Source organism: Ixodes scapularis, unplaced genomic scaffold (assembly GCF_016920785.2).
Source record: "Ixodes scapularis isolate PalLabHiFi unplaced genomic scaffold, ASM1692078v2 PGA_scaffold12__126_contigs__length_90152505, whole genome shotgun sequence".
Classification (NCBI taxonomy): Eukaryota; Metazoa; Arthropoda; class Arachnida; order Ixodida; family Ixodidae; genus Ixodes; species Ixodes scapularis.
In genome coordinates, this window is record NW_024609838.1 from 33675281 (window position 1) to 33747369 (window position 72089).

The window sequence follows — 72089 nt, forward strand, 5'->3', positions numbered from 1 at the left end:
TCCGTAATTCTGGCGTGATCCACGGCTTACGAATTTTTCCAGTTAGCCTACGCACTTTTACAGGGAAGTGAGTACAATATAAATGTTTAAAACTGCTCAAAAAGCTATTATAAATCTCGTTTGGCTCTTTTAAATTGCTTATATAGCTCCAATTGGTATGCAAGATTGCATCCCAGAACGCATTAAGTGCCGTCTCTGTAATTGATTGGTAAAGTATTTCGGATGATTTGTTTACTGCTGGCCCATTTTTTTCAACGTAAAGAAACACAGGAAGATGGTCACTAATGAAACACGATATAGCTCCCGCTTCATAATTTGATTGCACACAATTTGTAATGAACAGATCAAGGACGGATAGACAATCCGCTGTGACCCTTGTTGGTACGTTAATCACATTAACGAAACCATTTGATAATATAAGTGTGTCGAAATCTCTGGCTGACGGGCTATTATTAGCCGTATCTATCTTAAAGGTATACTTTAACGAAATTTGAAATATTCCTGTCGTGTTCAAAAATAGGTTGAATATGATCCACAATATCCGTAAATGAAAATCGCACGTTTGTATTTTGAGCCTGGTGGCTGTATTTTTTGTTATAAACGGCCCACTCTGGCAAGCTTTCGGAGAAGGCCCAGCGGAGACCACGTGACATCCAACGCTATCGTGACATAGGTCGTCTCAAGACGAGCAAAGCTACGGCGAGGCTGACGTCGAGAGGATGGCCTAGTCGTTCCAGCCACCGACTTTTGCTTTTGTAAGAATTTTGAGTGACAAGTTAATCTTCTGTAATCTTGTAGGGGGACAATAGCGACTTCTGCGACACACAAAAGGCATTCTCGGGAAGAGGGGAGTTCCTCCTGCCCCTCTTCTCTCGTCGTGGCCGGAGACGAGACAACCTCCGTCACTAGCTGTCAAGGTTCCTAGACGGGCATTACAAGCGAGGCGTTAGCGACATCCACCAGGTGCTCTTTGCTAATCGTTTAATTTGTTTTAAAATTCCTTTTCGTGACTTTTTTAACAAGATATTGGTATGTTCGATGTGATGCTGCTTTTTTGAACACATACAGACCAAAAAATGAGCGCTGAAATTTCGTTGTAGTATCCCTTTAAAATCCCCTCCTGCAATTAAAAGTTTTCCAGTTTCGGCCACAAATGCAAAAAATTGATCGTAGAATTCCAAAAAATTTTAAAACATATCCGTTTGGTGGTCGATAGCAAACAGAAAAGACTGTCTGGCCCGAACACAGCGAAATCACTTCATAATCACCCAAGCAGCACGGAGTTTGGCCAAGCAATGGCCAATGTCTGGCGATGGTCTTTTGGCCAGTGGCCAGAGAGTGGCCATTCATTGGCCATTGCTTGGCCGATGGCTGATGGCCACTAGCCATTGGCCAATGGCCAGATAAAGGCCAGTCACCGGCCAGTCTCTGGCCACTGTCCGGCCACTTGGCCAAGGACCATTGCCAGCCATTGGCCGATGACTGGCCAACTCTGTGTTGCTTGGGCAGGAGTAATTGCACTGTAACAATCAAGCAACGTGCACTCAGTACTATTGTAAAGTAGCAACGCAACCCCGCCACCTCGGCTGCTGGTTCTGCTTAAATAATAGGTTCTATAATTCGGCAATCTAAAAACATCAAAGTGTGCTCCAAGTCTCGGTTAGCATAAGAACGGAAAATTGAAACGAAAATTCAGTAAAAAAACTCTTCTAAACACAAAAATTTGTTTCTTACCGACCTAGTGTTTAAATGTATACATTTCAATGAAAGGGGTGAAAATCGAGGTACAAGCCCATTCACATCATTCGCCAAATAATAACGGTGTTGGTTCATTTATAAGTTTCCCTCAAACGTCAGTACAATTTATGCATTTAATCTGATCAAGGTCATTGTTGGTTCTTATGCGAATAGCACGTGCTCCTTCAGTTTTCCGAACTAAAATTTTTCCATTTGTGCACCATGTGAAGGCATAGCTTTTTTCCTTAGCCCGATCTTTCGCCGCCCGAAGAAGCTCTCTATTGTAGCGTGTTAAGTTTTCCTGAATGAAAATCCGCTGGGAACTGTTCTTAAGTTTGTTCTTGCGCTTCAGCCGCGCGTCCCTGCTCTGTTGTTTCATAAAATTACACCTTGCGGTACACTGTTGCGTCACAGGGCACTGGCGGGAACTTTGAATTGGGCCTCGTATTTCTATTTTTTATTTAAAAAAAACTATGTTCCTCTATAGTGAAACAATTTTTTTTGTAATGTCCTGACATGCCATTTCAACGCCTAGCATGAAAAATATATATATATATATTTTTTTTTTTTGCGTGTCAGAGGCCCTTTAACTGAGTTGTTCTAGAAACGTTGGTTTAGAGCAATGACGTCACACTTACCGGGTCAATCCACACCTGACCGTTTCGATTTCAGTGAGTACCGTGCACTGGCGTGCGGCCGCATGTGATCCCTACTGCGTAATGCACGCTAAAGGCCCCAGGCTGGGGCTCATACCGCACTAGCTAAATCCCTCATCCACGGCGGAGACACGAGAAGCCCACTGGGGGTCTCAAAATTTTCGCTATCTTTTATATTCACATGTTACAAAAAAAAAAAAAAACACCTATGGCATTTGAACGATTATTGACGCTCAGGATTCTGCACCCACAGTGTAAACACGGGCGCTAGCAAGGTACTAATGTGTCCTTAGCTTTATCTTCCTCCTTCCATTTCCCCATCCCCTTCCTCAATACTGAGTAGCAAAACGAGGTAGGTCAGTCTGCCGCTCTTATCTTCTGGGAGGAAAAATATACCGGAGTTCAGTTCCATGAGCCTTGACTCGAGTTAATGATGTCGTTTGTCGAAGGGTTGTTTGCTTCCCCAATTCTATGCGTAACGAATAAGGGTTGCATTGCATAACTGATGTTTCACTTTAGCTCATCGCCAGGCCTTTATTTATTTATTTTAAATTTATCTCGGGCGCATAAAGATAAAAATAATTGTTAAAAGTCAGCCCAACTTATGGCCAAAATCCTCTGGCAGATCTGGATAGGCTTCTACATTCCGCGAAGGAGGAGAAAGCCCGTTGCGTGGGAACGACATCAAATCGAGCACTGCGGAAGCGTACCGACGGTCGCAGCAATGCTCGACTATCAGACGATCTACCCACACCAGCAACAAGATGGCGACGTCCAGAGGCCCGTCGCTGCGGTCGCCGCGCCCTGATTGGGTGAGGTGTACCGTGACGTCAGGGCGATGACTCCGCTCCACGATCTCGCATCGGCTCGCTTCCCAGCACCGGTTTCCTGGTTTGGCGTTGTTTGCCGCAAGCTCTTCGAGGAGCTGGACTTCGTTTACCCGGTGTACAAGACGTTGAGTTAGGCCAATATTAACGTGCTTCCGTACATTTTATAAGCCTGCTCGTCCCTTTTACCTTTCAACTTGGGTTACAAATCCCGAAAGCTATCGGCGGAGGCGATTCCGCCGATGTACCTCCCCGGCCGTCCACACGACACAAGGCAATTTTGCGACGGATCGGTGAAGCGGTGGTGCAAGTGTTTCAGACGCTGGAATTCTGTTCCTTGCATGTTCATGATTTAGGACGATATTACATCCCGATTTAAAGGCATTTGAAGTGGCATTTATATCATGGGCCTTTGGGTGGTCGGCAAATTAGCTCGCAACCCCGACTTTGCGCTGCCACTTTGCATGCGCTGGTTCGCAGATGTTTTAAAGGCCCCGTGTCTGATTATCTTGGAAGTGCTCGTGGAACAGGGTTGTTTTACATAAATGTAGCTTCTTCGTGAATTAATTATATAGTTTATACAGGTATATTTCTTAGAAGATGCACAATTATTGGAAATTAGTGGTAGCAGCAAAGACGGCCGAATTGCCTCCAGTTGCCTGTATGGTATGTATTGAACTGCCCAAAATATGCACAGCAATAGTGCCGTAATTTGGAATGTTTATTCTTTTTCCTGGCATTTTTATTCCAGCCTTGGGTATTCGGAAAATAGACCGTTTAGTCTGAATTGTCATTTCTAATCAAAAGAGACACTGCTGCAGGTCCCCAAAAGCTTCCTCAGCCTCCAAACTCCCTACAGCTGGACTCTCTGACAAGAGATGAAAACAGGATTAAAAGCAAGCATTCGAACGTCTGTCCAGTGGTAGATGCAGCACTAGTAGCAGAAAATGTGGAAAATGTGAAGGGCGACAGTCTGCGTGAGAAAAGCGTCTGGTATTTTAGTTTCAGGACAATTCGATTTAAGTAAAATTTCAATTTTAGGGCTTAAGGGATAAAAAACGAGCTAGACACCTTCGCTTACGTTTGTTATACATTACTTGGGGGTTGATATAAACAAGTCCACAGATACCACCCGTGTAGTTCATTGAAATACTATCCGAATCCAGCAAAGGTCAAATGCGAGCAATATATATAATAAATGTTCCTTGTTTTTTTTTTTTTACTTTGCCCCTGCACTTGGGCTGTCTTACGTGTGATTCTCTCCCCATGGCCCAGACTGTGTTTAGCATGTTCCTCGAGCAGCAGGCAGCTTTTCTGCTTCGGCGATCTTGTTTAAAAACAGAGATACAAAAAAATAGTATACTTAACCTGCCAATTCATTCAGGACATCAGCAGCATTTATTGTGCGAGATGTAAATCTATAGTGATGCTCCTGCAATTGTGGCCGTATTTCTTTATTTTCATATACCAGCTGCGATTCATCAGTTGCTTGCCCTTTCAACCACGCTTAAAATGTTGGTTGAAGTTTAGCCTGTAGCTACAGGCCATACCTCAATAAAGGCACATATAAAAATTTACACTTCCTACGAAAAACACGCCAAAAAATAATTAAATAGAAACGAGCGCGCCGACACCTAGTGTCGTCACAACCTCCACAGGGCGAGCGGGCCGAGTCGGGGAAAAATTCTCTCCTCGCCGTGACGTCACCCCGGTTTGCCGTAAGGGGGCGCCACGCGAACTTCTCGGCGCTAATAGATGCGCTCGCTGTTTTGGAGCGGCGCAGACCAACTCAACCCTCTGACGTCACGTAACTGTGGTGTGCGCTGCTGTCGTCAGTGCGCATGCGCAGATGCTTACCTCGGGCGAATCTGGTTTCTGCGCAAGCGCGATGCCCACACCTGGTGTCGGTAGACGCGAGCGTGCTCGTAAACAGCGCGTTGGCCTGTATAGGCCGTGGTCACACTGCAAATACATCGTACAAAAGACAGCCAACTGTCTGCAGACCTGTTCGGAGCACACATTTGTACGAAACTAAGGATCGATCATGCTTGGGGCGTGTCCGTACATACTTTTATCATCACGACTGGCGCTAACACCGTGTCTTTTGTGTTAGAGTCACTATATGAGCTACGCTTAGAGTATCGGCACTCTGTTCCCCAATGTTGTTGTTGTGGGCACCGCCATTTTGGTGCTTGTGCAGAGAAGACGTTACTGCCGATCATCATGATTCAAATTCTTCGGCATTAGATTCTGTGTTAGAAAGCTCATGCAATAATGCTGTGCTCTATCGCGAACGGTTTAAACATTTGTGGACAACGGAAAAGCGCTTCCTGAGATTTCAGATAAAGCATGAGATAACTGGCAACCGTGATATTAAGCCACAAGATGGGTAAGTGTCATTACTCTAAAGCGTTGCTTATTTAGTGGCACTATTTACTATTTAGTATGATAAACGGGCATTGTGACGTTGGCTTAAATGATAGGGTTAGCATCCAATCACGTGTTGTCCGCAGGCCATGGACCATCGAGGATGGTATCTGCTCGTCGAAGCCGCCTGGATCACTCTGACCTTGGGAGGTTCAACGGCACTCTCCGATGCCGATGAGCCGTGCGGTATCGCTCTTGAGCGGTCTCGGAGGGCAGAAATGACCCCGGAGGAACGCTTGCAAAGCTGTTTCGGACAAAACGGCTTCAAACATGTAAACTGCGTGTTCCACGGTGGCTCCGTTAGCTGTAAGTATTCCGGTCTCACGTTTGCAAAAAAAAAAAAAAAAACTAGTACGTTTACATGCTCGTTTATTAACTAGCGCGTTTAAACAATAAGCATATTACGTATAAACCTATTGTCCCAACAGCAAATCATTTAGCGCGTGATCTGTTAAAACAAAATGCCGAAGTCGTGTCGTTTCTTGCGATCTCTTAGGACCAGCTCCGCTGCATCACATCCGGTCCTAAGAAGTCGCAAGAGGATTAAAAACCGGTCTTGTCTCTCTCGGTCGTACTCGGTAGCAAGAGTGTGAACGAGCCTTCAAGCGCCGTTCCCACTCTTGCGACCGAGTAAGACCGAGAGAGACCAGACCGGTTTTTAAGCCTCTTGCGACTTCTTAGGACCGGATGTGATGCAGCGGAGCTGGTCCTAAGAGATCGCAAGAGGCTTAAAAACCGGTCTGGTCTCTCTCGGTCTTACCCGGTCGCAAGAGTGTGAACGGGCCTTTAAAGTCCCTTGATACTTCTTGTACAAGTAACGACAACCAGTACAAATGACAAAGCACACTCCCCGGGAAGAAAATGGCGTCATACAGTTCAGTCTTCTGCATAGCCGTATATATGTAGAGAGTTTTGCCATTCATTGGGAAGTATAGCAGACAAATGAGAAGGCGCCATTGGTTGAAAGCGGGTCCGGTATGAACTGCGCATGCGCTGCCACAGGAGACTCAGATGTGCGCAGTTCGTACCGGAGAGCCCTACGTACCGTATCGGACGTGCAAAAACGGTTCCCTAAAACTCCCTATTGTCCTCGTGTCTGCAAGACACGATTGTATGAGCAGCGTGCCTTAAAGGAAAGATGGGGCAGTTCTGCATTTGGAGACTTGTATTGCATTCATTTGGCCTTTAGAATAACATATATCGCAATTATATTTCAATGCAACGCGCCGGAGAGCCATCAGGGCAATTTCAAAATAGGGCTGAAGCCCCGCCTCCCTAGCCTTGGGCAGCCAAAAAAAATCCGTCGATGACGTCACGTAGAGCGACAGTCTTTCGAGTTTTCTTGTGTTTTTAACAGTACTTGCGCAGCAGATGGTTTGGGTATTCGGGTTCTCGGGGTAAAAATACATCAGAACTCACTTCTAACTCCTTCTTTTCAAGAACCTCCGTAGATTCCCTTTAAAGACGGGGTCAAACTGCCTATACCCATCATACAAAAGACAGTTTGCATACAGATTCGAACGCGAGCCAACGCGAGAACCGTGCTCCGAATGCCGAGGTGGCAATGAGTTCAAGGAGAAAACTTGGCATGCGGCATTCAAGTTTCAAGTTTCAAGTTTCAAGTTTCTTTATTCCTCTTCAAACAAACCACGGATACTTAGGTGACTCGTGTTTTTGCAGACTGTCCTTTGTGTGATGTATGAACAGTGAGACCCTCGGATTTAGATTGAAACGGATTATGGATACGCCACTCTCATCCGCGAGCGCCTGACTTGCGTATACACCTTTTCCGTCTAACCTCGACCCAGCGCGTAACGTGCGTAGCCTCGACTCGGCGACTCGGCGCACAGCGGGAATAGTTCTTCCGGTTCTAACACTTCCGGTATGCGGGAGCAGGCCTAGCCAGCTGGCAAGATGCTGAAGTGGTGCGCGTTAAATGGGTTTTGAAGTCCTTGACAGCAAAGTGAGTTGTAATAACGTGGGTTATACGTCGATGTATCATGTCCGCGCATATTTGGTCATCGGGCTGCCACTGCGCAGTCGTTGGCTGCAGCAGCAATTTCCGAAAACGGAAGATAGCGCGCGACGAATTGTGCACCGAACACAAGAAGCCGCAAAGCGAATGCGGCTGTAACGTATACATTTTGCATCGCTTCCCCGCTGATATCAGCGGGGAAGCTCTGCAATATCAGCACATAAAAAAAAAGCAAATAGGCAGTATAGAAACGGACATCTACAAGTGCAGTAACAGGCCTCGATAAGACAAATGCAGAACGAATTTTGCAGCTTGTGGTGCAAATGTAAGACCCTGGGTGTAATGATTGTTATTGTCTACTCATGTTTTGCTTTTCATTCCGTTCATTCCTACGAGGATGTGCACTATAATTTTGTGTGTTGCTCGGTAGCGACGCCCGTTAAAGTACGTTAATGGAAACAATACAAAAAGAGGGCGCAAAATCGTCGTCGTCCTCCCCCCCCCCCCCCTTTCACCCCCATCTCCTGAATAGTTCCGAAGCATCTGGGCGTCATACGAAGTAGAGATGTCCCGGTACTAGCGATCGTACCTCGACGGTGCACCATAACAATAAACCGTTCGGCCCGCGTCGCCAACTCCCATTGTGAGTATTTCTACGATTAAACGATGATACTTCTATGCCCAGGGTCGCCCTCGCTCGCGCATAGAAACCCTCCGTTAGTCATTCGCAGAAGGCAGTCATTCTTCACAAACAACAACACGCGAAGAGTAAACACTGGTAAACGTCCTCAGGAAAAGTGAACATGCCTCCGATTTCGATTACCGGCGACGCTGGCGACGAACCTCTCGGTGCTGCTGGCGCAACAACGGGCGCCATGAGGGCGAATAAACACGCCAGAACACAAGAGTAATTCACACTTTCAATAACAAACAAATTAAGAACTCACTAAAAGGAAAACAATGAAGATACGATGCACGGGGTCAATGGGGACAACGCGGGAGCTAGGAACAACGCTGCTCTCCGCATACCAAAATGGGCGCACAACAACCGTACGCCAGACGCCAGACGGCGCGGCTGTCGCTGCAACACGCAAGATGGCGACGACTACGCGGAAAAGGTGTATATGGCTGAATCGGGTCTCCGTGCCCAGGTCGCTCGCTCGGCTACAACCCAGAATTGGCAGAAGCCATCGCCACGGGGGGGGTGGCGGCCGGCCTCATCTGCGTCGCCGTCTTCGCCGTCGTCGCATGGTGGTGCAAAAGACGAAAGGTGGGTACATAGAGACCTTCAGCTAGAGTGCCTGCAGCGTCTTTGACTGGGTTAGCTTCCAGTGGCCACGAGGTGGCAACAAAATGACGTCACAAAGGTAGGCGTTTTAGGTTGTTGGATGTGGCGATCCTGGTAACCAACGCTATAAGTCCCGCAAAAAAAAAAAAAAATGCGAGCAAGTGCTAGTGTTTTTGTTGTCGCAAGGTCCCAACCACTAGCTGCTGAAGCTTCAAAGGAGTGTCAAGCTGAAGAACGACCTGCAGCAGAACAGGCGTCTGCCGCATACATCTCCGCTGCTGGGAGACCACACCAGGACCGCAGCCCGCAACTTGACATTTTTATTACCTCATCAGACAGAAATCGTAGGACTAGCTTTTAGGACGAGGTAAACACACCAGTCGGAAACGCATTCCAGGCACCGCATACCATCACCCGAAGTCTTCGGCATCGTGTGTGGTGCAGAACATGAGCTCGCGATTATTGTAGACCATTCCATTTAAAGCTTTTAGGGCGGCGCCAATTTGTTCGACCGCAGCGCCCTTTCCAAACATCCGGGAAGTTCAGCAGGTTCGGCGGTTCGGCGGGGTAAAACGAGAGAGAGAGGGCACGCGCCCGATTCTGCTAGCAGACAACAAGCCGGGAGGTTGCCGTTCTCCATCTTTGGGCTGTACCGGCGGGCTGTACCGAACATCTAACTTTTGCTCGTGGCTGCCGTTGTGAAGTGGTTCGCGTTCTGAGAATATTTTTCGGCTACTCCAAAATCAACCTTTAGCGTCCTGTTGTTTTATTTCAGTAAATGATCAAATAGCGTATCTTTGTTCCGTTACATCAGTAACAGGGAAGTCAGCCGGCAGTACTACTGTCCACTACTGCGTGTATTGCCTCAGGAGAGCACGTTTTTTATTTACCGTATCTACTCGATTCTAAGCACCCCTTTTTTTTTCACACCCGCGATGTTCAAAGAGGGGGGTGCTTAGATTCGGAACATACCCCGAAAATACGAAATTTGCACTAGAAATATGAATTTATTATAATCAAAATGAAAGAATAAACGTTCTAAAGGAAATAAATAAAGTAAAGACTGGAGAGTAGCCCGCTTGCCATCAGTTTGCACCACGGTCGACTAGTCGCTCTCGCGACTAGTCTTTTGAGGATGATGTAGGGCGCAAGTTTCCGACCGTCGGCTGTGATGCACAGCATTACGGTCATCACCCTTTGCTTCTCATAGCCAGTCGTACGCACTTTTACTTCTCGGGCGCCTACTTCGTTTACGGGGCACGCTCTTGGCATGTCGATGTACACAGGGGTCTCATCGGCATTGCCGATCTGCCCGAGTCCGTAGCGAGATTCGCGACGCAGCTTCATCACATGACGTTGGAAGGTGACAGGCTTGTCCTCGAAGTCCACCGGTAGCTTCTGGCAGATAGTGGTGCGGCGTCTCAAAGAGAAACCGTTCCCCTTCGTCATCCGCTCCACCCAGCCTCGGCTTGCGCGGAACGCCGCACTCGGAGCTGTTCAGCATCGCCGTGATTTCCGTTTTCTTCCCCGTAAGAAATAACCGTTCTCTTCAACTTTATCGTGTATGAAGTTCTCTTCGCACTCATGATGGACGACTTCCGCAAACCACGTGCACACAGTGAACGGAATGCGATCGCGAGGCCAACGCGGACGAATAGGCTTAACAGACTAAACAACCGACTGCAACAAGCGCAAGGTATGCGCAAGGAGACCAAACAGACAAAACATCTTCGATAGAGGGTACGGCAACGCACTACCTTTCGCAACCTGCACGGATGCGAAAGTGGTAAATGGCGGTATGTGCTGCCATCTGTTAACTGACGTTGAAACCAAGCGCCAGCGGCCGTTCGCGACTCCTCCGATCTCAAATTTCTTGTTGGGAGGGGGGTGCTTACATTCGCATGCAAACATTTTTTGATGCGTTTATGCTTGAAAGTGTAAGGGGGGGGGGGGGGGGGGGGATGCTTAGAATCGCGAAAATACGGTAATATTCCAGACTTTTACTCATTGTCGCTAAAGGCCTACACCATACGAATTGTGTATAGTAAAAAAAAAAAAAAAAACTACAGCAATCAGATTTACTTTGCGCCGGAGAGACCGGCCACTCAGACATAGTTTTCCTATTTATTTCCTTTATTTGCACGCAGGTAACAGCGCGTTTGAATCCAGTTAGTTTTTCTTTATGTTGCCTAACATTACACGAAAACTTGCATATAAAAATTCGCGCATCTGCGCTTAAAATTAAAAAAAAAAATTATGCGATTTTAAACCAAGTTTGGACACCGGCCGGATGTTAGGTACAGCCCATTCGGCGGAGCAGACGACTTACGGGGTGAGAGGGGAAGGGCATCTCCACTCTTCCTAGTGGAACCACGTCACCCGCTCCTACGGGGAGCACTGTCCCTTGATGAGGCCGATGTAATTTCGAGTGGTCCAATTAGATGGTGCCATAACTCAGCTGTTTGTACATTGTAATGTCCTGCACATTGTTGCTCATTTGTACATGTCCTATACATTGTTGTACATTCTGCATGTTCTGCACATTGTGTGGGATTTGTTAACTTTACCCCCTGATCCTCATTGAGGTAAATACCCACCCCGTAGTCCGCTCTTTGGGTGGCTACGGCCGGGTCCGTCCATTGACTGCCTTTTTGGGCAGCGGTGGACGAAAGACAACACCAACACAGTGAGTCCGCTTTCCACGTGTTTATTGACTTAAATGCCAACACGCTTTGCTCTGGGACAGGATAAGTCTGGGCGCTGGCTCAATTGCCAGTATCACCCGGTCGGTTTCCGCGCTGCCGCAATAGACAGATTCACGGAAAGTCGGAGGCCCACAAAGAAAAACCGAGCCCCGTAGCGCCAGGGCCTCCGCTGACGAGAGCCCCAGGCCCAGTCGGTCAGAGTGTCAAGAGCAAGGAAATCAAAGGAAGTTTTGCTGAGCCAGTGGCTCGTCCTCGAGAGAGAGAGAGAGGGAGAAGTCTTGCAAAAGAGGAAAAACCAAAGTTTGAGTTACAGCCATAGGCCGAACGGTCATCGAGGCTCGCCCTCCTTCGGGGCCGGCTTAGTAGCTTAGGAGATATGGACGCGCTCGGAGAGGCCGCTAGCAGTCGCGTCCATTATCGCGTTCAAGGGTGCACCGGCGGCACATTCTCTCCTACGTGGGCAAGGGAGAACCGGCCCCTTTGGGGAATTCGGCCTCGGTTCCTTGTATTCGGGAGGCCGCCACCATTGGTGACGACGACTCCCACGGCCTGCTTGAAGCTAGGCCTAGTTAGGGATATAGGGAACCCCATGGTTCCCAGAATTGTTAGAGCTTTACATTGTTAGAACTGATTGGTGGCGAAGGACAAAAGCAAAATGAACAGAACGGACAAGGGGAAAGTGAAAGAAATAAGTGTTTTTTTTTTGTTTATAATTCTTTTTTTGGAGGTACGAATATGGTTCGGAACCGCCCGATTCAAAGAGAACAGCTACATCATTGCACTCGCAAAACACATTTACACGGCGTCGATTTTTGAACGGCATCAAGCTTGCGAAGGCACAGAGACACAGCACTTTGGCGTGCCGAGAAAGCTTTGAACACGCCGCCAGACAGGCGAAACTTGCTTTCGACGAGTTGTGCCTTTTTTCCTGTGACACTGCGCTTTCGTAAAAATTTTCACGTGTTCTCAACGGCAAGTATCACGACGAACAAGTAGAAAACGTGTCTATAGCACGCTGGAAAACTGCAGCAAAACGCTAGCAAAACGAAAAAATTTACCATGCAAGATGGCAGTCTGGTGGCCGCACTACCGCTGCAGAGAACAAGCGGGGATATGATCCACTCATTGAGATCAGTGGAAGTAACGCGGTGGCGGCCACATTTAAACCGCTTACGTTGCCAGAGTAGGTTTTACAGCGAAGAGGTTGGTACCATAAACGGCAAACTAAGTGTTACGTCTTTTTTTTTTTTTTAAGAAAATGTATTGTTGTGTTACATAAGTCCTCCTGCATACAAACAACAAAGTTTAAATATATTTTTCTTGTTCACTTTCTTCGACACCCTAAAAACGGGCTTTTGACAACTTATTGCTTCCATCATTCCTGAGTACGCAAGGCAGTTTTCTCGCGGTTCTGGTTTCGGTTACAAAAGCAAGGCAAAACACTCGTAATTCCCGTCCTGAGTACACGTTGGACATCTTCCACACATTGACACCGGATAACTGGATGAATGAGGATTCACATTTACTTCAAGGGTCACACTTGCCGCTTCCCCACCGTCGAGCAGCCGGATCAGCCGCATCGACACCCCCCTCCCCCGCTCTCGCGTGGCCCACCGCGACCCCCCCCCCCCCCCCCCCCTCCTTTCCGCTCTCGCGTGGCCTAGAGGGTAAGCAGAGTTGCGCATTTGTTTTCCCCGCGCCGCCACGCCGCTATTCGCCGAGATCCATCACGTGAGGAGCAAAGCATCCGGCGCCGTGTAAGAAAGCCACCTTTACGGTCGCTCCGCCGACGTTTCTCGCGCCCCGGCGTATGTTCCCCTGCTTTCCGCCTCCTTTTCCTCCTCTCCTGTTTTCCATGCGCGGCGCCGCTATTCGCCAAATTTAGTCACGTGAGGAGCAAAGCATCCAGGGCGTGCGGGGAAGCCGGCGCTACGGCCACCCGCCGAGGCTGAATGCGCAACTCTGCTACCGTAGGTAGTATATACAGGAACTCTCGCGTGGCCCGCCGCGACTCTTCCCCCTCGCTCTCGTGGCACGCCGCGACACCCGCCTGAGCCCTGCACCCGGGGCGGTCCGCCCCCCACCCCCTCCCCTTGTGACGCCACTTAGCCCAAGTGCACTCGGTGTAGGGTGACCAGACGTCCCGTTTTGGCCAGTACAGTCCCGTTTCTGAGGTCCGCTTCTGCCGTCCGGTCTTTTTGTCCCAATAAAGTCGCTGGGTCCCCATAAACTTTTCGATTTTGTCCCAATAAACTCGCTGGGACCGCTTTCTGTCGCTTTTGTCGCAATAAACTCGCTTGGTGCCAATTGGAACGGTTAAAGCAAACCGAAACTCTCTTTATAACCCTATGAGTGCAAGCAGTTGAATTGTGAGTATAACTTTTTCCTCGGTCCTGGGGCTTAGCTCAGTATGGCAACATCTGTAAATAAGAGCAGTTATTTCATTAAATTGTTTCTCCCCCCTCCCCTCCTGTTTGGAATGTTTTCCACTTTGAGGAATATGGTCACCCTCGGTGCCGATGCGGGCGGTGCGGGTTTCTGTCAACCGGTAGGCCAGCACAGCCCGTGACCGTTGCAGCTCTTTGTCATGACACGGTGTTGCAGAGAGCAGGGTAAAATACAACTACACGGACCACCGATGGAAACACACTGTTATCGTAAATCTTGCCTTGCCGTTGCGCCTTTGTAGGTCATCTTATTCGTTTTGCTGGAGACGCAAACGACGGGCATAACAAAATCGTTTGCATATTCCGCATATTTCGCAAAAACACTTACCCAGTCGCCCTGCGAAAAGCGCGAAACACGGAGTCCGCACCGTCCTGACCTCCCAGTCTTTTTCCTGCTTTAGAGCAGTTTGTACCAGAGGTATGCCTACTGAAACTGCAACGTGAAACTAGGGGCAGTTCCAGATTTCTCTAGTCTCAAGTGCCAATTTCTCAACTCTCAAGTGATTATACTATAATAAATGTAACAACTCCTCTTCCCCCCCCCCCAAAAAAAAAACAACAAAAAAACAGCACGTAAAAAATGGTCTCAGTTCATGCATTTGTGAAAAGGTAGGAAATCTTGCCCAAATTTATTCTCACCGCATGATGAGCGCAACAACCTTGCACGAGATTTACGGGAAAATATCGGTAATGACTTACCTTTTTCTGAAATTCTGTATAACCGGTCGTTTGCAAGACCAAATCATCTACTCGAGCGGTGCGCGTCGCTGTGCAAACACATCGCTGTGCAAACGCAGTCCTGCAACACGAGGCATAAACACGGCAGATTTAGGACAACAATCCGGAGTCTACTGTTCAATTAGAACGACGTAATTTTGTTAAAAACGCCCGCAGCTTTTTACTCACGGTATGCGTCGGCAATCTTCCACTTTTTGAAACGGAACGAAGATTTACTTTGAAAGACGCTCGCCGCAGCTGGACCGGATCAGCTGACGACAACGGGACTGAACCCATTGAACCCCAACCCCACAACAACCAATTTGCGCTCCGTGTTAGTGTGGGTTTCTATCTCCAAGAGGGCACCGCACCACACACCACGAACGTTTCAGCTCTTTGTCGCATCGCCGTGTTGCAGCAAACAGAATGAGATCGCCGAAGTCAACGCAGCGCTGTCGTGAACCTTCGCTTGTGGTTGCGCACTCGTGGACCATGTGGCTCCCTTCGCTTTTAAAGCACAGACTACGATTACGAATGATACTTTCCGTCTTCCGGGAACATTACAGGGGCACTTCTCCGGTCATGTTTCGGTACATGAGCTCGCAAACCACGGAACTTTTCGGGTCCCGTCAAACCAAAACAATACCGGCGCCATATTGAACGTGCGTTGCCAGATTTTCTCCGACCAAACAGAAACAACGAATGCAAACCGACTCTAGCTTCCAGCGTCTCTAAAAAAAAGGGTGTAGTGGGTACACGCACAGGGGATGAAAGTGCTGCCACATGTACTACACCCATAAAGGTGTACAAGTACACCTCAAAACGAGGTGCATATATACACCCTCTTTAGGGGTGCATATGTGCACACTTTTATACACCTTCAGCATTCGGGAGTGCACAGATACACCCCATACTGGGGTGCGTCACTACTCCTTTCTTACACCCTCACTGTCGTTTCGGTGTGCAGGTACAGCCCAATTTAAGGTGTACAAGTATTCCCCTCTCTACACCCACCAACAGGGTTTGCTATTATATCGTTGTTTACACCCACCCCGCTCATAGGGAACAGAGATACACCCGCCAACAGGGTTTACTGTTACACCGTTTTAACACCCACCCCGCTCATAGGGAACAGAGATACACCCGCCAACAGGGTTTACTGTTACACCGTTTTAACACCCACCCCGCTCATATGGAACATATATGCACCTCATTCAATGATCTACCATTACACCTCTTTGTGCACCCACCTCAAGGAAACTTGTAAAAAATGTACGCGCCCAGGTGGTTGCAAAAATCCAGGTAAACAGACACAGCGGATTGTTTTCAAATCTGCTATAAGTTTATTAGACAGCCTATTCCGTAAACAAGTACAAACGTGCAAGCAATCTGTGATATGTGAAGATGTACAACGAAGCTGTTACACAACTGAGGAGATTACTGAGCGAACAAAAACCGGGGTGATTCTTAGGTAGTGTCTATTCTCTCGGCAGCCGGTAGAATTATTTACCCGAAATCGTGCCGGCAGTCGTCACTCATTGGCGATATAATCACTTCATCGAACGACGTTTCATCGACAGCTCAGGTTAGCTTTCCTCTATAAACATCTCTTCTTTTTTTTTTTTTTTGTAATGAGCCGCCCCAGGCTATATGCGCGAGGTGATATATACGAGTATCACAGGTAGGGTAAACATTTTTTTTTATGAGCCGCTGCATACTGTCGCCACGAAGTGACGTGAACGGGTGGGCTGGGTCGGTGAGCACGCGCCTCAGAGACACACGCACGACGAAATGTCCCTACAGCGTGTATTTCGTGTAACGAGTGACGGTGAAACGTTAGTGTCGACGAAACATGTCTAGAAAACGTGTATCAACGAAAAAGTGTCCATGAAACGCGTGTTCACAAAACGCCGGGAGAATAAAAAAGACACCTGCAGTTATCACATGATTGTAGACAGCTAATGGCAGGCGACTGCCGATAGAATTTTGGGAAAATTATTCTCCCGGCTGCTAGGAAATAGACACTGCCTAATTTTAGACGTAATCAGGAACGGAACGGTCAATTGCTGCAAAGGAGTAGGTTGCAGCGCACTTACAATGAAAATATCGGACTTGAAATATGTAATCCGAGATAGATGTTGACACGGGCACTGCAGAACCATTCAAACACAAACACGGAAAGAAATGGGTCTGTGAAGATTCAACACGATGTGGCAGAAGTAATTTTTTAAACCGAACCCTAAACGCATCACATGAATTCCTTGGGCTTTTTTTGAAGAAATCGCTTGTTGCCGATGTACGTTGGACTTTCTAAACACTGGAAGCCTTGGTACACTCGAATACGTTGTCACGGACGAAATCTCTGGCAGCCCCGCCGGTCGCAGCACAGCACACAAGAAACTAGGCCGGGAATCAGACATTCCCGGATCGGAAAGAGCTACTACGTCACCCGTGAAAACTTTGCCACATGATCACACTCCTGCCATTACCCGCGCCCAGACAGCGGACTCAAGGCATAAAAAAAGCCTCCGGTTCATCGGTCCGACGACTGCGTAGCCTCTTCCACGCTTTCAGCTTAGGGAGAGAAAGGAAAGAGAGGAGTATACGAAAATAGCAGCTCCTTCAAGGCCAAAAGTGGTCGCCCTCGCGAAGGCTTATCTTTAGAGTTATCCCAACAATGAACGCAGCTAGAGGATTTGTCCCCTATATCCTCTTGAAAGTTCGACCCAACGTTAATAGTGCAGTGGATGCTGTGGCCTTGGCCTTCAGGCAAGTGCCGTGCTCTGCCTTATCTCTAGCTTGGAGACTGTAGTCACGTGATCCTACCCGGAGACCCGATTGGCCTAAAACAAGCATAGCGTCTACTCTACTGTCAATACCGAGTGAACAAAACAGTTCCATACTTCCTAAGAGACTGACCAACCCAAAAGTGACCCACAAGAGGGCATCCAAGCACACGCTGGTCGGGGCGCGTGGCTAGCGTGGTGGTGCACTCATACACCTACAGGTTTTGAAGGGAGAGGAGGATGCTCATTGTCGGTGCACAAATACACTGGCTGGGCAACTGAGGGTGCATCTTTCAGGAAAGGGGTGCATGAGCTGCTGATACACCCGACTACACCCGATTTTCTTAGAGTGTACATAAGCGTTGCGCCGTTGCCAAATTTTCTCCATCAGCTCTAACTTAAAGATGACCTACATACGCAGCAACACTGGTATAAAGTTTTATTATGGTGGCCACCACGGAGTGCCGTAAATTCCGAGGAGGGTGCATGGGAAGCGGCGGCACCTTCCGTTCCCCCCCCCCCCCCCCCCCCCCCCCCCCTCCCTCCTGCTCGCGGGTGACGTGGTCGTAAGTATGGAGGAGGTCGTGGTGATTATACCCAGCACTGCAAAAAGTGAATCGTCATGGCGCTCGTTTTCTTATGCGTCTGATATCCAAAATTATATCAATCGCACGCAGTGAATGCCCTGCGATGCAGACGATTATCCGAGTCCCTTGGGGTACGAACTCTGAGCCTGTATTGGACAAGAGAAGAGTCTGCGTTCGGCAAGGACTCGGATAAAATCACACGCTTCGTGCCCAAGGACAGGGTTGCCAGGTGTTTGTACTCTGACCCGCCAAGTTTATACGAGATATAGCCCAAAGACAGCCAAATGTCGATCCGGAAAATTATCTAAAAAATAGCCAAAACAAAACTGACCATTTGAAACGTTTATTTTTGAACACAAAAGACGCATAATACATTTTTACTAGGGCTGGGCGCCGATTAAACATTTTAACCCGATTAATCGCCACCCTTTAATCGATTAATTTATCGATTAATTGGTTGCGTTAATTTTTATAAATAATCTATTAAAAAGAATGCAACAACTCGTCTTGTCTTAGAAGACTTATTTTACTTTCTGTTACACGGCGCAAAGGACATTTACAATTGAGGATACATATTTTTGCTCCAGCTCCGAAGACAAAGAAGTTTGTCTACATTCTCCGACACGAAGAGAGAGAGAGAGAGAGAGAATGACGTTTTAATAGTAAGCGGTTAGCCTAACATTGATGTGTTGGCCTTGTTGCTCACATACAACCTCACTCATACATATTCACATTCACACATATTGTCCTAAAGCAACACTTATGTGGGCTCCAAAGTACGCAATTACATCGGGAGCATCTTCGGTTAAGGAGATATGGTCACAAACGTGTAAGCAGAGTCGTCGATTTTAAGAACTCGAGCAGAAAGCGCTGCGTCTTTTCACGGTGGGATCGTGAACCGCGCTAGGAAAAGTCAGGTCATCTGCAGTTGCATGTGCCACGCCGATCGCCCGGAGACGCTGGAAAAGCGTATCTCTTTGTGTTTGAAAGTTTGGGCACTCCAGAAGCAGGTGGTTTTGGTCGCAGTGGACGGCACATGTTGAGCAAAGCGGAGACTGCGTAACTCCAATCTTGTATAACCACGCGGGTGTCCTAGCACTTCTTGTACGTAATCGGAACAGGGTTGTAGCTTCCAGGCGCGATGGTCCCTTCGTTATGCATGGGTAGTGAGTACCTGTATCTAGATGCAAAGACGCAATGTGTCGGCGAACAGCTGCTCTATGTTGGCGAGGGTCGTCAGGTGGTTCGAGCGATGGGGTCCCATGATGAGCTTGTGCGGCTAACCAATCAGCAGCTTCATTTCCTTTGATCCCAATGTGCGACGGGACCCACTGAAAATGCACCACGAATCCGTTTGCTTCCATATGTTGGAGGGTGATTCTGGCCCTGCTGATTGTCGTCTCGGTACACGTGAGAAGTCGTCGAAGAGCACATCGGGAGTCTGTGATCACCACTACGTTTCTAGGATGGTAACGACTTAGTGCGACGAGTGCCTCTGTGATTGCAACAACTTCTGTTGTGGTTGAAGAGACCATGCGATGAAATTTGTTATTTCATTCGCACTGCAGTTCAGGGATCACAAAAACAGCTGTACTGCTTCGTAATGATGCATTCACTGAGCCATCTGTGTACACTCGAAGAAAGTCTGGATAGGTCACAGAAAGGTGGTCTTCTGTGAGAGCCTTGGCCACAACTTGTGAAGTTTTGCTTTTCGAGTGTAAATTTAGAATGATCTCTCTGCAGATGGGTCCATTTTAAATCCAAGGGGCCAGCCGCAACGCTGTCGGAACAACAGAAACTGATGGGCGCCAACCTAGTGATTGTAGCGTGTGAAAGCATGATTTGAAGTGTGAGTAGCTCCTGTTGTGCAGCCTCTGAAGAAGTCTCCGTCCCGCAGGAGTTTCGAGAAGACGAAGGAGCTGAATAAGAAGTTTCTCAGTAGCCTTCAGACGTAGAGGTGCAGCTTGACTTTCCCTGTATATAAGCTCGTTTCTAGCGGCTTGAGGTACACCAAGAGCAGCGCGGATGTCTTTCCTGTGGAGCCTTTTGAGCATCTCATACTGTGTTGATGAGGGAGATGCGAATGGTAGCATATACAGGATGGGACTCAGGACAAGTGAGGAATGAAGTCCAAGCATTGATCGTGGGGCATTACCCCATGATGCACCAGCCTCTCGGCGTACGGCATTAGCTGCGATAGATGCTGAATGGAATGAAGCATCAACAGCATCTTTCTAAGTCAATCGAGCATCCAGTGTAACGCCCAGAAACTTGTACTTTCGCACTTGACGAAGTTGTTTTGTTCCGAGATACAGCTTCAAATTAGCTCCGCGGCGATGGCGACCCGGAAATAGGATGTACGCGGTCTTTTCAGCTGCCAGTTGTATAGTCCTACGCTTTGAACGTATTGTTGGACGCAGTGAATGGCTGTTTGGGCAATGTCACGAAGGTTTTTATGGCTGTGACCCGAGACCCATATGGAAATGTCATCTGCGTATAGCGAAATTTTGATTGGAACAAAGAGCTTAGGCAGTGCATCCGGAAGGCCAGCCATGATGACATTGAAGAGTAGTGGTGATAGTACGCTTCCTTGTGGTAAACCGCGAGCGCACGAACGAGAAGTGCTGAGGGACGACCCGAGCTTTATCTTCCGACTTCGGTGGCTCAACAGGTTGCTGAGGAAGCCTTGGACGCGACCAGTAATTCCCATGGCTGTGAGAGATCGAAGAACTGCTGAGGGATCAACATTATCAAAATCCTGTGTGACGTCAAAAAATACTGCCAGTGTTGACCTTCCTTGATTGGTATTGTGCTCGATGTCACTTAAAATATCAAGAATGCTGTCTGTTGAGCAGAGTCATGGCCGAAAGCCAGTCATGCAATGTGGGAATAATTTCTTTGCGTCGATCCACCTCATAAGCCTGGCATGCACCATCCTCTCCATAAGTTTACACAGGCACGATGGCAAAGATACTGGACGATACGAGGACAGGAGAGCTGGATGTTTGGAAGGTTTCTTGATTGGTATTATCCATGCCGTGAGCCAGATGTCTGGTATTTTGCTAGTGATCTATATTTCATTGAAAAAAATTCAAAATAAATTTTATGTGGGTGGTTGGAAGGTTTTGTAGCATCTTATTGCTGATTTCATCAGGGCCGGGGGAACTTTTCCGCCTACATGCTCGCAGAGCCACCTCAAGTTATTTCGCAGTGAATGCCGTATACAGAGCCGATGTTGAAGTGTCTGGCTGAACGTTGCTTGGTGGCTTGCTTTGAACTGCTGCGTACCTGTCAGCGAACTCTTCAGCAATATTGGCAGTGTTGGTGCCACGCGAAAGGGCCAAGGATGCGTACGGTGCACGCGGTTTTCTTCTACCGGAAAGGCTGTCGATGATGCGGTATACCTTGGAAATGGGAGTGTGCATATCGGAGCTGGACCACAGCTTTGCCCACTGCGCTTGGCTCAGCTTCTTTGCGTAACGGCGAATAAAAGCATTGATGTGATTAAATTCGGTTTGATATATGCCAGCTCCCGTGCGCATAAGAGATAGCTGCGATCGCCGCCGTGCAGCGCAGATATTTTGTAACGTGAGATCGGGTGCTGGGAAATTCTCTGGTAGCCGAATTGTTTTTGTAGCTGCCTTCTTGCTTTGAATTATTGTGTCCACGATACTTAGATTTGAGTCACCAAGGCCAGAGCGAAGAGTGTCCCAATTTGTGACATGAAATGCTCGTTGTCGGGAGGTCTGGTAACCTTTCATAGAAACAAAAATTGGGAAATGGTCGCTGCCCATCGTGTCAGGAGCTATTTGCCACGTTACTTGAAGTTCCGACGAATGTGCGGTCACATGTATGACACTAAAAGAGGAAGGATATCTGAAAAAGGTAGGTGATCCGTCATTTGCGATAGCGAGCTCTTCAACCTCAAAGATTTCGGCCAGTAGTCGTCCTCGTTCATCAATTCTTGCGTCTCCCCACAATTCATGATGAGCGTTCCAATCGCCACATATAATGACTGGCGTTGGACAGCGTTTACAGAGTTCTTTTACTATAGCGTTTACCACTACCTTTACACGAAGCCGTACATAAACCGATACGACGCTGAGATATTTTTCTCTAAGTTGCACTCTGGCCGCCGCTAGGTCTATCAACTCAGTGCACAAATCATCAATTGCTATCTCTATGTGAGGCACTCCGTTACGCACATAGAGTGCTGCACTACCATTGGGAAACGACACGAAGACAAGAAGTCAGAGCTTGGGCGATGCTTTCTTCTTTTTTCAGAGAAGGGAACCTCGATGTGAAAACGTTGGTTGTTGTCTGCGTTTTGGCGGATGGTCCTTGCTGCAGCTACTTGGGTGCTTCGCTGGTAGGTGATACTGAAGCGAACTTACGCTTCCACTGTACAAGAACGGCTTTTTGCAGATGATGCCGTTGACTTCCTTCGAGTTAAAAACTTCACCGCTGGAGTTTGCCTTTCATACTCGTGACCTTGTCCATTTTTACGTGCCGAATACTGGAACAAGTAACCATGGCGTTGTTAGCTTCCCAGCTTGTTTTTCTGCTTGTTTGTCTTGCCTGGGCAGGATGTGTAATAGATCCTCAACAAGTAAATTTCTGCGGTCGCGCGGGGATCAATTGCGGGCCCGACTTGTTCGTCTGACCTCGGCAGAACTGTAATGTATATCCTCGAACACGTGACGCTTCGGGAGCTTGAGGATTGAACCTTGCTCATAACACCTGGCTGGGAACGGACTTTTCTTGAGTGCCGATTAAAAAAACCTATTAACCAGTTTAAAGATTTGATCGCGATTAAAGCCTTAATCGATTAATCGGAAGGTTAATCGATTAATTGCCCAGCCCTAATTTTTACACATCAATTAAATATATTTACACTACTAGTTCGCAGAACTAACGGCAGAGCAGGGGTAGATCACTGCGGTATTAAAACGTGTCAGAAAAACCTCTGTAGGAACATAGTCCTTGCGGCACTGCTCTTTGCCCCGCAATCCGAATTTAACATACAAAATGTTCTCCAGCGTTTCCATCGACATCCTGTTTCGCAAGTCCGTCTTTGTGAGGGTGACCTGGCTGAATACGCTGTTTTACTGCAGCGATGGACAGTGGTAACCTAAGCAACATAGCTTCCACTGTATTAATGGGACGCTTAGTATCGGGGCATGGTGACTAGAATGACGTCACGGGAAAACTATACAGATTTAAGGGGGATTCAGCCGCTCGTCACTCAATGGGCAAATTTCGCTACAGAAATCTGAGTTTCAGGAATGCACGATAGTATTCATTCTTTTGGAGATTACTTATGATAACGCAATGAAGGTTGTACGACCCTTGAATTTTTCTTTTAGAGCACTCGAGATTTAAAAAAAAAAAAATCAGAAATATGACCGTTTTGACTGTTTTTAGCGCGTTTTGAGGCATTTATGAAAATACAGTTTTTTAGAAGACAAACGTGATAAAACGCTTGGCCGTACGTACTAGGGGTGCCTCTAATCTTAATTTTAAGACCATTACGAGAAAGCAAAATATTGTTGTATTTGCGTATTTGTGTAAATAAAATCACCCTCCTCGGTACTCCTTGGTACAGTTCATGGGTGGGAAACGGTTGCTTCTCGCTGCTTTTGACTCGACGCACAGAAGCGTAAACCTCGTCGACGAGGTTCACACCTCTGGGCGTGCATAAAGTCACTAGATCCTGGGAATGTTGCGCCACTGCCTTCCGTACCTGCTAGGCGGACAGAAACAGACACTCACATACAGACGACCAAAACCTCGCAAGGCGATTGGCTAATCAGTCGACGTTGCCATGGAAATCGCCATCTCGGTCCATTCAGATCTTCGAAGCTTCCAGAGGGTGGTTCTAAACAGTCGCGTTAAGATCATCAAGGAGCATCATCGTTCTGGAAGCGTTCCTTGCCAATATAAGCGTCTTTGGCACTGTGTATGCAATCACCTTATATATCATGACCATCTCCACGGATCTCTTACAGTTATATTGTTCTTCTTTCGTATTTTAAAACAGTAAACTTATTTTTCAGTGCCTCGAAGCACCGACACAGCATGTGGTGGTGGTACGAAGATGTACGCTTGTTTCGCCGGTGTGTGGATAGCGAAATCTCGGTATACAAGAAATACTCCACGAAGCTGCCTGTCAATAGCGAATTTGGATAGGCTCACAGTGAAGGTTGGTTCTTTTCTTACGATTGCGTCGGAGACCCGATGACTGAGAACGTCGATGGTCTGCGGATGTTGGTGGTCATAAATATGACTGACAGGCCTCCATCAGTGAGAAAAAAATAAAAAGGTCGCTAAACTGGTCAGATACAACTTTCTTTGTGTTATGACATAGCGGGGGGAGGAGCCGAAAGATTGCAGCGAAGTTTTCTTTTCTCACAAACCCGCAGATCCGTATATCTTTGTGACGTTTTTCATTGAAAGGGTGAAAAGTCCCTACTACTCCCTAGGCGCCGAGATAGGGCAGCACGAGAAAGCACGCGGAGACGAACGCGGTTCGTATACGTATAATGTCACGATGAAGATTATCAGCTGCGACCTTGATGGTCTCTAAAAACCACAGCGGAGGCTTGGGTAATTGCATTCTAAAATCAACACCGTCAAAGTTAATAGTTTGATATCGTTCTTATTTCCCCCGATAAATGAGAATTAAAAAAAAAGTCTCTGCTGTCCCTTTTATTTATCTCGGGAATTTGATCAGAGTGCAGTTGACGTGGCTAGGTCAGAACCAGCCGAGTAGCATTGTCCACCTTTGGACGGATTTCGCATTCAGGCAGTTGTCCCCCATCAGCGGGAGATAACGTCATTTTATGATAGACTTTCAAAGATTAGCCAAACTGGGATTAATTCTGCGTTCATCAACTGACATAAGAGCAATGTCAGTTTGTCAATATGGTGATGTTTCGAGAATGCGAGGACACCAAGCTTTCATCGTACACAACCACACTTTTCATTGTCGACTCGAACACGCACCGTCAAGTTTATCGTTCACAAGTGATCATCCTGACCCTGACGTAAAAGTTATGAATAAAAGGACGTCACTGAACGCGCCTGCACACAACGAGCCCTGGCACGAGCCTCTCGATTGAAAGTCTGTCATGGCCGCTCGTAAGTTCATGGAACGCACCCCCGTTTTAATTCCAAAATCTCTAGAACCATGATTTCGAAAATTGCACGCTGTGCTGTTCCTCGCCATCGCTCAGTTGGAACGCCTCTAAGCAGGGTCGTCGAAACAGAAGAACGGGGAGGAGGGCGATCCCCCCCCCCCCCCCCCCCCCCAAGTAGCGTTGCAAAAAGGGGGCGCAAAGGGCATAAGGGCGTAAGGCCCTTATGCTATAGCCCGGGGCGCCCCAGCGCCCCGGACTCTATAGCATTTCAGAAAGTTATAATAATAATAAAAAAAAAAAAAATTGACAGTCGTTTACAGTTTTCTGTAATGTCGAATTAAGGCGCAGCTCTTGAGGAGGAGGAGGAGGGGAGGGTACGGAGGGAAGGGTATGCCCCTCCGCCCCCCTCCTCCTATCCTGCTCCCCTCTCATTTAGCGGGGAAGCCTAATTGGTGTTAAAATCACGTGACGTCAATATCCCCGCTAAATTTAGTGAAAAAACGTCCCATAATGTAACGTGCGCGCGGTTACGCCGACGGCGACGCCGCTCCAGCTCGTAACGGGTGCGTAAGAGTTGCGCTCTAAAAATATGGGGGAAGGATATTTCCCTTCTTCACTACTATCACTCTCTCTCTCTCTCTCCCGAACAATTTCTGCGGCCCTTCCTGACCCCTATTTGAGTGTGTGTTTGTGTTGGTTATACTTTTTTTTTTTTTTTTACCTTTCCACGGCTTTTTCTCGCCATCCCCCCTCGCCCCCTCATCTCTCGGACATTACCGACGTCTCTGTACATAACGCCTGTGGGTGACCCCGGTGGCGTTGTTGACAGTGGCGGAAGATGAGCTCTAATACCGCATACACCGCGCACGGCTCCACAATATCACAAAGTTTAATCTTCGCCTCGATTCCGAAGCGAAGATTTTGGCCTCAAATAACTCCTTCCCAGAGTTGTGAAACGTCACTTTGTCGTCAGCAATAACTTCCACAATAGACGATCTTGCGACGAGAAAGTTCAGAGTATTTACAACCCGCCTAATCTATGTAGATAGCATAGACCCTAACGCGGCGTAGGGATGTAGGGACACGCAGGCGCGAAGTCATCAGTGCGGTCGTTCAATCGGCTGGTCCCACGGTGTTGCTCGCGCGCGCTCCGATGAAGCTCGCTACAACTTTATTCCTAACATTCTCGCTGGGATTTGAGCACCGAGAGAGCTTGGATGATTGACACATCGTCCCGCGTGACGCCAACGTCACGCGGGACGAGACTCTATCGCAGCTCATTTAGTGGCTCTAGTTCTTCCCAGAAGTGGCGCGCGGCACGTGTTTCGAGCATTTGCACAAAAACTATTGGCGCCACTTTTCCGAGGATAGATGGCGTTTACTCCACACAACCTGGGAGCGGGTTTGCAAACCAGTATTCAGACGAAGAGCAGGCCGATATAGGACATAGGAAGTGGAAAACTGCCGCTTTAATTCTTTTTTGTTTTCCAGTTTTAATTAAGCTCTAAAAATAAACCTTTTTTATTGATCTATTTATTGTAAAACCACGTTTGCGTGTTAAACGTGTGGTGGTCCAAACGGCCGCCACGCCGCACCTTGTGCTTTCGATAATTTCGAACGTGGACGGAACTTCGAATCAATTCGGAAATCAGAGCTTATTCTACGTTTTGTAAGCCGCTGTAATCTACGTATGTGCTGGCTCGTATCTCGCACCGCCTGTTGGCCGCTCCCTGCAGCGGCGGACGCAGAGCGAAGAAGATCAAGCTCGAGATCGGCGGCGAAGAGCCCTTGGCCCGAGCCCACCTAGCATTCGAATACGGTCACCAAATTACATTTGGTGACCGTATTCGACCGTGACCGTATACAGGACATTCCGTATACTGGAATGTCCTGGATACCAGGACATTCCGGTATACGGGGTAACGAATGCGCTGACAATTATCAGCCAAGAGAACCCACCAGCACATCTCAACACGAATGGTTCCTTATATGAAAGGCGATTATACATCTCTGACATGACAAATCGCAAAAAGTGCACGTGAGATGCTTTATTCCTCACCGGATTCTAACTACAAATTTCTCTATGACATAGACCCTTTATTAACAACACGACTACCAAGCAGTCTTGGGTAAGTTACTTCTAAAAAGTAATTCGTTACAATTACAGTTACTTAAAGAAAAAAGTAGCGAAGTTACCGTTACAGTTACCGCAACAAAAAAGTAACTCGTTACAGTTACAGTTACTTTTAAAAAGGAACGACGTTACTTTTCAGTTACTTTTTTATAACACAAAAAAATTAGAAAAAACTAGAAAACGCTTTTCACCAAGTTTATTTGCATAAAATTAAAAAGTGTGCTTTTTAAAACTTCATATTCTAACTTAGCCGCAGTTGCTTCTCGAAATTAGTGTCTGAAAGTTTCCCTGGTTTGATAACGAACACGTCCCTGCCCTTGTTGAACAGGCGCTCGTCTAACGCGCTGGATGGGATTGCCGTGTTGTTTCGCCGGAAAAGGTTTTTGATTGCCGGGTAGGCGTTGAGGCAATATAGTGCCGTTTTCTGCGGTCAAGATGTTAGTAAGCACCTCCACCACAGCAAAATACTGTCTGTAAGCCGGCCATGGTAGTTCTTCTTTGTTATTATCAACATTCATATCTTTGGTAGCACTAGCACATTGCTGGCTCGTTGACAGTTGCGCTGGGTTCATAGAATCCCTAAACATAGTTCAGTTTGTACCCGGCAAGCCAGAAACAAACCCCACGCAAACAGCAGTAAATTTTGCCTCGACTGTTGACACTACACCGGACTAGTGGCGCAAATCAAAATACGAAACATTCGAAGTGCCCTCCGCGCGTATTGTTGTTTCACGTTTGATTCACCCGATTAAGAATCGTTTGCGCAGAAAAAAGAAAAACCGCAGAAGAGATAAATCTTCAAGATACTAAGATGCAAGCGTTCGGTCACAAAGTACAAGCGCGTGCTAAAGATAACCACATTTTTTTTCCACCAAATCTACACGTCGCTTTATTCGGGTCTTGACTGGCGAGAAAGAACGTATTCACAAGTCTGTGCAAAAAATAACTTGACACTCGAAATGTCGGAACAGACAATTTGGAAAGCGCAAAGAATGGCTAAATTGTACTCGTTCAGTGACATATTATTCATAAAAAAGTGGAAAGTAACGACAAAAGTAACGTCGTTACTTTCATCGTTACCTGAGAAAAAGTAATAGAACTACAGTTACAAGTTACATTTTTAAAAAGTAACTCGTTACAGTTACAAGTTACCAAAAAAGTAACAAAATTACAGTAACGCGTTACTAGTAACGCGTTACTACACAAGACTGCTACCAAGCGACCTACCACGAAATTTAGAAACTCTTATACATAGACTTCGCCTCAACTGTGCGTACACGAAGAACTCTCGCTTTAAAATAAAACAACGCGCGACTCCGGACTGTGAGAAATGCGGTGCGCTGGAAACCATCAGACACATTCTGCTCACATGTGAAGCATATGAAAATGAACGCAAAGTTTACAAAAATTCTACGATTGCTCTGGACTGCAGACCTTTTGATCTGCCAAAGCTTCTCGGACCTTGGCCTGCTAAGAAACATCGAGCAGCCTTAAAGGCCCTCTTTAAATTCCTCGAAGACATTAACTTGCTGACAGTGCTATAATTATTTTTCTCGTCCTTTTCTCATTCCCCATCCTGAAACTAGACACTATAGCGTGTATATATTTTAACATTTCATCTCATCATCATTGACCCTTTGTCGATCGTCTTTCTATCTCCCCTCCCCTCTCCACCACAGAGGAGTCTGTTAGAGCGCAAAGCTCAGACCAAACTCTCTGTCTTAATAAAGATATTCTCTCTCTCTCTCTCTCTCTCGTTATCTCCGGAAAAACTATGTATCATCTATGAGGAAAAGGGTAGAAATAAATAGCGGTTGAATCCCCCTTTAACACAATGTATATGTGCACGCCAATCAGCAGACAACCTAAATAATGCGCAGAACAGGTCATGCTGTTGGGGCCGCAAGGAATCGCGCCGTCACTGGTTGAGATGGAGGAATGACAGCACGCGTTTGCATTCGGACAAGATTCGGGGGTAAAGAATGGTGCGCAAAAAGCAGATGAATTTGTTTGCTGTCGCATACTTATCAGGGTTAACAGACTGAAGTGCCAAATATTTACGTAACTTACCATAAACATACCATATTCGAACCTGTAAACCCAAGTGCTTTGAGGCATTTTGGCGTGCCCAGCACGGGTCAGAAATAGCCCAATAGTAGCCAAATAGACAACTTCCACTTTTTCCCGCCAACTGCAAATAAAGCTGGCCCTATTTGACTATGTACAGCCCATAGAGTTAATACAATAAATGCTTGTAAAAAGTTCGCAACGTTTTATAATCGGATGTACAAAAATATGCGTCAGTTAGAGCGTTTTTTTTTTTTTTTAGAATTCAGGCGTCGAACACTGCGCTATAATAGCCCAATAAAGATGTAAAATACGTGTTGACGTTGCAGACTGCTATTATAGCGCGTGTATTTAATCACACAGTCAATGCTATAAAGCCCACAGAGTAAATTACCTTGACAAAACACCAAAAGGATGTTAATATATGCCAAATCAAACCATCATAAAAGACAAGAACGAAGCATGGAGTTATGGAACGAAGAACACTTACTGGACTAGTAACAAACTTTGCATGAATAATCAAAATAAAGCAGTAACCGAGTGCTGTTATTCTGAAATAAATACGATTGTTGTTCTTTTTGCTTGCATTCATAGCTTTTATTGACATAATGCTGTACAACATAGACCTGGGCCTCAATTTTTGCTAACTTAAACATCGCTCAATAATAATAAAAAAAAAACATTATCGGAATAAAATTACATAGGACCCTTACGAATAAAGAAACTACGCTGATTGTTATTATCCCCTGGCGAAGAGAAAAATATCACGTACGTTTTCCAATAGGAATACACAGAAAGGCTGGAAAAGTAAACTGCATGCTGTCTGCTTCAATTTGCAACCGAAAGTCCCGTAGACAGTAGACACTAGCACCAGCTGAGCCTCTAGCGTTTATTGTAATAACTCTATGGTAGAGCCCAACCTGGCAACCCTGACCAAGGATGAATGGATGGATGGATGTTAATGGCTATGCCCTTTGTAACGGGCGGTAGACTGCGCCACCTACTTTTAAGTCTAAAAATGGAGCCCACCAATGTTGCCTGATGAGGATTTGAAGAAGGGGTCTGTTAGACCAGATAAAATTGTGAGTTTAATTAATGATTCAAATTTTTCTTGTTTTCTGTCATGTTTCAGAGACGGAATGCAGCTAGAATCTAGGCGCCACATACATCGTGAGCGGCACCTGCTACGAGAAAAACAGCCATCGGATCAAACAACCAACATCGGATGACACTGGCAGCGAATTTCACAAGATCTGAGAGATGCATCGACGGCCCAATTGTTTTCCACCGTCATTACGGCAAGCAATGCCGGCGATGAAATAAATCAGTGAATCAAAAACTTTAGTGGCTCCCTCGCCTAAATGGCGCCAATGAGGACGTGCTTTGATTCATACACGAGTTCGTTAAAAGGGGCTCTTTGGATTTCGGAACAGGGCTGTGGGAGAGAAAGTCATTGAAGAGGCGGATGAGGGCGGGGGACATACAGCCATCGCAGGCTTTAAGCAACTGGGGGTGGAGGCCATCTGGTCCAGGGCAATGAGAGTAGTTCACACGGGCAAGGGCCTCGTATACCTTTCACTTGAAAGAATGACTATGGAGGAGAGTGTGGTTGCTGGTGTGGCCTCGACTGGCAAAGTTGTGGATTGGGGGACAAAGGTTAGGTGGGGCAGGGTCGACCAATGCAGCAGCCTGGAAAACGGAGTATGAGAAGAGCTGGGCTATGTCGTCAAGGCTTGAATAGGGCTCCGTGATGTGTAAAAACCGGCGCTTGGGACATTTATTGTTGATGGTGAAAATATGCACAAAAGGGTTCGGGTTGGAGGGTTGTTTTTGGTGCTAGTTGCTGTAAATAATCGTTATGCAAGACACGAATGAGACACTTGATTTCGGTACGGGCTTGGTGGGCTTGGTTAAAATGAGTGGGATTTTGAGTTGAGCTTTTTTGAATAGCTGGTGTTTAACGTCTGCTAAGGGCTGCAATGCCTTAGTCATACATGGGAGGTTGCCGCGCCTCCTGTTGGTCCTTAAGGTGAACTCATTCGTGCTTAATTGCTGATATCATGTCGAGCCAGAGGTCGTAGGCTTCGTCAGCCGATAGTTCATCAAACACGATGGACCAGGGAGCGAAGTGGATGAGCTAATTAAGATGAGGGAAATTGTTTTTTAGAACTGCTAAAACTTGTTGGCTTGATGACCTCATTTAGGGGCTGAGCAGTGGAAATTGTACTGTTTCACCTTATGATGTACCGCAGGAAAGGCTACAAGCGCGAGCTCCTTGCTCCAGAGCACATCTTGGCGGCACAAGCTCTTGTGCGTTAAGAGCAGCTCCCAACGCCATGAGCTCGCGCTTCTAGCCCTCTCTGCGGTACAACATACTGGGATCGCTGTTTGCGTTTGAAAGCGTTTGAAAAGCCAAAAACTGGCAAAAAAGGTACGTAACAAGATTGTAAAATAAAAAAAAAACCATTAACCTAGACACGGAATGCACAACTTTCTAGAGTGACCGAGCATGAAAGAAAAATAAATAAACCTTACCTGGATATGATTTTTTCTTTTGTTCTTAAGTTGGTCGCAGATGTCTTCGAGATGCTCGTCTTATACCCTAGTTACACGGGTGGTTTGAACTGTCGTTGACTTCAATCCCAGTTATCGGCCCCGACTGTGACTGAACTGAACTGAACTGCGATGGTGCTACACGGCTCTCTAGACGGTTAGAACCCAGTTGAAGCTAAAACGAAACTAGTTCTTGTGCCCCGTGATGAGTCTAATTGTTAAAGTAATTTACTCAGAGACACACCTTTTATTTATTGTAAGTATATCGTATAATATGTTTCATACCTTGCTGCTTTTTAGCGGCGTTTACACGAGTACCAAAGCAGGTTCAGGGCCAAGTTGCGCATATTTAGGCTAGGTGGTGCAAGCTACCACGGGTGCACCCATTACTATCTGGCCATTTATACAGCCAGTTCCGCCGCCATCTTCGCTCGTTCGGTGGCTTGCCGGCTAGTTGGGATCGTTTTAGCGCCAGCTCAGGCGCCTAAACATATTTCTTCCCGGATATTTCGCAGCTACGATTCTTTACGCCTCCCCCTCCATTTCGAAACAGTAGGTGCCTCGCAAACAATGGTCGGCGGCAGCGGTCTCGCGGATAGGCGCCATTTTACCTCCGTTGAGGAAGTTCGTGCAGTTGAACTGAGGTAGGGGAGCTGAGTTGAACTCAAGTGTACTCAAGTGTATTTAGCGGCTCGATGACAGTTGGCACCGCCGTGTAACTCCGGCTGATCGTGATTAAGTCTACTGTCGTTGACTCGAAGGCAGTTGAGAGCGCCCGTGCAACTGGGGTAATAACCCAGTTACACGAAGAAATGTATAGACGCTTTGCAGCAGCTGTCCATGGACGCCGCCATAACTGACCTTCAGTTTTTGTTTCCTCTTATTCCGTTTATTTCACTTCATCATTACCATAGCCGGCCAGGTTATCGCCATATTAGATTCAACTGTGTCCTTTTCTAAAGCACCGGCCTTTGTAGAAGATCGTCAACTACCGTTTCAGTTGCTCGGCATCTCGGTAAGACAAGAGAAGGTCAGCAATGGCAGCTGTAATTTGGCGCGTGTGTAAAGCGTCTATAGGTGACACGTCCCTATCCTTCTCTAAAAATGAGTTTGAATTTTTGAAACGCGGGCTGAGCAGATAAGGTAAACAGGGTTTTTGGCTATATAACGTGTGAATTTTCAATAGACTTCAGTTGAGAGTGCGCCTTGTCCTGTTTCTCTTCGTCTGTGTCCCTGTATTTTTTCGGCGCTTTTTGTTTGCAATGAACCGACTGGCCCAGATCTCCAGTTTATTGCAGTTTATTTCTTTTGCAACGGGCTCAGTTCTATGTTCTAATAGCCATCAGTCCATTTATCCTTTCATTAACCTTATCGCCCTCTCGTTCTGTCGAGCCATTGTTAAAGAAGACATGAAGCTTCCTGATGATGACCCTGACCGGCGCCTACTGGCGGACTTGGCGGAAACAACCGAAGTAGAAGCCAACGGCCTCCTCGTTCAACTACGCGGGGAAAGAAAGGTGCTCTGGCTCCTTACCCACCTTCGCCAATTGGCACTCGAGTTGTCACATGACTATCTCACAAGCGCTTACGCAGGTTTTTTAAAACTCTAAAACCCCCCTCTTCCCGCTTTGTCTGGTTGGGAATGAGAGCTGACGTCGCCAGGCACGTTCGTTGCTGTCAAGTGCGCCAACGCACTAAAGCCCGCCGCCAGAAGCCTCAAGGACTTATGAGCAGCCAGTGGGCCACAGCACCGATGTAGGAGCTAAGTGTGGATATTGTAGGACCTCTGCCCTAAAACACCTTTTGGTGATAATCGACAAATTCACAAAGTTTATCGAACTTTTTCCTTTACAAACAGCAATTAGCAAAAACATTATACACGAACTCATCTCTGTTACGTCACGGCGCGGTGGTGGCGCGTCGGACGCACTTCCGGTCTGGGGCTGTGGGCGGAAGTGCCCATTTGAGACGTGTATTCCTGCGTTGTTTTGAAAGGAACCAGACAAAAACCTGCCTTGTCATCAAAATGCTGCGACTGGGGCTGTACCAAGAGAGTCGAGAAAGGTTTGAAGGTCAGTTTTCATGCGCTCGGTTCGTCCGGGAACGCGGATATGTGCCGTGAAAAGGGAAAACCAGTCGCCGTCGGACCACGATTGCTTGGGCGGGAAGCATTTTGAGTTAAATTCACGGATACTACTGGCCATCAAATTTATTTGTTTGATTCCAAAATGAACGCCGTCAAACCGTCAAGTTGTACGGACCACCTGCGGACTACGTTTAGTGCGTCTTCAAGTTCAAAAGGTCGCCTGATCGTTCGAACTGTCGTCTGCTCTTTCTAACGTTTCTGCTTGTCGTCTGCTCTTTTAGAGGACACCGGCCCGTAGACCAAACGTGGGCCCTGTACTTGCGATAAGAATTAAGTACGTGCAGGCCTTAAAAGACTTAAGTTTGAAGGTTGGTAAGCAGGCTCGATGTGAACAGTAGATACAAGGAGATGTTGATCATTGTTGCCAGTGGCCATCACCGACTTGTTATGCCTGATTCACTTGGTTAGATTCTGCTTGCGATTTTCAGTATCGACGTCGACCAACTCAGCTACGGTTCACGCTTTTGCAGTCCGAGCGACGTCGCTACTGAAAATTGCGAGCGAAATCTCATCACGTGAATCAGGCTTTAGCGTACGTTCTGTGGCGTCCACGCGGAATGAATCGCCGCATGTTAGATTATTCATGAGAAGTTTTGCGGTGTAACGAGCCTCGTTAATTTCGCTGACGCTGCTCAAGTAGTCAGTCATCGTTAGGAGGACGTAGAATTAACAGTTCCCACGCGAAAAAGAGCGCGGGGACTCACACCGGCGCCGACAACATCGCATTTCAATGGTTTGTTTATGGGCGACGGCGAGCTTTTTGCCCACACCCCCATCGCGCATGCGCGGCGCGGGTGGCGTCCGCTAGGGGCGCTCCGGGCGCTCCGGTTTGTTTGTAAACACGAGTTGGTGTATAGAGTTAATGGTGCAAGTTTTCTGCCGACACGGCACACCTGTTTCAATCTCCAGGGACGACGGCAAGCCATTCGTCAGTAAACTGTGGCGAGGTCTCTTAAGCCACTGGGTTATCGCCGACCGCCAAACTGTGCCATACAGGCCATCAGGACAAATGGTAGAGAGGCATAATATGGCACGGTGAAGGAGAGCCTTAGAGAATATTGTTCTACCCACAGAGACTGTTACCAGAACATTCCTGAAATCGCATTCGCGATGCGCACGGCAGAAAGCATCGTCACCAGATTTACCAGTCTTCCTTTGCAACGGCCGAGAGCTTCACACCCCGTGGGAAGTGGCGGGACTCAAGGATGACAGCGAGCCACCAGCTTCAGCATGTCATGCTTTTGCGGCGGAAGTCACTCGGCGCCTGCACAACGCACTTGATTTCTCTCCAGATCACAAAGAAAAAGCAAGGCAGGCCCAGATAACTTATTACGACCGGCGCCGGAAGCCTGCTACAATAAGTCAAGGGGGCTTTGTCCTTCTTGATGCCCACACGTTGAGCGATGCGGCCAAAGGCATTACTGCGAAGCTTGCTCCACGGCGCACGGGGCCCTTCCATGTGGTCCAGTGCCTGGGTGCTAACGACTTTGTGCTCAAGGACCCAGTTACTGGGCGAAACCGGCACTTGGCTCAAGCGGACCAGCTGACATCGTACCACGAGTCAGTCTCAGATCTACTCCCACCTGGTTTACGTCTCAAGAAGGGGAGACCTGTGGATTGTCTGACGAAGGACTATGCCAGGCGCACGTGCCGTGCGCGCGCCTCGAGGGGACGAATACGGAATAGGAAAGACGACGACGACGGACCGGGGGAACGTGCAGTTAGGTTCTTGGATTAAAACGGATAGTAAAGGTACCATCCTAACAACTTTATTTACTGTAAATGTCTCCTATATAGCATAAATAACATAAATATAATAACATAAATATTTTTTAGCTATTGGCTCTGCTACAGTTTTTATTAAGAGCATCTTACAACGTCGGCGTTAGAAAATAAACTATTTGTTTTACTGACATTTGATTACGACGTGTTCAGCATCGAGATAAGTGACAGGTTCATCAAGTGAATTCTGAAATTTGGTCTTTGCACAAACTTTACCAAATGAAAATAAAGGGCCCCAGAGAAGTGAACTCCCGTATGTTTGGCTGAAGTCGAACGCTAGGCACCACTTCATGATCCTGTGGAGACAGATTGTCGGACTCAGCTGCGCATGTACAGAGCTCCTGACACGGATGGAGCGCGTGGTTGAAGGAGACAAGTCTACCACGTTGTGCTCAAGCCCCTTGCTCAAGATGCAGCACCCGGCGGCGGAACATCTGGGATCGACGCAACACCGAGCAACGGCGCAAACCTCAAGGACTGATGGCGATGACCTCAACCACACACACGCCGGGGAACGCTGGGGTAGTTTTCGGAGGTGCTACGTGCGTGGCATCACGTTGCGGCCTTGGCCCACCGTACTGGATGCGGTCGACGACACACCCCGTCGTTTCCCCGGCCTTGGACTACGGTCGGGATGGCCCAGCTCCGGTCCGCGAGCGCCTCATCCAAACGGCGGTGTGGCACTTTCCGGCGACACAGGATACTCTAGCTGCATGCAGGCCACGCGGCCTACGTGACGGACGTCTCGTTCTCGCCCTTGACTGAACATTATAAAAGCAGGGGACTCTTTAGTCAGGGAGACAGACCCCGAGCGAGACTCAACATGCTTCTTGCTGTAAATATGCAATAAACCTATCATATCAGTCCTAAAAGAGTTGCTTCGAGGTGCCGGCAGATTGGAACCGTAGCCCGTCGAGGGGCAACTAACCCGATCGACGAACGTCGGGCGCTTTTACGGACAAAGGTGAAGAGGCGGTTGCATATGTTAGATCTTCCTTAAAACGGATGAAATCTGGAATCAACAATGCGATTTCCATGTAGATGGCTTCTTTTCGGTATATCATAATACAAGCCCTGGACTCTGTCAAGCTGCCTGTAACATATTTTTTCCCCAGAGTAGTCCTGACCTTTGTGTTGAAATAATTTAAATAAATTAATTAAATTTTATGTCTTCAAATATTTGATTAAAACACTTGAATGAGTGTTCGTATTTGACCCAGCATGGCGTACAGTTTCATTAAATTCGCAAATAAACAAATTAAGCTGATATTTACACCGTAAAAACGATTGCGAACCTCTAAAACATTTAGGTGCAATATCGTGTGCAAATCGCCTGATCTGGGTGTTACCATTATCCCGAGAATCAGATAAAATATGAGTCAAGCGTTCGCTGTACCTGTCTTAGAAATCCTATATGATCAAAAACAACTAATTTACATTTGTTATGAAGGCAAAGCACAATGGGCGGGGGGCTTTCAGGAAACACACATATAGCTTCATATGCTGAGTATTTTGGTAACATACCCCAAGATCTTAAATGCATGGGTATAAATATACATCGCGCTGTGTTTATTTCGAATATTCCGCAACTCTCCATGAGCAAGCGTTAGGTGTCATAAACAATTGGGCTCAATGTGCGCCAGGGCTGACGCAGATTCCCGTTCCTCCTCCGGCCTCACGTTTCCGCTACGCCGACGGTGAAAACAGTCAAAAGGTGTTACGAACTTGACTGCAGATGTCGTCGTGCACATAATGGTGGCATGCCATTAAGTTGTAAATGTAAGTATTGGGCGACGCTTTACAGAAAAAGGCAAGAAACGCGGTGAAACGCAACGAAAAACACGAGTGCAACGCCTTCACCAAAGCGCGAAAGAGGAGAGAACGGAGCGACGAGTTGAAGCCACCTTATGGCGGCCGCATCATGTGATTCCAAGATGGCACCGCCCATGCGACGGAGGCTAAAAAGGTCTATTGTAAACTACTTAATTTTTGCGAGGACCTAATTTTTACGAATACCGCGAATCGCCTACAATTCGCGAAACATAGTTGCCGCGAACAATTCCCGTAAAATGTAAACACATTAAAATCTATATTGAGATCCTACCGCTTCGCGAAAATGAGAACCCTCGAATTATTTCAAAACTTCAACTCTGACCTAAATCGCGAAATATTGAGCCCGCGAAAAATAAGTCGTTTACAGTATACCATATCTACAACAAAAGCAACTCCCTCGTAAGACTGTGAGTGCGCAGGTGAGCTGGTGGTGTACCTAATCATGTCGTTTAACACATGAGACGTTCCCTTCTGTGTCTGTTCCTTCGACTAAAAGTTTTTTTTTTCCTTTTCTACGCCACAGTTTTACGTGTTAAACGACATGATTGCTTCTTAAGCTTCCCTTTGTCCTTTAGCAGGATTCCAAAAAAACGGTAAGCCTCACAGGTGACGAGACTTCGGGCTACCGGACGTTCCCGCACGACCGTTTTGCGGGTTGGATTGGACCGTGTCCTAAAGATAATGACAGTAGCGCTGTTAGTCCCCTGCACTCGCCTGCTTGCAAGCATATCCAATGTCGCCTCCAAGATTACCTTTCGGTATCGCAGAGGGCGCTGTACATCTTGTAAAAAGGTCTATCGGAATCTGACATCTTTTCGGCGGCGTGCTCAGCCAGTACAACTTAAAAGACAAGGCGTGCGCGTGATGTCATCATTAATGGATCTCCGAGTCGCCCGAAGTGGCAAACGCGCTGAAGTGCGAACACTGCAGAAGTGCATGCAAAGTGAAAGACCCATGCGTGCTGGCGTCGCTGCGTGCTGGCGTCGCGTTCGTTATGAAACGCTACAAGACGCAGGCTGGTGGCAATGCTGATGCAACGTAGGCGCCACTGCGTGAGTGTCTCGTCTGAATCCCTCATCCTGATCGACGAAGCGTTCTGGCATTCGGAGTGCGACGCCGGTGATGTAGCCGAAGCTGGAACTTTGTGAGGTACGCCCGTCGGGTTTACTACGGTTGATAGAATGCCATTTCGTCGAAGCACGTTTTAGAGAACGGGCACGTTTTATCAAAGCACAGTTTAGAGAAAGCAGAGCCTCAGTTTAGAGAAATGCCGTTTATCGAAAAGGGGACGCTATTGAAAAAAGGGTTTTCTACTTCGCGCGTGTATCACTGGTGCGCGTGTTAACCCAAGCCCCCCGCTGCGCTCCCGCCGCTTCGCGGCGGCAGTCTGCGGCGGCTCATTACAAAAATGTTAACTAACCTGACTTATCCGCACACGTCGCTTCGCGGCGACTGAATTCGCTAAAAGGAGGCTTATCGCCATTTTCTCTAAACTTGGTTTCTCTATAAAGGCATTCGATGAACTGGGGTCGGTAAAACGGCGTTCGCTAAAACGAGCTCCGCGCCCGCTCACTGGGGTAGCGTAGCACAACTTGTAGTACTGATACACGAAAGCACCGGTCATGACGTGGTCCTCGGCAGACCTCTTGCAGACACTGGAAGACCGCGTCGCCGAAGGTGTCTGTGAGACCAGACAACGAAGGCCACGGCCTGAATTGTTCATTTTCTACCAAGCGGTGGTACGTTGTGCGCGTTCCGGAGGTCCGCGGCCAGGTTCCAAGCATCCGATTTACTGTACAGTCTTTGCAGTCAACACGAACAAACAAAACAAACACATCTGAAAGAGCAAGAACGATACAGGCACTGGACTGTTGGCTCATCCATGCGACAGTGCGTCTAGGCGCGCTTTACAGGGTTCCACTCTCTTATGGCGAAGGGACGGCTGCAGGGAGCGTTACCAGTAGCTATCAGTGGTCCTTTTCGACGAAATCCGGCTGTGTTCGCGCGCAAGAACCCACGTGATCTCGGCAAGAGAGTGGAGTGTTGCAGCGCTATCACTCTTCCCATCGCCGCCGCTCCTCACTCGACCTCGTTATACCTGTGGCAAAATAGGCTCTGATGCCGTGAGCGCCCCGCGGTCACGGTATCACCCGGGCGCGCTTTTAAAGCGTGTTTTGAAGGGTCCGGTAGTGCAGTACCCGAAACACAGTAATAGTTTGCTAAAAGTCCCTATTGTCACTGGTATGTGCAGTACGTTAAAGGAGCAATAAAATTATTTTATAGCTTTTTTTCTAAATGGGGAAAATAATCTTCAATGTTCATAGAACCCAGAGCAGGCTTCCGTTTTCGTTTTATTGCCTCCAGTTTAGCAGAAAAAAAAAAATGAAAACTTATGTTTGCTTTTCTCCTTAGCTCGAGTCGGCCACCAACATGTGGAATCACGTGGCCGTTATGTAAAGTACGCATTTCTACCTGAAACGGAAGTGCTCCCAGCCGTGCGAGGGAGCCGCGTTGGACACAAGCACTGCGTCACACGGACGTATGCGCTCTTCAGCAATCAATCCGTCGACGCATATTTGGATTCGCGTTCGTGGAAAATGAGTGTTGCCGTAACTGTACTTATCATCACTTGCGAGTGACAAGTTCCATGGTGTGCTTAGAAAGCGCAATGGAAGCTTGGAGTCGTCGGATCCGATGTCCAAGCACGTCAAACGACCACGTGATTTCCCATTTTGTTTATGGATTGAGGATTAAGGCCAAGGAAGATGAAGTTGAAGAATCATTTCATGGACACTTTAATTCAAAAATTCTTGCTTTAATTACAAACCCAGCATGCTCCTTGTAATGGTGTATGGAAAGTTCTAAAAATTGTGTATTGCCTTGTTTGTTATAAGCGAATATTCTCTTGCCTTTTTTAAGCGAATAAAAGTTCACACCGCCATTATCTATATTTATTTATTTATTTTGCTATTAAAGGACGGAAATTTAAGACGTGGATCTATGTTGAGAAAAACGAAGACAAGCACACTGCTTGAGCCTTCCACTCGGCGCGCGGCCTGGCATGCTTCCAGAACACACAAGAAAAATACCGACCACTGCAGGGCGGAAGGATACGTAGAAGCCAGCATGGTAAGCCGAACTCCTTCCAGATATCACTTAACAACACAGGAATCAGGAAAAAGGCATTTTTTGGCTCGCAAGGTAATTTTTCAATGCTGTGAGTAAAGCGAGCCACGGAAGAAAAAAAACTGAATAGCGCAACATAGACATTTCGGGGTGACAAAGGCCTCTCCTCCCCCGCCAGAAAAACACATAAACTCTATCCAAGGTTCCGCCAAATATGTTACTACTTGATTAGGGAGTTTTCCTAGCCAGTTTTTACTGCTCCGCTACGCTCTATGCAACGAAGACGTCGCTAGTGCGCATCAGCGTTGCGGAATGAACACCCCCCATCCACTCCAAATTCCATTCCCAGGAATTAGAGTTTCCGAAAATTCCATTCCTTTCAACTTCTTGGAATGGAAACACTGGGCCCATTCCCATTTCTGGAATGGCTGAGCTTCACCATTCCATTCCTTTAATTTCTAAACGTGAATCCAAAAAAATCACTTCTTTCATTTAACTCGGCGCATTTTGAAGTAATCAAGAGCGGAATTTTAAAAAGCTGCTTCATCGCAGCCTTGCAAAAATCATGCGAGCACACAGCCAAGCAGAGTTTTGTGGCACAAGTTCAAAAACTAAATGATTCTGGATACAACAGTTCCTTATTGGTCGATGTAGCCGAGAGCTTGACCATTCATAATGAAAAAAAGAAGAAAAAATAAGACGCGCCGACCGGCAGTGATACCCTACCAACACAAAGTCTCACACTACTTCAACGAAAAGCGTCTAGATATGATATTCAGGTAGTAACATCAGCACCTGATAAACTTAAAAACTTTGTCCGAACTACAAGAAAAATGCTCAGTCCAGCACGCACATAGATATGTCAACTGCAACGTCAATATATCGTATACGAAATGCCGTGCACCTGTGGGAGAGTGTGCGTTTATCAATCTGGGCGCTGCCTTAAAGTGAGACTACGTTAGTATAACCTCTCCCTACAATCGTGACCATCATGACACCTAGCCATACACGTCAGAGACAGTAAATGCACTCCTCTATTTAATAAAAAAAAAAAGTCCTCAATCCCTTTTTGAGCAAGAGAGCCAGATAAATTTTTGGGGCAAAAACCAGAATAGAAAAAGGAGACGTTCATTAGCACACCATTAATATCACCGTCCGAGAAAGTGATAGGGTACCTCAACCTTTTTTCTTAACCCGCTGGCTTTTCTCTTTATATAGCTCTCCTTTTCAATTTAACTTTTTAGATTTTTATACTTCAAAGTTTTTTAATAATTTTAATTTTTTTTTTTTGCGCGAATGCATTCAGCATTTTAATTTAGTTTTTCTTCTTTCGGTCTCGTCGTTGTCTTATCATGCATTAGACAATCAGTTGATTGTAAGCGCTTGTCCTGTTCGTATCTTTGTTCGGTCCTTTTGTGTTTCAGACGTTTACCCAACTGACCCAACAGTTAATTTTAATTTTAGGTCTTGATCTTGAGGAACACCGATAGTGGCAAAACGTTTACCTGTGACCCTGTGTCAACTTTGAAACTCAGGTATTTGCCCTGAACACATGCGTCCACCAGACAGTCGCGTTTTCTGTTAGCGTTGCCGATTGCGACGTCCAGCACACTAAAAGTCATTGTTCTCATGCTGTACCTCGTAAACGGCGTCTTCTTCGCTGCAACAATATGCGAAGTGGTTCTGCCCATTGCATGAGTAGCAGGTCTTTCCGTATGCCAGGCAGCGTCGCAAGGCACGCCATCGATTACAGCGCGTACACTTCACCGCGAGGGATTGTCAGAGCAGAGCCCTCCTGCTGCTCTTCATAGCGTTAACGTCGAGTTATTCGTTTGTCTTACGCCAGACTTAATTTTGATGAGTTGACATTTCTGCCACTTTGCATCGGGTGACGACCTCTTCCGAGGTCAGGTGTTTGTCCCTGAGCATCGTCTCTCGAAGGTTTTGCAAGTTTGTTCCAAACACCACTTGGTCGCATACCATGCCAGGGTTCCGAAGTTGAAGTGCTGCGCTTGTCTCTCCAAAGTACGTAGAAACTTCTCGAATAGTTCCGCCTCACCCTGCAGACCCAAACAGAAGACATATTTTTGCACGAATTTCATTTTGTTTCTCCAAGCAATATTCTTCGAATGTGGCGATCACTGTGGCGCATTCTTCTCTGTTTTCTCCCTCGGTGAACACAAAGTTGTTGAAAACGTCCAAGGCTTCCTCTCCGGCCACGCTGAGCAGCACGGCTGTGTTTGCCGCCTCCGATCTCGGCTTGTCGGTGCATGTAAAACAGAGAGTTGTTCCCTAAGCATAAATGTTGCTTTTCATTGTTTTTTTTTTTAACAGCGAATTTGTAAATGGCTTGTTTTCCGTGGATCTCAGGGCCCGCATATGATGAAAAATCGCTGCATTCTATGCAAAAGCTCATATGTCTCATCACTTCGATATGCATTTTCAGTAAATTAGTTATCAATAGGCCCCATTTTGAAGGTCAGTAGACCCTCAGGTGGATAATAAAGGTTTCTCAAAGATTTGCCGCTGTGCGACCCTCGTCGGCCATATCAACGCTCGCACCGCCCTCTCTTTGTCGTCGTTCCAAGCGCTTGCGCGCCTAGTTTCCTTTCCTTCCGTTCTCCCGAGGTGGCGGTCCCGTCGCGCGTGTCTAGTCTCCTCCGGCTCCTCGGGGCGGGTCTGTGTCGTCTGCTAAACAGTTTCGCTGCAAGTCATCCACCTTCGCAGAGTGGAATAGCTTATAACTTTTAATTTAAACCAATATTTTTTTTCCGCCATGTATATATGGTTTTAGTTAAAGCGGCATAGCACTCTTCCCAGAGAGAGAGAGAGAAAATTAGCTGTTTTTATATCCGCCTTGCACACTTCTTCGAACAAAATAAAAGACTGCAAAGATACACCAATTTAACCTAGAATAATAAAAGCCCATGAACAAGCATTTTCACGTCATCAGAGCGAGAGCGAGCGCAAATTTACCACGAATGCCTCGTCAACTTTTGTCTGGGTCTCGGGTGCAGTCAATGCGTCGAAGGACTCTTGGTACCGGGTTCGCGCCCAGTTGCGGAGTCGGCGCCACACTGCAATGTGATGACGTTACATTGAGGTAGACGAGGACATGTGGTGTTGGCTACACCCGATTTTATGCATCTATACTGCTGTAATCTGTCTTCGTGTTTCGGGCTTAATTCTTTCAGTCGAGGTCTTGTGCACACGAGTGGACAAAGACAGGTGGCGAGTTTCAAGCATCTAATTATCGCTTCCTAGCCCACGAGAGTGCTGCATTAACCAATCAGAACGCAAAAGAAAAAAAAATTAATTCTGAACTAAGAGCGAACACAATAAGCTACAGACAGAGTTTTAAAGTACTTTAAGTAGATTGTACTTAAAGTACTACTTCAAGTAGGTTTTAGAAAATTTGCAATTTACTTGAAGTATAATCTGCGAGTATGTACTTACAGTTTACCTAAATAATTTTTTTTTCTGGTACTTTCTGAGGAGAGTACAACCTCCGACTTCAAAGTACCTTCCCCAAATTTAGTCTTGTTAAATTTGTGACGCAAAATGATGCTTTGTCAACTTCGAAGGAATACTGGAAGGAATATTCAGCTCTCACAACGGGAACAGAAGGCGCATTGCTCATCTGGTAATCTCTGTGAGTGAATGGCGGCTGTAAGACCGACACAAATCAGTGCATTATGAACTTATTGTGTGAAATTGTTCGTCAGCGAAAGTAAAACAACTACTTTGTGGCCATTTGACATTATCTAATATTCGCCGCCATTTTCAAAAACTGCCCCTGGGACAATGCATGTATACCAGTTAAAAAAAGAAGAAAAAAACAACAACAACAACAATGCATAAAGGAATTAACGTGCACCGTAAATGACTGGTTAAAAAGTAATAGTACTTTACTTCAGGTACATTGAGCCCTGTGTACTTAGTACTTGAATTACATAGACTCTTATTTACTTTGTACTTTTTAGACGTAGTTTACCAAACACTTGCTACGGGGATTCATCCTGCACTTATAGGTTGTGCCGCAAGGCAGCGAGCCGAAGAAGAAGAAGGCCGAAGCCGACGCGAGTCTGTTCAAGGTGTCCGAGAACTCACTGAACCTCCTGGTCGTCGTCGCCGTCATCGGGGGCGTCTTGCTCGGAGCACATATACGTCAGGTGAGTTCGTGCAAACACTCCCAGGGACAGCCCGTTTTATGTTCCCCTGTCGGGCCGATTTTGACGCAGAAGACGCTATGCGCGATATCGCGTTTCGTTGTAAGGTGCTCGCGCGAGTGCGACCAGTTCTTCTTGCTTTCTTTTTCTCATTAAGCGTTTTACACACACACGTTATAAGGTGCTCAACCCTGTTACTGATTCTCCCGCTATTGAGCAGAATCTCATTTCACGTTTTCCAACGTCAACGATAGATCGACGACCTTTTTAACGTGAAACGTTCTTTGGCTTGTCGCACGGGTTCACGGATTTCGTGAAGCCTTGGCCTTTCACGTCACACGACTTCGGTTTCCCTGCTAGATTTAGCGGGAAAATGAATGTCACGTGATGTCAACACCAATTCAGCTTTCCCGCTAAATTGAGTGGGAAAAACGACGTCACGTTACTCCGTGTCACGTGACCTACATACAAATTCAGTTTCCTTGCTACATTTAGCGGTGAAGTCGACGTCACGTGGCCTCAACGCCGATTCAGTTTCCCCGCTAAATTTAGCGGGGATAATGAATTCACGTGACTTCATGTCACGTGACCTATACGGAAATTCAGTTTCCCTGCTAAAATTAGCGGAAAAATTGACATCACGTGACATGATGCCCCGTGACCTATAGTCAAATTTAATTTGCCCGCTAGATTTAGGGAAAAAAGTTGCGTTGCGCGACCTACACACATGTTCTGCTTACCAGCTAAATTCAGCGCAGGAAACCTGACACGTACGTGACCGGCTGCGGACCGTCATTCGCCAAACTATGTGGACACTGGCTCAGTTTATCGCTAATCGTTTGTGGTGCAAGAACGTTTCACGTATCCAACACAATTGCCGATCAATTTGCCGTACAATTTTTTTTACCCTTCTGATTTAGAATCTGGCCGTCCATTCATACGCATGCATCCGACAAGTCAGAACCGTCGGCACGCAGCCGACAGCTCTGTCGTGGACTTCTTCGCAGGTGACACCGAGGAGTTCAAAAAGAGTGTTTGCACATTTTTACGCTAGTCATTTTTCGCCCCTTGTCTTTCGCCTCATGTGCGTATATACACCCCTCGTAAGGACTGCCAGATATTCTGGGGCACAGTAAACATTGATTGATTGATTGGTCGGTTTATTTATTTATTGACAGCTTGTAAATAAGTCCGAGCAGTGGCGTCACGAGGGTCAGCGGCACCGGGGGCGGCAGCCCGGCGCGACACCCCCCCCCCCCCCCCCCTCTCTCGCGTGGTCCGTCGCGTGGTCCGCCGCGCCTCCTTCCCCCTCCCCCCCCCCCCCCCACCCCCCTGCCCGCTTTCGTGGCCCGCCGCGACACCCCCCTGAGCGCTGCACGCGGGCCGTCCGCCCCCCCCCCCCCCCCCCCCCCCCCCTTGGGACGCCACTGATTGTCTGAGTTCAATTTCCTGCAGAAAACGGAGGCAGCCAATCGCAGCGAACAATGTAAGAATCCCAGCCAATGAGGACGCCCAAAATACGATTAGGTGTGAAACATGCCATGTGTACAGGGACAAGGAGCAAGTGGAGCAACATGGTCATTGACCCTGTTCACATCGCATCTTTTTCAGGTCAAATTCGTCATTCGCAGGGATGTCACGCGTTGTTCGCAGTGCAATCGGCTCTCTCCGTGTTTAACTAAATTTGCAGATTTGTTTTGTCTTTTTCTGTCGGCGCCCAGGGTACGTGGTCTACGCCCGTCCTGATGTACCTGGACATTCCCGGAGAACTGTACATGCGCATGCTGGAGTCCCTGGTCATTCCCCTGGTGTCGTCGAGCGTCATAGCCGCCCTCGGAAGCATCGACATCGTGCTCGCGGGCCACATCGGCGTGCTGTCGCTCCTCTACTTCCTCCTGGCCACAAGTGGGTGCCCGCCCTCTGTCCTCCGCTCCCGTCTCGTCTATATGACGTCACGCTGAGCTGGCTGCTGAACAGGGCATGTCCAACGTCACTGACAGCTTAAGAAGCTTAAAGCCCTAGCGAGTCCTCTGCATCTTATCATGGCTCCGCAGTCAATGAGAGGGCATGCACCAACCGTTAAGAGCTCCGAAGAACCATTCACGACACAAGGAGCGGGAACATCATTGAGGCCGCACCTCCCGTTTCTTGAGCTGCCAGTGCCCATCGTACAAAGGCGTGTCGCAGCCGTCGCGGTAGCGATAAGCGCCAAAGTGTTCGGGGGTTCTTCAACCCAGGCATGGCGACATCCATCGGCATTGCGGTCGCCTACCAACTCCAGTCGTGGAACAAGCCCTGCTGGAGCCGAAGGAGGGCCACGACCGCCGATGCGTTGCTCGACCTCCTCAGGTGACTGGATGGGTCACCAGGGTCACTGCACTGCTCCGATCGGGACATATACCTCTTGTCCACCAGACTTTATTAAGGATATCCGGTGCTTCTATATTTCCTGCAAAGCGCTCGGGGAGGTCAGTCGCCGCGATCTACGAGAGCGAGTTCGGCGAACGTCATGGGTGACGATGACATATGTTTAGACCGAAAGAAACTGTCTGCGTTGTGACACTGCGCGTGTCATAGAAGCATGCAAAGCGTCATTCTCAATAGCGCAGTGCTAACGGTTTTGTTTTGTTGTTGTTGTTTAGACACATTTGGAGCCTCCTTTCATTCGCCGAGCTGTCTCCCTAGATTGTAGCGATTGGCTTTTCCAAGTGGTTGGCGGGAAAGCCGACGCTCCGAATTTCTCGGAGTGTGAGGTCATTGTCCAAGGAAATTGCCCCGGCTAATGGCTTTTAAAAATACCATCGCGATCGCACACTTTCGAGTCATATTCTGGTTGCGAGCAAAAACCGTTCTTAATCGCCATTCCAAGTGAGGTCACGCCATCTAGCCGTCAACGCGACAACCAGAGAAACAGGCAGAGCCTCTCTCCGAACGGAATGCACTGCCAAAACCGGCGCAGCGAAAACTGGCGCAGCCTAGACGTCTAAAACATATGAAACATGGAAACGGGTGGGAAAAACGCGTACATAAGAAAAAAAAGAAAGAAAGCTTGGTTGGTGGTATACTACTATACTAAAGCAGTAGATCAGTGCTTCCGAACCTCTGCCACCCATTAACCCTTCAAATATTAAAAAAAAAAAAAAAAAAAAAAAAAACATTGCGTTGCACCTTTTTACTTTTCGCGAGCAAGCGTTTGCATTTCACTGCATGAACAGTAGAAAACAAAATTAATTTTTCAATTTTATTTGAGAGTTAATATAGTCAGAGTGAGCCAGGTAAGCTAGATACCATCAAAAAAATTAAGACTTCTACAAATCTCTGTAATGCGAAATTAGAGTGCATCTCCTGAGGTATTTTGATTTTGCGATATACCGTGAGGGAGGGTACAGAGGAGGAGGAGGGAAGGGAGAGAGGAGGGTCCTCCTCCCCTCCTTCTACTCTCCGCCTCCTCCATAACCTCCCCTCCTCCACAGTTTCCCCGCTAAATTTAGCTCGAAAATTGACGTCACGTGACCTCAACACCAATTCAATTCCCCGCTAAATTTAGCGCAGATACACCGACGGCGACGCCGCGAAACGCGGGAACAAACGTATAAAAGTTAAACACACACACAAAAAAATTTTCATGTTAGCAGGAATTATTGTTCTTAATGACTCGAGTGAGCCTGTTTGTTAGATCACGGTTTCTCAAAACGAGGGCTAAGTTTGGACGCCGCAGTTCCCAGATCCGGCTCGACGTCGAGCTGCGACTTCGTTTTCGTCAACGCCCCCGCAGATAAGCAGAGGTTCGCATTTTTTCAAGTTCCCTAGCCGCTTCGCGATCCCGTTGAGGTCGCGACAGAGCCGCAGTTTGGGACCAGCAGTTTGGGAAACACTGCAGTACACAAACCCGTTCACAAACTTGCGACCAACAACGGCCGACTGAGACTAGACCTATTTTTAATCCTCTTGCGACGTCATAGGACCGGATACGCTGCTGCGGAGCTAGTCCTAAGACGTCGCAAGAGGCTTAAAAACCGGTTGTGTCTCAGTCGGTCGCTGTCGGTCGCAAGTATGTAAACAAACCTTATAGCTGTTTTTTTTTTTTTTTTTTTTTTGGGGGGGGGGGGGGGGGGGGGGGTAACATATCAACCAGACCTTGTGCGTTTTTTTCTTTTCAGGAACATTTTTCCTAGTAATTTCGTGGAGGCTTGCATCTACACGGTATGTTGCGTGATATCGATTTTGATCAGTACTTTTGGGCTCTGGGACGCATTATTTAAAAGAAGGAGAAATAAAACAAGCACATCATATAAAAGTAATTTTAACATGTAGAGGAGATGCCGCGTTAATATGAACAGTAATGACTATTTATTGATTAATGTGGAGTGATGATATTGCCAGTATGCTGAGCGCAAGTCTGTCTGCTTCTTGCACACAGGTATCGGCGACATCAGAATGCTGAGCTGTGATTTGTTCTGATTAAAAGGATAGTGGGGAGACCTAAATGCAGCTAGGCATGCAGCTAGCATTCAGATCTGCCTACTATCCTTCCAATCAGGGTTAATCCCAGCTCAGCATTCTGATGCCGCCGCGACCCCTGAGCAAGAAGCAGACGAACTTGCTGCGCGGTGGCAGTGAGCAATTCCGACTCTGAACTGATAGTCAACGTGAGAAGAAATTACGAGGAAGGATAAGGGAGCTTACCTTTTAGGTCAAGTTGATGATACTTTACTGCGTCTCACTTTATGTGTGAGCGTAGCAGAAGCTACAAGTGCGAGCTCCGGGCTTTCAGCGTCCTTACGCGCGCTGGTGCAGTGCAAGCGCTGCTCAGTGCCACATGCTCGCGCTTGTAGCATCGGCCGCGCACGGACTTAAGGTAAAACAAAGTATAGAATTTCGTAGGGGAAAAAAGAAAGGAGCATATAAGATATTTTGCGATGCAAGGAAAGGAGAAACGTACTTAGGGTTCCGTGTTTTCGATTAATACCCATACATCCCGAAAAGTAACCCCGTATAGTATACTCAGTGTCGCCAGTTGCGTGCGGTACAAGTAATAGCAACCCCAGGCGAGGGGAGAAAGGGCAAGCACCAGGAAGGCTGGGAAGGAAGAGAGGAAACCTCCCCTCCGCTCTAACGTTCCTATATTTGCTCTTCCTTCCTCTCCTCGCCCTCCAGCTGCCCTCCTCTCCCGTCCCGCCTTCCTAGTTCTCGCCCTTTCTCTCTTTGCCTAGCGTTGCCTTCGCCTGCACTGCACACAGCTAGTGACACAGAGTATAACTGGTTTTATCAAAGTCGGCGAAAACCGAAAATCCCCGAATCAAAACGGTCCTTGACTAAGAAAAGCCGACGCTACGTAGGATGAAAATTTGTGTTTACGGCTTCATTTCATTTTAACACTGAATTGAACCCTCACTGAACTGTCCGTGAGGCCGTTTCATTATTCGGAACCACAATCCCCCATTCCATTTTTTATTAAATCATAGCCGATGTTTCGAAGGCTTTGGAAATCCCAGTCCCGCGTATTTTCTTCCGAAGAAGATAAATTCAGATTGTTTTATGACCCCCAGAAATGGACACCAAAAAACACCAAATCTATCAAACACCCCCCACCCCCCCCCCCCCCCCCCCAAAAAAAAAAAAAAAAAAAAAACTTTTGTTTTTGACGGAAAATGAATACTCCTAAAACACGAACTCTACTTATACTGCATGACGGTCGAGATAGTATCAAATCAGATACAAGTGACTTATGACGTGCCGCGTTATTAAAGTTAGCACAAGCTAAAGGGTCTTCAATAAACGTACTCAATGACATGGGGGCTAGCAGATCCATTAGTTATATGGATATTCTTGAATATTTCTGCTAGGTTGGGAAATTATATATTCTCAATATGGTTGTGTCGTGATATTTTATATGGTCGGTTAAAGTGGAAGCTGCCCCTACCTCTTTCCACTTTGGCAGAGCTGACGCTGGAGAGGAGGTCGCCTCTTTTCAGCGTTCACTCTGCTGAAATGGAAAAAGGTGGGAGGAGCTTCCACTTCGCTCCTTTCACAGTCTCCATTTAACATGAGCACCAATATATTTCTAGCGCGTTACAAATTACAAGAAGGCGGTACCGACATAGTGTGACGTATTTGATTTTTTTTTTTTTTTTTGCGAGGAGAGATTTTCAGAGTTTTCGCCTCTTGGGTCACAAGTTGTGTCTTGAGATGGCACGTTACTTCTTCGCAGACGGTCACCATAGGAAGAAACGCAACTGGTAAGTACGGCTCCCGCCAATGAACGAGTCTTTTAACAATTACGAGACATATACTTCAGTTTAAAGAAATAAACAAATAACCGAAATTCTGTTTCTAATAAAAAACACGCAATTATAATTCTTATTATAAAACGAGTATTGAAGCAGACGGCCGTCGCGGCTTCATTCAAGAGAAATATTAAAGATTTGTGCTAATAGATTAGAGGTGTCGGTATAAGATATGTCGTATTAATATACAAGATTCCTCAATAACTCACTGGTTTGTAGAAAACATGGCAAAAGAATTACGTTACGGTAATGATCCATTAGCTGTTCAACTAAGCGCCATCATAACCAAGGTTAAAAGTCAGCAGGCAAGAAAAGGCATTTCTCAGGAAGTAATACAGTTGAAAAAATCTACTTAAAGGTCTTAGTGATGATGGCGTACGAGTTTCCAGTAATTTACTCTGGTCGGAAGTAGTTCGCAAAAAGTGTGTACCTGAATATACTGACACTACACCAAGATTATGGCAAGCTTAACGAATGCCCAGCCTCTGAAGAATTTAGACGAGGCCAAATTTCCACATCAGCATCTTTGCCGACGACTGTGCACATAAAATATGAAAAAGATAAATCGAAGGCTTTCCGACCCGGTTCGTGAATGGGCGGTCGGAGTCAACAGAGAAAGAAAAACGTGACGTCTTGTCTAAACCGTCGGGCTTACATTATTCGCAACTCCAACGGCCTATAGGTGGCGGGGCGGTAGTTCCAAGATGGCGGAAGAGACGGGGATAGATTCTCCAGGATATCCCGTGCGCCTGCTCGCGCTGACGCTGTTCAGCCCGCTAAAAATGATTTATTTGTCTACAAATGCGAAGCGGTTAGGGAGGGATCGTATTACAGGTGACAGAGATTCTGATGCACGTTAGGAAAACGAGCACGCTGGTATTTAGAAGTTGCAGAAACCTCAAATTGCGAAGCTTTGTGGTGAGCGAGCGCGTTTTAGGCACCGGCCACGTTGCTGTTTGTGGCAGAATATTTTTTAGGGTGAAAATATCGTGTTTGCCCTTTGCCTGGCCATTAGTGCTCTAAAAAGAGAGCCGCGAACGGTGACCGTCAAGCTTCGGAAGAGCAGCGTTCACAGTATTGGTGTCTTCGCGTCACAACCTCACAACTCGCTGCTCACCGTCTCGGTTTTAGTGTATTGCAGCACGTAATCAAACTGTTCTCTGGTTATTTATAGGAAGTTTGTTACCGCAGGCTACCGTGCTGTGTAGCATCACAACTGCAAGCTCGCGCTGCGCCTTTGAAGCACAATTTTCCGTGCTCGCCAGCAGCGTTGCCGTGCTCATCACTCTACAAAAATGTTGTAGTCCTTACACCCCTTGTGATATATACGACTCTCCAAAACTTCAGTTCGCCTTGCAGCCCACTGACGTCAAACTGACGGCCCCAACCTTTACGAGAGGCTTGATGACGGCGCCATATATTAAACAGCTAAAATACGCATCAAAAAATACAGGAAAAAAAAAAAACAAAAAAACGAGGTTTTGCAGTAGGGCCAAGAAAACCCCAATTATTTTTTTTACAGTCATTTACACTTACTTGAGCTATTTTATTAAGTTGCACAACTCGGCTATCAAGCCGCTCGTGAAAGGTAGTAGCGCCGGTTGAACGGCAGTGCGCTCTACGTCCAACTGAAGTTTAGGGGTGTCGTACGCTTTGCAAATACTGTCTACTAACATAATTGGAGTGTTTAGGGGTTTTATTTATTGCTCTATCAAAAATAAATATTTTAATGTGCCGTACAATTTTTGTACCGTGTTATTTGCAACATTGCGGTTCCTCTGGCCAAAACTGCGCGTTCTAAGCTCTCATCACGAACGGCGGGCTAACACAAACACTCTTAAAATGCTTCGAGCATTTCTTCATTTGTTTTTTAATTACCTGAAAGGAAGTACGGGTATTCTGTCTTTTTAAAGTCCTTGTAACGGCCTTAAAACGCGAATCCATTCCCGATTTCTATTGCTCGACATACCGTTCCGCGACGAGTTTTTCCTGCTAAAGGCAAAGAATAGACTTTCCGTAGACCGCACTATGGAGTTGTTCATTATTAGCGGGAGCGTTTTCCGTCACGTTGAGCACAGGTTGAGCTGGCGGCCATGCAAAAGACCAGAAATCCGCAGCGTATGCGATACACGAAAGGTCCCTAATTAATTACACATCCCCGTCCTTCGTGCAAGGCTGTTGCAAGGCGGAGCACAAGAATTCCTTTTTTTAACGCGCTCCTTTTTTTTTCGTTAAAACGGCTTCACGCATCACGGCTGACAGTCCCTGCCACCGTTTCCGCGCCGCTGCTGCCGCCGCTGCCGTCCCCGCTCCTCTGGTTCTCCGTTCGTCCGCGGGAGGGCGAGCGGCGCGCTAAAGTTGCGAATATCCAATGAGAACTGACAGGACATACCTTCTTGATGGGTACCATGCGTTACTAGAACAACTCAGCTGGGAAACTGCCTTAGAGCCTGCTCTGAAAAAGTGGCACCGATCCGTTTTCGAGAACCGATCTGAGGACGATCGCAACGCCGCCATTTCTCCCGCAGCGGCCATTCGGGGAACTGCACGGCTGCTTGTATTGGTTCGGGAATATTGAATTTGACAGCGGCCACTGTCACTGCTCCATTTTGGCCTTAATCGGTCATTTTGGCGCCGGTTTCAGGGATGCCGCCCTCTCTCCCAAGAGGACGCGCAGCGAACTAGTGTACCGCACAGTTAGGACGCACCTAGGTCGGGACGCGGCACCTGAAATCATTGGTGAGACATGGGTGTATAAAAATAATATTAATTGACTCCGTAAGTGTGACGGCATGGGTCCGAACAAACCGTTGCTAGGGTCGTTGTTATGGACAAATACATGTGGTTAGGTTTCCCTAAGACAACCCGACCGTTCAAAAATCAGGAGTATAGGATTTAAACTTCTAAAAATCACAAATATAAAAAGCTTGGATGTCATATATGTTTCGGCAGAAGTGTGCCAGTAATCGCTTGTTTCTGAAATATTTACGACTGCAACTTCCGGTCCTCGAGATGCCTGCAGCCATCAGTGCCTGCCGCAGACGACGAATGCAAGAAGTATGCCGTCTGCCACACACCGGCCGGCCAAGCCGGCGCCGTCGTTTGAGTCGTGTGTATGAAGACGATACTTTGATATTGCATTTGTTTGAAATATAACGAGTGTCAGACACTTAGAAAAATTCATAGTGGGGTGCGATGTAAAATAGGGTTTTTATCGAAATTCCGGGCGTCGACCGAGATGATCGTCTGCTAAAAGATCGAATTGCACCCGTGACAAAAGCACTTCTGGCGATCGGTTGAGATCCCAAGCTTTGTTTGCGCACTCGCGCTAGGGGAAGGTGCTTTCTACCTGGTTATAACCATCGCGTAAACAAAGATTCTTGCAGTTTCTTTAGATTTTCGCAAGACCCCAAAGCGCGAAAGAACTGGATGAAAACATAAGATGAGTTTATGACAGATTGTACTCGCATCGCGAGTTCGATGTTGATCTTCACCAAATAAGCACATCCACGGGATTTGATGTATACCAAGGGGAAAAAAAAAGAAAGCAAAGTACTGCGAGATCGCGATGGACATGCAATTCTTTAATAACCTGACAATCCCAATAATAATAATAATAATAATAATAATAAACGACTTACCTCGAAGGCGTACGATTTGTTTCTCATGCTGGCCTCCCATACAGAAATGTCTTATGGTCGGCTATAAAAAATCCCTTGTATGGTCGGCTTTAGTAATTTGGCCCAAGTAGTTAAAGAATTTTTTATGGCTGTCTTTAGCATTTTTATGGTCGTCTTTATAGGCCTTTTCAGCTTTGTCTATGGCCCTATCACTGTGCATCCATAGCGCTCTTTAGCTTTTCTTATTGTTGGCTCTCTATAGCCAGCATGCTATAGCTGCCTATGGCTTATCTTTTGGTGCCTTTAGCCATGTTTATAGTCTGCTAAAGAAGGCTGTATGGATTTTCCTATGGCCCTCTTTAGCCAGCAAATTCTAAAAAAAAAATTTCAAGTTTTTCTAATTTTGGAACACTGCATGTTAGATTCACATACATCAATGAACACACAAAATACACAGAACACAAACAGAACAACCGCCACACAACATCAACAACGCAGTGACACCGGATTCCCACCCCTTTCTACGTGCGCTAAATTCGCACTATATGTTTATATGGCAGTCTCATTTTTGAATCCGACTTGGCGGGTGACTGCCGTCATTTGTCGCATAAACACGGAGAGGCGGAGCAATTATTAATCGTACTTAATACATTATTTAAATTGTCTCTTGGAATAGCTCCCATCTCTTAATTCAACAGACTGAACAAAGCAAAGGTAGATCATTAGGTTAATTAATTAGAATTTAATAATTATATTTTTAATAAGTTTGATGAGTCATCTTGACAACGCAGTGATGAAATGCAGTACACTAGTGCTGAAGTTTGCAATCAAGCTATTGCTTAAATGCAGTGTTCGGTGCCAGTTTAATCTACTCTCACTTTTGGGGGTAATAATTATTTCAATTGTTGCATAAGTATTTTAATGAATTCGTCAAAAGCGATATTACTGGTTTTCACGACTCGTTGCAACACCCGAGAAAATATCTTGGGCCAAGCTTTGCCACCGGTATTACAGAAACTTAGTATTGCTTTAATTTTCTAACCATGAGCGTTTTTCCTATAAAAAGTAAGTACCGGTAGTGATTTTCTTTAGGCGTGTAAAGGAAATTTATTGGTTTCTAGTATTTAGACTCAGGGTAAAGAAAATTTATTGGTTCCCAGTCTTTAGACAAGAAGCCACATAATTTTTTTATAGGCGGGTAAAGGAATTTTATTGGCACCAAGCCTTTAGACTCAGGGCCATAAAAAATTCTATAGGCGCGTAAAGACAATATATTAGTTCCAAGTCTTTAGACTTGTGGCTATAGAATTTTCTATAGGCAGGTAAAGAAAATGTATTGGTTTCCAGTCTTTAGACTCAGGGCCATAGATTTTTCTATACACGAACTCAAGTTTTTTACGTCACGCCGCGGTGGTGGCGCGCCGGACGCACTTCCGGTCTGGGGCGGTGGGCAGAAGTCGCCGTGCCAGACATGCATTCCCGTGTTCCTTTGGAAGAAACGAGACAAAAAACCTGCCTTCTCGTCAAAATGCTGCGATGGGGGCTGTACCAAGAGAGTCTGGAAAAGTTTGAAGATCAGTTTTCATGTGTTTTTGCCCCCTCCGTTCGTCCGAGAACGTGGATAGTAGCCGTGAAAAGGGCAAACCAGACTCTGTCGAACTACGATTGCGTGTGCGGGCCACACTTTGTGGTCGCCAGATGTATTTGCTTTGTTCCACCATGAACGAGAGATAACCCCCAAATTGTCCGGACCACCCACGGGTTCAGTGCGTCTTCAAATTCACACGGCCGGCTGATCGTTCGAACTTTCGTCTGCTCTTTCAAACTTGTTTGCTTTTTGTCGTCTGCTCGTTCAAACAAAAGCGGCCCGTAGACCAAACTATGACCTCGTGATTGCAATAAGAAGTAATTGCAGGCCTCAAAAGACTTAAGTAGGCTCCGTGTAAACAGCAGATACAAGATGTTGATCATTGGTACCGGCGGCCATCACCGACTTGTTACGCTTGCACTGTTCTCACTTCCGATTTTCAGTATTGACGTCAATCATCGCCGCTACCTTCCACACTTTTGCAGCACGAGCGACGTCGCGACCGAAAATAGCTAGAAGAATCTCATCATGGCTTTGGCGTTCATTCTGCGGCGTTCATGCGAATGAACATGATTGTAAACCTGAGACTGGGGCAGAAAAGAGAACACAACAGAAGGTAGAAAAAGAGGAGGCAACGTCTCAAGCAGGCTTTCTCTTTTCTGTCCCAGTCTCAGGTTTACAATCATGTTCAACTTACACAAGCTCGCCTGCACTCTGACTATTTCTTCGTTAATCGTACCTGAAGCAGGCTTTCTCTTTTCTGCCCCAGTTTCAGGTTTACAATCATGTTCAACTTACACCAGCTCGCCGGCACTCTGACTATTTCTTCGTTAATCGTACCTGAAGCAGGCTTTCTCTTTTCTGCCCCAGTCTCAGGTTTACAATCATGCTCAACTTACACCAGCTCGCCTGCACTCCGACTATTTTTTCGTTAATCGTACCTGAAGCAGGCTTTCTCTTTTCTGCCCCAGTCTCAGGTTTACAATCATGTTCAACTTACACCAGCTCGCCTGCACTCTGACTATTTCTTCGTTAATCGTACCCTGAAGCAGGTTTTCTCTTTTCTGCCCCAGTTTCAGGTTTACAATCATGTTCAACTTACACCAACTATTTAACTATTTTTTCGTTAATCGTACCCTGAAGCAGGCTTTCTCTTTTCTGTCCCAGTCTCAGGTTTACGATCATGTTCAACTTACACCAGCTCGCCTGCACTCCGACTATTTTTTCGTTAATCGTACCTGAAGCAGGCTTCCTCTTTTCTGCCCCAGTCTCAAGTTTACAATCATGTTCAACTTACACCAGCTCGCCTGCACTCTGACTATTTTTTCGTTAATGCGAATGAATCGCCGCACGTCAAATTATTTACGGAAATTTTAGCGGCGTAACGAGCCTTGATGATTTCGCTCAGGCGATTAAAGGGGTACGGAAACATAAATTGAAATATTCAGATTTTCCATAGACCACTTTTGTATGGGCTGCACTACGCCGGTAATGCACTTCAGGTAGTCGTCGTAACTGATCTGCATGGCGGGGTATTATTTTATGGCATTTTCACCCCTCTGAACTAAGCTAAATTCTTCACAGAAAAAAAAAAAAAAAACGCACATTGCGGAGGTCTCTACGGGAAGCGAGCATGCCGGCCGCGTCGCGGCGGTCGCCTATTGTTCACCGCCACCCAGCGGCAGCCGGCGCAGAATCAGCAGCAAGTAATGGCGACAAACAGCACAGCGGACAATGTTCCCGTGGTGATTACGACAGGGTTTAAGGCGGTTACGAACCCAGAAAGCTTCTTCCGTGGCGCCAGTATTAAGCGCGAAACACATGTACGACGAAACCTTCCGATCCGACGTGCGGACTGCCGGAATGACCTTGGGGGGGGAGAGGATTTTCGTAGCATCGGAGAGCGTTGAAAACCCTCGCCTCCGACCGTCGTATTGCGCGGTCGGACGTCGGATCGGGTGGTTTCGTCGTACATGTGTTTCGCGCTTTACGAAAGGAAAACTTCTTCATGAATCCGGCCGCGTGTACGACGTGAAGGAGGTCCGTTTCGACGGACAAGGGGATGTCATGGCGCGCCGCACTCCGCAAACCAAATCAAGCGCGCCCGCAAAAAAAAAAAAAAAAAAGTTTTTGAGTTTTGCGTAATTAGGTGACAGTTCTAATTAGGTTAGGTTGGGTTAGGTTAGGTTAGGTTAGGCGTGGACTCGTGTACGCGTGCCCACTCGCGGCGTGAAGCAAGTTCGTTTCGCCAGGCACACCACGAGTGGTTGCACTCTCCGGGTTCGTTTCAGCTGCGGCACCCCACGCGCGCATGCACTCGCTGCACCGAGAAAATCGGGAGTGCGCCAAAATGCAATCCCGTCATGCCTCGCCCCGGCGAGGCCGGCGAGGAGCGGGAGCAGACAACGAGGGTTCGTCTGCTACGATGTGTCGCGGAACCGAAAGGAAACAAAAGTAGATTTTCTGATAGAAATCGTGTCCGGCGGGCAACATAATCAAACGCGGGCTTCAATTGTGAGCGTCTGTTATTTCATGAAAGAAGCAATTAACAACCCGTGCTTTATTTGCAGGTTTTAAGTCGCTCTGTTGCCGTACAGACGCTGAAATATACCAGTGTGTCAAGAAATGCTCAGAACAAACGCATCAGCGGCCCCCGAGATGTTTATCCCCATCCGTGTAAGGGTGAAAAATTGAACATTTGTCGACAAAACTCCCCCAGCAGAAACCTCTGACTGCCCAATATGCATACGAGAAAGCTAAACATAGTGGCTTTACTCGAGGCTTGGGCAACGTCATCATGTTTAACATTTACCTACGTCAGCTAGCTTGCCCCGTCGTATTTTGTTCGAGAAAGCTCTCGTTCTCGACGCCCTCACCAAGGCTAATATCTGATCCACCTGTAATGACGATCGAAATCGAAAGTCGCACGAAAGGTTTTGCTGGATATTCCAACAGACTAGTTTTAAGCCGTACCCTTTCAGTGGTTCACGCATAATACCATGCTCGAACGGATCAAGCTTCTGCTCGGACAGCATCATCAGTTTCCTTCAGTGTAAACGCTTATAAGAATTGGAAGATCGCAACCAGCTGCTTTGTAGACAGCTGGATGCGGAAATTTACACCTTCTGCAACTCTCTTTACGGCAATCGAGTTGCTTAAAGTCATCGCAACTATAAACCACAGGTTGCAGCGTTCAACGTTTGTAGATAAACGTTGGTAGTGACTGCACTCTCGCATTCCCACCCATCATTCCGAACAGAAAGGCGCTAGATTCGGTTTGAGGTCGGTACCTTTTCTACAACATAGATGGCGGCAGCATCAGTCTTTTGCACTCGGTGTAGTAGAGAATGGCGGGCGCGTGATGTTTTCGAAAATATTTAGCTCACAAGATTTCGTGGCCCAATTGACCGCGTAAGTGACTGCGTCACAACATGGCGTCTGGGTCCAAACAAACCTTTGCTAGGGGCAGTGCATGGAGACTCCACGTGAGGCTAGATTTTTGCTTACAAGTAAATATTTTCTTTGTAATCAACCTAACTTCTTTGTATATAATTATGAAGATGTTCTTGTCGTTTTAGTGTCGTATTGCAACGATAAAACTCATTTCTGAAGTATTACGCTTTGCTTTGTTTTGGTAGCAGACGACACGATAGAATTGCTGGCCTCTGTCGCAGCGGGCGTCTTCACTGATTTGCGTCGGTAAACGAGCGACGAGGAACCGTGCGGATCTAATCGTGAGTTCGTTATGGCACCGTTCGAGTTCTCTCCCATATAATCTCCAATAAAAGTTCCTACAAACAGTGCTTTTCCCGTTTGTTTTTACGCAAAAACATGCTTTCTAAAAACTCATAATGACCACAGCAAAAAAAAAAAAAATGTAGCTTCTATTTTGGTACTTCGAGCCTGGGAGCTTCGGTACTCTGGGAACATTCAGGGACTCTAGCAGTAGCCATATAAAGCAACTTTCATGCTTCAACTCGTAGCTAAAGGGTGGCGCTGTTATCGTATTTAGCTCGGTCTCGGTGGACGCCAGCGGTCCAGGTTTCAAGGGGTGAGTTTTCCACCTGAGTGTTTTAGTGACGTTGATTGGTGCATAGATACAGGCCAACGCGCGAGTCAGACGTCACGCCGATGCGGTGGCTCTGCGGTCGGTACGGCGGATGCGCGGATGCTTCACTTCAAGCAAATCTCGTTTTCGCGCACGCCAAGTGCCTATATCTGTGTGGACAAGCGCGAACTTATTCGTGAACAGTGTGTTGGTTCATAAAAGCACAATGGTCGAAGTGTGGTGCAACCGTTGCTTCGTGGCTGCGCATATATCTCGCTGTATTCTTTTCTTCTTTTTTTTTCGTTAGACGAGGATGACATTGCCATCTCGAAGGAGTCTCGCTCCAACATGTTGGGCATCCTGTCCGTGTCCATCCTGCTCGGAGCCGTCCTGTCCGTCACCGGCACCGAGTCTAACGCGCTGCTCAACCTCTTCATCGGCCTCAGCAACGCCTCCGTCACCATCTCGCATCTCATCGCCTGGTGGGTCCGAACGGCAGCCATCTGTAGACTACTCCAAGCTCATTTTTTTTGCGTTCATTTGTGTCTTCGGGGCTGTGAAACCCTGGGAACGAGGCAATCTCGAGATCTCTGGAACGCACTAACGTATATGACGACGCGACAAGTGATTTATTCACCCTGAGGTATACACGCACGAAATCACCATGCCCACTAACAAGTTGCCTTAATGTCTGTTATTCTTAGGGTGGATATATTCATTGTTGCTTAGAGTACCGCCAGCGAGTGTGAAAATACAACAACTACAACTAAGCATTATTCAGGAAAATGACGTTCAAAACCTCGCACCGTAAGGTGCCAGAAACAAAAGAACACATAAAAAGAATTTGGAATAGGACGGCGGCCTACTTCCAGAGCTCAAAGCTCTGCTGGGTAATTTTTTTATGTTGTGTCTCGGCTTTGCTGCGAACTATATTTTTCGGTTCAGACAGGTGCCTTGACTGCATTCACTGTTATTGCGGACAATGACCAGGAATGGGTCGCGTCCACTACAACCAAAACCAGCAACGAAAGGGACTGTGTGACAACCGTGGCTTACAGTGACTACTTCATAAAATTGCTTCTTGCATTGCCTGACACGTTTTGTGGAGCAAACACTAGTCCCGGTTTCTCTGACATTGGTGTTGTCTAAGAACACGTGTCGCCTGGGTCAGGAGCGGTCATGCACACATTTAAAAAAAGCCCCGACGCGAGCCCGACAACCATCTGGCACAGGTACTCCCCCGTGGGCATCTTCTTCTTGGTGGCCACGCGCACCAGTCAGGTGCGGGACACGGGAAGGGTGTTCCGCTCCATCCTCGAGTACGTGCTCACGGCGCTCACCTGCCTGCTGCTGTACGGCCTGGTATTTCTGCCGGCCCTGTACGCAGCCGTGACGCGCCGGAGCCTGCGCCGCTTCCTCAGGCTCACCACGTCGCCCATGATCAAGGCCGTGCGCTCGGCCTCAAGGGCTGTCTCCATGCCGGAGACCATCGGTAACGGGAATGAGCTTCTCGCTTTGTCTTCATCTACTCCTTCCCAGTGCTTTTCACTCAGGCAAAATGCCTGTGCGGGCAGAAACTGGGGGAGGGGGTAGACCTAAAACTATAGCTGCCTTTGTCTCCAATGCACTCGTCGAACGCTTTAGAACGCGGAATGCCGGCGTCCGGCGTTTGCCTCTCGCACTGGAACGCGTTCGACGAGTGCGATGGATAGAAAGGCCGCTTACTTTCAGTCTACCCACTAACACAGGTTTCTTTATACTCACAAAGCCTGGCAGTTTGACGTCGAAGCCAAAGAGTGCCCGGTCGCAGATTTGGAGCGCGAGGATCTGGTGGCACAAAACACCAAAGAGCCATTTCTCGGGAAACCTGGACGTCAGAGCACAGCTTTTGCAGCGGCGAGGACCCGAAACACACTGGTTCGCTCGGGAGAAGTGTGTTTCGGCGTCTCGCCGCAGCGGGGCGCCAGTCACGTGGCTCTCCTCTCATCCGTTGTCTGCCGCTCCACCTTTTCTATTTCGGCGGCCGCTTCTCGTGGTGATCTGCCAGGCTTTAAACATCGCAAACAAAGCTCGGCGTTCTGACATGCCCGCGCGCTCTCGCCTCCTCCTCTCCCTCAGTTTTCGCCCGCATAGTCACTGGACTGTGGACGCATGCGCCGCGTCTGATGTGTTCTACAAAAGAGACCTGCGCATGTTCAATACACAGTTTTGGAGCGTAAAGCCGCGGTTATGGTACTGCTAGTGCAGCGTACAAAGGACAGTGTGCAGACACCGCCCGACGCGTGTCTCTTCCTTGTGTCCTGTCAGATATTGGTCATACAAAATATACAGGAAGATCTATTGGTGGATTCTTAGGCAATCCGTTAGCATGAGCTACACACGTCCCCCTTTGGGAAACGCTAACATTGACTTATTTTATATTCCCTTCTCTTTTATGGCTTTCTCTATTTTTTGTTGTCTCTTTTTGGTCAGTGTTGGCGATGCCTAAAAAGAGAAACGTGTGTGGCGTTTCCCAAGGATCATGCTAACGAATTCCCTAAGGGTATACCGATGCAGCTTCCTGTAATAGTTTTATCCTTTTTTGTCTCCACCTGTCAGAGTACGTCGACGCGCCTGGATGCGGTCATCCATGTCACTCGTGGAAAGAACCACGTTCATACCACTCGTGGAAGGAACCGCACCCATATCGCTCGCGGAGGGAACCGCATCCACCGTTTTAAACACACACATCACAGCCCGCGCACCGCTACTACGGAAACCAAGGGCGAAGAACAACCGGCGACGGCAGGGCGGCAACTGAGCACGCACGCATTCCACCGCGCCGCGGCGCAACACCTCCTAGATAACGAAGTGTAGTGCTGAATGAGACGGCGCCATCAGAGAAGGCCAGCGCTAGGCGCAGATTGGACACGACGATTGCGTCAACGTTCGAGTCAAACTTAACTCGAAGGCAAGCGCAGCACTTGTTTCCAATCCGTGCTCAGCGTTGGCCTTCTCTGATGACGCCATCTCATTTAGCACTACACTTCGTTATCTAGGAGGTGTTGCGCGGCTCCTCCTTCTCTCTGGCTGCGCGCCAGCTGTGCGCGTGATTTCGACGAAAACAAACGGACTTCTTTTGAGGAAAACCAACCCGGCGGTGTCTGTCAATTTGTCAGTGCCGGAAAAAGAGGAAGAGGTTGACGGGTGCTGAGGTCAGCGCTTCGAATCAATGGGAGTGTCGCACGCTTCACCCTTTCCCACCTCCTCTCCCCGGCTCCGACAAACAAAATAGCGCCGGGTTTTCGTGTAAACGAACTACCGCATTACAAACTGCATGCAGACATGTGCAACGCGTACATGTGTACGAAACAAACATTCGTCGCACATGCTCCTGGCTCAACCCGTCTCCTATTTGGTGTGTTTACGGCGGCCTCATTCGCAATCCCTCGATTTCTGCCTGCTGACGTTATAGGAGGGTGACGCGCTATTAGAGAGTTTTAGGGAACCGTTTTTGCACATCCGATACGGTACGATGGGCCCTCCGGTACGAACTGCGCATGCGCCTGTCTTCTGCGATCTTACCGTAATGCGCTGTTGGAACCGTAAGGCACGACCGGCACGACCAATGGCCGACATGGACAGTCTCGCTTCGTTAGCAAAACGGCTATTTCGCTGGCGGAGAGAGCGTGCCGTGGCTCCAAACATGAAGAAAATAACTCGTGGCAGTGCCTGGCAGGAGCGCCATGTGCGACAGCAAGTCCATTAAGTTTGAGTCAGCAAAAAAGAAAAAGAATAAAGAACAAAACGCAATAGGACTTTTTCCATAGAAATAAATTGGTGTTTAGCGCAGCCAAAATTCGTCTGCTCGGTAGCTCAGTGGATTGGAGCGCCGATATCTTGAGCTCGTAGAGGACCGGAAATGGAGAGTTCGAATCCCGCTGGCCAGGACAGCTTCTTTTTTCTTTTTTTTTTACATATTTTAAGTTTTTTTTTTTTTTTTTATATACAAACATTGGATGTGCATTTTGAGCACTTATCACACGTTTTTTACAGCTGCTGTTATGACAGGATTATCTGTAGTGGCACCAGTGTGTGCAACAGCCTTCTGCATCAAGACTCTGGATACATTTTAGTTTAAAAATGTTGCATGAATTAAAAATGTCTGTACAAATGCTAATCACATATATCCTATAAAACGAGCCCTTTGAATATTTGGTGATAGTTTTAATAAGTGCACAGCAGTAAAGTTACAGGTTTTCCTTTATATTTTCTTCGTGGTCGTACCGTACACGGCGCAACGATCGGTACGCGGGCGTACGACCGTGATCGTCTGCTACCTGTACCGTAAGAGAGCAACATGAGCGCCGCATCTACCTCCGTCCCTCCGCCTCCTCCTCGCAAGCGATTTAAAGTAGTAGACAACATCTTTCTACTTCAGGAGCTGCTAGGCGCTACTCCTTTTTCGCTCCAGCACTTTGGAATGACGCAGCGTTGAAAAAGAACTTATCGTTGCGAGGAGCGAAGGAGCGGATTGACCTCCTTGTAAATAAAAATAGAGATTTAAGACGTACTGAAAGATACGTCATTTCAAAAATATACACACTGTACGGAAAGTAACGAATTCCCAGAGTCCCTTATGAATATAGAATCCACTAGGGTACTAAAAAGGAAATTAAGGAATTGATGTCAAGCATTTGAGCTGTAGATATCGTAGCCTAACCGTTGGAGATATTTCGTACTTTTATTTCATGGTTGCGTGAGTAGGCTTGGCTATAAACACCTATATTTCATGCTCTAAAGTGTTCCTTTTTGTATTTATTTGTGCTGCTAATTTTGTGTTCCTGTCATTTTTTTTTTTTATGCTGCGGAGTGTTTTCTTTTTTTTTTTTCTAACAACATGTATTGTAGTTGGTCGCCTGGCCCCACATAAAAGCAGAATGCTGTTTTTGTGGGCCAGCTCTTTATTTTGTATGACTTGATCTTAAAATAAAGATTGAATTAAATTGAAAATTGAATTGAAAATTGAATTGAATTAGCTTTGTACAAGAAAAATGGCCGCATCAACTTGAGAAAGTGAGTATATTTTGGTTATTTTTGTATTTTCTTCGAGATTTAATATTTCTAGTTTTATTTGTCCATAGCTTTCTTAATACTCGATCCTGCATTGGGCCTCGAGGGAAAAAGACAGGATCGCTAGCAGACGACTTCGAATGTTGATGATAAGCGTGCGCGAGCGTGTTCTTGTGCCAAATCGAGTTTGCTTTCGGCAACGTTTCAGCATATCAGGACGTGGTTGGTGTAAACATCATATTTGGTTGATGTAAAACACCGAAGTTTGCCCGCTGAGAACGCACGATTTATTTGAAAACAAGTTACCATGTACGGTCGAGGCATTATTTTATTCCCCAAGTATATAAATCTGGTAAACTGAAAGAAAAAAAAACCCCAAAATACGCTGGCACATCATTCGTGGTATCCGCACATCATTCCTGGTATCACAACTTTTTTGTTTGCTCAAAAGCTACGCCAAGTTGAACGTCCTATGCCTTGCCGCCAACAAACGCCTTCTCTTAGTGTATCGGTGCTCGGTGGCGCCCGAAAGAAATGCGACTGACTCCGTGTCACGGCAAACCAAAAAGAATGTTTATTCCCTCGTGCCCCTGCACAAGTCACGGGCCCCACAGCACGCGCGTGCGTGCCTCGCTTATAGAAAGCGGGAAGTTCAAAAGAGACTCACGCCACACTTAGTGCGCAGACAGTCGTACAAAATCACTTTTTCTAAATTGCTTTCGCTGAATAAAGCCAACTCCAAGTCATGGTCAAAAAGATCGAGCGCCGTTGTCGTCGGAAAGCTCGTCTGCTTCTTTAGCAGACGAACATTTTACAGCTTCGCTGCGCTAGGGGCGACACGCCGTGGTGCCCCAGGTTTTGTATTACGGAAGCGCATTCATTCCAGTAAAAAAACGAGACGAACTATAAGTAGGTATACTATTTTTTTGGTTCTCTATATATTTAGGGTGCGATCTTTATTTACTTAAGTTTCTGCGATTTGTACAAACAAACGCAAATTTGTCGTTTCTCGATGAGGCGGATGCAGGTTTCCGTTGCCAGGGGGCGCGACCTGTACCGATCGTCTGCTATCGTCTGCAAATACGGTTCCCCCAAAGCCGTTTCAGGGCACACGATCGGTCCACACGCCCGATCCAAGGTATCGATCGTTTTTGTTTATCGATCGTATTTTGTTCCGGTTCCCTAAAACTCTCTATTGTCCGCCGCGATCCTGACGGTGGCAGAGCAGCGGAGTAGAATGCGACAGATGTATGTACGCACGGAAACTGAGGGAGGGGAGCAGACGAGAGCGCAATGGGACGTCAGAGCACCGAGCTCAGGTTAGAATTATTAGAGGGTGTGGAGGCGAAGGCTAGCTGCCCGCGTCTCTATACTCAGACTTCGAACCCGTTCCGATGCGAACGCCGAACTCCGGCGTTCGAAGGCGTTCGAAAAGTGAGTAGATACAAAGGCAGCCATGGCCGCCCGACATGATCACAACTTGTATAGTAGCGTGACGCGCTTGCTCCTGTAACCTAATTCTTTGCCACTTCGGGACAACTTTCGCTGTACAGCCGGTGTGTGACGCTAAACACCGGTGGAAGGCGAGTATCAGGCATCGTACTTATACTGTAACGCGCGAGTCGAAAACCTACAGGCGACTGTGTTCGTGAGTTAAGGCTTATATACATGGTCTTACCCTGCAATAAACTGAACCCGAAAATCCTGCCCAATCACGAGCCAGCTAGGAACCTTGTGGTGCTCCGACGTGCGTACCTCTAGTACGAGTCGCGCGCATTCACACGTATGTTGGAGCAATTCACCACGTGGTTTCTAACTAGCTCCTGATTGGACCTGACGACTCGTAGCCATCGTGAGAAAGGATGAAGCACATATCGTTCTGTGATTGTTACCCCGCCATACGCCTCGTGTAAAGAATCTGGCTGCACCTGATAGTGTCAAGTGTGTAATTCAATGTACAATTATTGTTATTGTTCCTACCATTTGCAAATTTTTCATCATTAACCTAGATTTTGTTTATTGTTTTTTCCTTACTTTACCTCCCCTCCCCCTTTTTTTGGTAAAGCCTTTGGGCGCTGAAAGGTATATTGAATAAATAAATAAATAAATAAAATGTGTCCGCAAAAAATGCGTGATTGTCAGATATTCTTGTTTTGCATCACCTATATTTTCTCGCATAATCCAGGTTGAAATGTCTTATTATACTTCCGCCCCGAATACCTGATACGTAACTCACGTGACTGAGAAGGAAAGGAGTCGAAAAACGTCTATATAAATAACAGGTGGCTCTGAGCATGACTTTTCACACGTGCTTGCGCCATGTGCAGCGACACATCGCCAAAGATAATTTTGCTCTAATTCTATTTTCGGCCTCGCCATCCACTGAGCTCCTTCCCGGATTTCGGTAATTTGCTGCTCATGGTGTTCCGCGGCAAAGTAGACACGCGGGACAATTTATAAGATCGTAGAATATTAGCGTGAGTTTGCTGCGTCCGTCGGTGGTGAACATTATGCATTGTTTAGTAACTTTAGTGAAGTCACTACTTTAACACAGATGTTCGTTTGGCTGAAGCGGGGCATGTGCACGTCACTAAATACAGAAAGTGAATATCGTTACATGTCGCACTCACATTGCAGCTGAGTACACTGAGATCGGTTTACATGCCGATATTGATGGCACTGACATGTTCTTGGCCGGCCTTTCCATCCAGAGATTCTGGACTGTTGAGCGAATGCATCAGAGATCGCATGGAAAAGTTTTGGTTTGTGACAGGCTTTCCTCTAGGAAAGTAGCCAAAAACCATTACTCGTTATCTCGGTTCAAAAGTAACGAAAATAGGTCACTCGATGTTGTTAAAAAAAATAAAGAAGTTACTGCGTTGTTTTGAAAAAAGAACACATAGAATGTAACATTTAGGAGAAAGCTCACACGCGTGCCCTTCGTAGTGGTTCGTTTAAAATCCGTGAGGGGGCACCCATGTCACTTGTAAAAGATAGTGCGTCTATAGTTACAGAAAGTTTGCAACGCGTCCCGCCATTAAATTGCAAACGCGCTCCGTGGTTTTATGTTTTATCTTTCCCTCTTAAATTTTTCTGGTAGATAACACAACTCGGCGCCTTATTCAAAGGTTGCGACCGTGGACTTGTATCTGTCCATTAATACGGAGCAGGAAAATAAGTCTGTACGTTCCACAGACGTACTGGAGGAGATCGAGGAACTGGAGCCGCGCATCGTGCGCTTTGTGATTCCCGTCGGCGCCAACGTGAGCATGTCCGGCACCGCCGTGGTGGTCTCGGTAGCCGCCGTGTTCCTCGCAAAGTTTAACGGACTCGAGCTGGGACCGGAGGACATGATAGGCATCGGGTGAGTGCATCGGATCGTTCGTAAACAACCTTGTGCGCCACTCCCCATATAGACTTTTGCAAACGTCGCCTTCTGCGCGTTGCCATCTTTGTCTGCTGGGCTGTGAAAGGCCTTCTGAGCATGCGCTGTTGCTCTGCTGTGTGGTAAATCGGACGCTGCGCATGCGTCCACACCTTAGTGACTCGGCATTTTTCACCGGGGTGTTAAGGGATACAAAGGTCTATATCATGGGCGCTATCAATAAAGAGCCTATTCGTTGATCGGGACATCGAGCTGTGCAGTCGCTTTTTCAGCGCGATACCCTGAGCACCTGGCAAGAGACGCTCCAGCGGCAGAAGAAATTGTATAGGGAGCACCGCACGGTTAGCCCCGACAAATATGGGGGCCAACCCCGCTCTAAAGCAATGCCCAGTTAGCGCAGTTCTTTGGGCAAAAATTTGGGTTTTGTCTAGAAATTTGGGACGTTAAAATTTTCGAAAAAGACGGGATAGAGCCAAACTGGACCTTCATTGGTTAGAGTTTGGCTATCTTGGCCGTAATTCGCCAAACAAGTGCCAGCCTTAAGCTTTACTTCTGCTTGTTCGGTTTTCATGCGGAGACTTTGGGCCTAATGAAAATTGGCAAACAACTGTCAGATTTAGGCTTTACCGCTGGTCCTTCGGTTCATGCGTGCCGTGCCATCTTTGACTCAAGTCTGAAACTTAGGTGAAAAAGAAAAAAAGCCATAATACGCAAAAGCAATGTAATGTAGCGCTAAGTAATGCCTTGGAGCAAAATTGTATAGGCCCAAGTTAGGCCCAGTATTGCCAAGCTTGTGCCAAGTTAGGCGTTTCTCTGGCGTCCTATAGGAACGGAGGCTGCGTAGTAGGAACTGCGTATTAGTAAAATAATCTACTATAGCACTTAGAACCGCGCGTTGAAAAGACTCCACCAAGTTTTATCGTTGCATTTGAACTTTCAAGCAATGTCGCCAGGCGATTTTTAATCTTTCGCAATGAAAATCGGTACTATATTGCTGTCGGTTCCACCATGACGCGCCCTTGCAGTACCACGACGCTCTTCGCCAGCCTGGGCGCAGCTAGCATTCCAAACAGCAGCGTCCTCACGCTGCTCATGATCCTCAGGACCCTGGAGCTGCCAAACAACGACATCAGCCTCGTGTTTGCAGCCGACTGTATTATGTGAGTGGAGCTCAGCGACGGCGCAAAGCGCGCTGCGCTTCCCGAAAATTCGCACTAAATGGATTATAAAACAAACATCTCATAACCGCTCGTGGCATGGGTACTTTAAGGTTATTTGTAAGTGCTACATTTAAGCAAGGATTAGGAGGGCAAGTTTGTCTGTTTCTTTTGCAGGGGTGGTTGTGACGTCAGAACGCCGAGCTATGATTGGCTTTGATGGAAGAATAGTGGGTAGACCTTAAAGGCAGCTTGCTTTGAGGTCTACCCACTATTCTTTAATATGAGCTCGGTGTCGTCTGATGTCGCCGCAACTCCTGCGAAAGACGCATACGACTTGCTTTCCGCATAAACCTATTTTCAGTGTCCTCTTGTAATCACTGAAAACCGAAGAAACGCGGAGAGTGGCGAGTTCCCGAGCATCTCATTATCGCCCTGCAGCCAATCAGATTGCAGCGTTGGCCGATAAAAATGCCGGAGAACCAATTAGGAAGCTTGATCATAATAGGCCACGCCCCGCTTTCCTGAAAATGTCGGCGACTACAGCCAGAGCAACCGGCGTTAAAGGAGCTGCGCAACAATTTCAGTGTAACGTATTGGACAAAACCCCGAGACTTGGGGGGGGGGGGGGGGGGGGGGAAGGGAAGGACAACACAACACAAAGTCTCAAACACAGCTCTAATATGTTAAACCTTCACCAGCTTGTTTGCGCCCTAACTTTTTGTTCGTTAATTTCAGTGCTTTGCTTAAATCATTTGAGGGTTGGTGTCTCGACCTTTCTGAAAGAAAAAGAAGAAAAAACCGCTTTTGCCTGGATGTCCTACTTTTTATTTTAAAAACTGACAAAGATTGAGGTTTTCGGAACCTCTCAACTCCTTTACCATCTTCCGAGTCACGTGCGATGTAACGTCAATGTGGGGCTCGCTGGGTTCCGGTGAAGCTCTCTCTCTCTAGAGCCAACGCTGAGCAGCGGGACCTCACCCACTCGCGACCACGTGACCACGTACTTGCGCAGCGCGATCAACATGGTGAGAGGAGGAAAGTCCCGTCCGGGTCCGGCCATCCCCGTCCCTCTCCGGCTTCTGGAAGCTGTTCGCAGGAGCGCGGTAGCTGACGGTTTTGTTGACCTCGGATAGATGGCGCCACTAAAACTCCTATAATAAAAGTTTTGTCGATGATACCAGGTTTTTTGGCGCATCTATATTTATGTTGAAACAACAAGATTTATAGAAAAATTACCTTTTATGAAGCAAATATTTGCACAACTTCCTATATTTCTACAAGACCCCCATTGACGTCATGCCGCGTGATTCTCATGGCCGCCGCTCGCGGCTGCAGGTCGGGAAATAATCTAATTTTTGCCTCGCGATTACGCGGCGGAATCGCAAGATTTTGAAGGAAGGAGGTGTGTTTTCTCTTCTTTGTGGCAAGATAAACAATGTCAAAAGTAGAAGAGGCAAATTTTTTCAACGTTAAAATCGTTGCACGGCTCCTTTAGACAAGTGAGACACTTGTCTAATCTTTCAAAAGTTGCCTCTACAACTTTCAAGATTTAATGCCCTTCCTGAAGTTTCTTTTAAGCGCCACACTGCCTTTAGAACTTTTGTTGTTTGTCTTCGAATGACTTTATAAACTAGCTTATTCAGCAAAGAACGATCAATTACACGTCCCAGTGAACAAGCAGACTCTATGGCAGGAAGGCGCGCCGTTCTCATTGCCGCTCAAACTGCTTTGCCATTGGAGCATGATGTCGTTTCCTCTTTTCATTGGCTGAACTGATTAAACTGATTAAAAAAGGCCAAACGATAAGAGTTCCGATTCTAAATGCATCGTGGAGCGCTACGAACGCTT

The 72089-nt window shown here is 47.0% G+C and overlaps 1 long non-coding RNA gene across 1 annotated transcript; it reads left to right on the plus strand.

Annotated features, from left to right (window-relative positions):
• The first annotated feature begins 5739 nt into the window (after positions 1 to 5739).
• On the plus strand, positions 5740 to 30831 carry LOC115312576. Its single transcript, XR_005714814.3, has 3 exons — positions 5740 to 5953; positions 8774 to 8892; positions 30625 to 30831. It is a non-coding gene; the product is annotated as an uncharacterized LOC115312576 (long non-coding RNA).
• Positions 30832 to 72089: the final 41258 nt, after the last annotated feature.